The 72,089-nt window shown below is 38.2% G+C and overlaps 1 protein-coding gene and 1 pseudogene across 1 annotated transcript; both read left to right on the plus strand.

The window, feature by feature from the left end:
* The first annotated feature begins 6,544 nt into the window (after positions 1-6,544).
* LOC143628265 (protein IMPAIRED IN BABA-INDUCED STERILITY 1-like) lies at positions 6,545-12,065 on the plus strand. Its single transcript, XM_077097901.1, has 9 exons — positions 6,545-6,832; positions 7,501-7,785; positions 8,140-8,460; positions 9,137-9,364; positions 9,465-9,562; positions 9,809-9,899; positions 10,159-10,578; positions 11,633-11,765; positions 11,836-12,065. The coding sequence occupies exons 1-9, from the start codon at positions 6,545-6,547 to the stop codon at positions 11,853-11,855; spliced, it is 1,884 nt and encodes a 627-aa protein (XP_076954016.1). The 3' UTR covers positions 11,856-12,065.
* Positions 12,066-37,988: 25,923 nt separating this feature from the next.
* LOC143628267 (formin-like protein 20) lies at positions 37,989-55,456 on the plus strand (annotated as a pseudogene).
* Positions 55,457-72,089: the final 16,633 nt, after the last annotated feature.

Genomic DNA, 72,089 nt, shown 5'->3' on the forward strand with positions numbered 1-72,089 from the left:
ACGGAAATTCGATCTTTCCTCGGTTTGGCCGGATATTATCGGCGTTTCATCCAAAATTTTTCCAAGATCTCTTTACCCCTCACTTTCCTAACTCACAAAGGAAAGCCTTATGAATGGGGATCCAAACAAGAAAAATCCTTTAATACTCTTAAACACATGCTTTGCAATGCTCCCGTTCTAACCCTTCCCGATGGAAACGACGACTTTGTAGTATTTTGCAATGCTTCTCATCAAGGTCTCGGTTGCATTCTCATGCAACAAGGTCAAGTTATCGCGTATGTGTCAAGGCAACTCAAGGTCAACGAGAAGAACTACACGACTCATGATCTTGAACTTGGTGTCGTCGTTTTCGCACTCAAAATTTGGAGACATTACCTTTACGGAATGAAATGTGTGGTTTTTACCGATCACAAAAGCCTTCAACACATTTTTAACCAAAAAGATCTCAACATGAGACAACGACGATGGGCTGAGTTACTTAGTGACTACGATTGCGAGATTCGCTACCATCCCGGTAAAGCGAATGTCGTGGCCGACGCCCTTAGTCGAAAGGTTAATGTCAAATCCGTCTTGCTTCTTAGCGTCACCGTTCAAACCGATCTCCAAGCCAAAATCTATCAAGCCCAACGTACCTCCGTTGACGATGGCAACATGTACGACGAAATGTCATGTGGAGCCGAGCTTCAACTCGAAACAAAACCCGATAGCTTATTGTATTATCTCAATCGTTTATGGGTTTCCGATCGCGATGACCTTCGTACTTGCATACTCGATGAAGCTCACAAATCACGATCTTCTGTTCATCCCGGTGCGGATAAAATGTATTTCGATCTTTGTTCTACCTTTTGGTGGCCGGGTATGAAGAAAGACGTAGCAACGTACGTTTCGAAATGTCTTACTTGCTCTAAAGTCAAAGCCGAACATCAAAAACCCTTTGGGTTACTCGAGCAACCACCGATTCCCATATGGAAATGGGAAGACATTGCTATGGACGTTATAATGAAACTACCCACTACTCAAAAAGGTAACGATAGCATTTGGGTGATTATTGAACGATTAACCAAGTCCGCTCACTTTATTCCAATTCGAGAAAAATACACCGTTGAGCAACTTGCCCAAATCTACGTTCGCGAAATTGTGTGTCGCCACGGTTTACCTTTGACTATCATCTCCGATCGCGATGTTCGATTCACGTCTCATTTTTGGCGATCACTTCAAGAAACCTTGGGAACTCGTCTTGATCTTAGCACCGCTTATCATCCTCAAACGGATGGACAATCCGAACGTACGATTCAAACACTTGAGGACATGCTTCGAGCGTGTGTACTCGATTTCAGTGGGAATTGGGATTCTCACATTCCTTACATTGAATTCTCTTAAAATAACAGCTTCAATTCTAGCATCGGTATGCCTTCTTTCGAAGCTCTCTACGATCGCAAATGTCGTTCCCCGATTAGTTGGAACGAAATCGGTGAAGCTCAAATTGCCGGACCCGAAATGGTCCAAGAAGCCACCGACCATATCGACCAAATCTGCAAGAACCTACTTGCCGCTAGAAGTCGACAAAAGAGTTACGCCGACAAACGGCGAAAACCGATCGAATTCAATGTCGACGATCTCGTCCTTCTCAATGTATCCCCTTGGAAAGGAGTTGTTCGTTTTGGAAAGAAAGGAAAACTAGCTCCCCGTTTCGTAGGCCCATTCAAGATTCTTAAGCGAGTCGGAAAAGTAGCCTGCCGACTCGAACTACCGGAAGAACTCACCGGTGTTCATCCGACCTTTCATGTTTCAAATCTCAAGAAGTGCTTAGCCGAAGGTAATCTCCATATAACTCTCGATGAAGTACATGTCAATGAATCAATGATCATGGTTGAACGACCCGTTGAAATCATGGACCGCAACGAAAAGAAAACCAAGCGACGTCGCATCAAGTTAGTTAAAGTTCTATGGGAATCACGGCATGGCGCGGAGTTTACATGGGAACGAGAAGACTCGATGAAGGAGAAATATCCACATTTGTTTACATTATCTTAATTTCGGGATGAAATTTCCTAAAGTAGGGGATACTGTGACATTTGTCAATTTCGGGTTATATTATACTTGTATTCTTAATGTAAACCCGACTCGTTTTGTATCCCGAACCTTTCGATATTATCAAAATGATGAATTTTATGTTATATATTTGTTTTATAGTTGTCGGATCTAAAAAAAACACCCTTTTCGGTTCTTAAAATGCCCCGAAAACGCTCAAAACGAACTCCAGGGACTAAAACTACCAAAATGTAGACTTGAAAGACCCATTTGTAGTTTGTGCTTTCTTGGGTCTATAACCAACCCATTTTCATGAAACACCCTTTATGAAAGACCCATTCAACTTACCCTATATATACACACCCATCTTCTTCATTTGTGCTTGCTCATTTCCTCATTTCTCTCTCAAATTCTTGAATTCTAAGGTTGTTCTTCATAGTTTGACTCTCAAGGTCAAACTAAGCTAATCTTTCATTTTAACTAACTTCTCAATACTTAAAGCTTGATGTTACAACATATATATAATATACACTCCTTGTTTACCTTCGGTCTTTCATTTCTCCGGTCTCGGCCGGTTGAAATGTCGGGCTAGTAAGGCAAGATTACATGGAGGACTTTGTAGTCCTTGTTTATATATTTAACAAATCTAACCATATAACTTGTTATATTTGCTTAACTTCTGCATATTTTATTTTATTGTTCATTTTTATCAAGTTCCATGGTATTGGGTATGTGGTGACTAGCCTCGGTTTCATCCCGAGTCGAGAACCGAACCAAAAACCGAACTTTCGTTTAAAAGCTTTATTGTTAACTTTTTGAATGTAAAACTTGAGTATTATTATTTATAAGTTATTTTACTAGTTACATGGTAATTGGGTATGTGGTAACCATCCTCGGTCTTATTCCGAGTCAAGGACCGAACCAAAAACTGAACTAAACCGAGTTCACTCACTTAAGACACACAAGTGTGTTTTTAGCCGCCAAAACTCATATTTTTCTTCAAGATTATATTTTAAATCAATTTTAGTTAATTTCTAAACATACTTGGCATGTCGGTAACCAACTTGATCTTATAACAAGTTCGGACCGATAAATTCGTATACTCGCTTAACGAACGTTAAGGTTCTTCACAATAGAACTACATACTTGGTTAAGTCTATTTTGATTTTATTGAGTTATTTCATAACATTTATTATTTTGGGAAGTTAACTTTGAGCTTGGTCAATTATCAAGTCTCGAACCGACAAACCCGAACACTCGTTTAAACCTCGTTTTGGTATTCTTATAACCAAGGGTTTTGCAATATTGCATTTTAACCCACATTATTACTTAACATAGGTTGAGTAAAAAAAGAAAAAAAAACTAATGAATAGAATACCGAGACCCGGTTTCAAGTAAACTTATTTTACAAAACTCGTTTCTTTAATTTCTCAAATATTTACATTTTAAATCCTAAACTTTATTTATTTACTTTATATGTCATGTATTTTATTTTAATATAGGTCTTGCTCGTTAAACCGATCTCTCCAATTATTCACGACACTATCTTTCAAGTTACTTGTTAATGTAAGTACTTTTTCATCCTCCGTTTTCCATCTTTCATTTTGGGGGTGACATTGCATATTTATTCAAATTCAAATGATTTATACTTTAGTCTTAAGCCACAACACTTATTGTATATGTTTACTTAAATAAATGCTCGATTTGGTGTTATATGCTTTACATGATTATGTGCAAATTCTTGAATGCTAAGGCGGGTAGCCTTTTGAATGCTAAGGCGGGTAGCCTCATCAAAGTATGATCATACGTTAATTCCGAGTATATATAGTATCCCCATATAGAAAGGTGTCGTAAATGTATTCTTATTGACGATTTCATTATTGTCGTCAATGTATTCTTATTGACGGTTTTTATTATCTAAACTGTTACTATTATTTATTGTTTTCATATACTAGTTGTGGATTTCATACTATATACTTATTGTCCAAAACTATGAAAATTGCTCACCAACCTTTGTGTTGACAAACTCTATTTTATGCAATGTTACAGGTTTGATGTTAGCTTGATTGGATTACTTGAAGAAACTTATCATCTTGGCTTTAGGATATTAGAAAATGAAAGAACAAGTTATTTGTTTATCTATCTATTTGGCATTTTGTATGAACAATTGTTGTGTTATTTATGATGATATGGATTTAAATGAGTTGTTTAAATATTGTCACTTTATAGTGTCGTTGTGCGATGAACAATTATGTAGCGCCTCAACGTTTCCGCCTTCATTAGTCGGGGTGTGACAGATTACTTCATATAAATCCTGATTAATTACTAGTTTTTACCCCACCCTCCAATTAGTACCTAACCGTTTCTATAACATTGAATCTAGCGATATCAAAATATGTAGTAAACATGTTTTCTGTTTTTTTTTAATAAGTAGTTGAGTGTTTATTAGTGTAGATTTTGAAGTTGACCTTTTTTTTTTGAACGACTAGATCATTTACGAACCACTGAAGTATTATCGTGCCACCAGTAATACCATGCGATCATATCCACCATCAAGCCACCAATAAAGCTGACCTATAGGACACGTAAGACACTTTAGTAGAGAAATTGTAAACTAGTTTATAAATTTAAATTTTATTTATTTAATCTATTTTTGAAAATGACATCTTACTATGACTAGACATAAAGGGGCAAAGCAATAAATTCTACCAATAGTGTTTTGACAAATGCACATTGGATGTGGTCTTAATGTTCCTCCAAGTTATCCGTGAAACTAAAAAATTAGCTTAGTAATAATTTATTTAATCTTTAATCACAATTTATATTCTTGTAAAACAATTTATACCCAATGTTATTTTGATTTGATGTTATAAAATCATTTATTACACAAAATTCACATCATACCAGTCATTATTAATCATGTTTATTACAAACTAACGGGCATAACATAAACTACTTTGCAATACATTACAATATATATTGTAACAAATTAACTTATATACGTTTTTTTATATCTAATTAATAATATTATGAATAAGTAACATTGTATATCATAAACAATAATATTAATTGTCATAATAATAGAATCGTAACAATAATATTTAATTGTTTTATTAACATAATGCAAATGTTGCATTTGAACAATATTTTTGTAACGAGCTCTTACTAATTGTAGTGTTTTAAACGAGGTTCTAGCATATAATACACAAAAATTAAAACAAATAAATTTTCAAGTTAAACTTGTGACATTCATGTCAAAAATACAAAAAATTATGCCATCTTCAAGCTGGCATGATTAACACAATTTTCGTATTCATATTGTGTCAGGATCAACCTGCCTAACCCACGAGCAAGGGCTAGGGCTGCCAATTTTAACCGCAACCTAAAACTTGACCCGAAAACTATTAACCTGAACTCGAAAGTACCCGTACTTATGAAACCCGAACCCGAATCTAACGAACCCGAGTACAACCCAAGCTAATATGAATCGAGTACCAATTACTTTTTATTGGGTTTCGGGTAAACACGAAACCCGTTTGACTAACTATTCTATTTAATTTTTATCTCACATGCCTTATACTCTTCAATGAATATCGCTGCCTACCCAATTCCTTTTTTAAATTTGCATATTCCATTCCGATTCCAACCTCACCTATCGATTATATTCCAACATTCATTAATCTGGAGATTACATGTGACTATTTATTCAATCGGTCGATTGGTTTTTTAGGCTCAGTTCATTAGTCGACAAGTTATTCATTCCATCAATCGAAGCGTTCTTCAGACTCTTTCGATTGGATTATATGGTTTGTTGTTTGCTTATATAAGTTAAAACTTGAAGATGATATATTTGCTTGTTTAGCATATTTATATTTTTTTAGTTCTTTAGGTCAAATACTCGAAAACCGATTAACCTGTACTCATAAAACCCGAACCCGAATAAACCGCAAAAGATTAGAGTCGGGTATGAGTACTCGAAAAAAAAAATTCTTGAACCCGTCCTAGAAAACCAGAATCCCAAAAATACAACCCAAATAACACACCAAGCAAGGGCTAATACTCAATATATAGATAAACATAAAACCCGACAAGGGGGCACAAACACATCGTCACATCTTATTATACAAAACCCACTCTCTTGTTATTTTAAAGCTCACTTTAATATTCTTTATACAAAACTGTAGATGATATCTTCAATAACATGAAAAAATGTGCAGCAATAAATTCACCTTTGGCGTCTTTAGACCACCAGAAAGTAATATTCCCACTGGGTTTCTGTGTCATTAATTCGTACATTTGCTCATTTCCGAAGAAGATTTCTGACACCGTTACTTCAGCCCACTAATCTCTTTAACCCAGATTCAACAACTAACCACAAACCCACTAATATTTTCGTGTTTCTTGGTCTGGGTTTGACCCAGATTCCCTTTAGTCTCAACAAGCACAAATCTTTACTTTATTCATGGGTTCTTGAACCAATTCCAAACATGGGTTATGTGTCGCTAAACAGACAATGTCTGTAACGCCGGCGGCGGATCATTCCGGGAATTCGGCTGCTGGGCACGGCGGAGATGTGGTGGCGCAGTTGGATAATAAGATGGAGAGGAGGAGGAAGAAGAAGAATACAAGGAGTTGGAGTGAGATGGGTGGGTCAGGGAGGAGTGAGGCGGCCAGTTTTAGGTTGGGGAATTGGCGGAGGTATGTTGAAGTGGAGCACGTGGCTGCCGGTTGGCCCGACTGGCTCAGTGCGGTTGCCGGTTGGGTGCCTCTAAAACCTGAATCTTTTCAGAAGTTAGAAAAGGTTAACTAATTAATAACTGATAATTGATTTGGATATTTTTGTCTTGGTTTTTGTTAGTATGATTATTATCTGATTTAGGGTTAGTGATGCCGAAAAGGCGAAGACCTTATTTGGATCTTTATAAATTGAAGAGTGAAAATTAGGTTTCACAGCTGCAAAAACAGGCTGTGATAATCACTTTTGGAACCATCTAAACCCCCCCCCCCCTAAATATTTTTCGGTTTTGAGGGCCACACCTCGAATTTACTCGTTAAATGGGGCCTGCATTGTTACTTGCACGACTGTGATGTTTGCCATTGCGTTTCGAAAATGATTTATGTGATATGGAACAATCACATTATTATTTTGTTAAGTTGTGCTTCTGTTGATTGAAGCTGTGATGATCAAATAATAAGCTATTTGTGTGTTTGGCAAGTTATGATTATTTAAGGATTTAAATATTAAATGGCACTTTGATTATTAGTTTTGTTGTATCTACTCCTAAACAATTTTTCTTATTTATTTATTTTCATATTTTTGTGACCGTGAGGACCAGTAATGGTAAAGTCGTTGGACCCCACCAAATACCCTGCTAACCAGAAATCCAGTTGAAGCTGGATTTAAACCTACATTTGTGCTTCTTAGGTGTTTGTTGGCTAACAACTATGTTATTGAATTTGCTTATATAGATTGGACAAGGTACATATAGTAGTGTTTTTCGTGCTCATGACCTAGAAGGCGGGGGGATAGTCGCCCTAAAGAAGGTGCGGTTTGACAATTTTGAACCAGAAAGTGTTCAGTTTATGGCTCGTGAAATTATGATTCTTCGTAGACTCAACCATCCAAATGTCATGAAACTTGATGGGATAATAACCTCAAAGTTATCATGTAGCATATACCTTGTCTTTGAGTACATGGACCATGATGTTTCAGGACTTTTATCATCCCCCGACATCAAATTCACCGAACCACAGGTTTGTAGCATGTAAAATTTTACATTTTTATTAAACATAAACACCCTCAATATTTTTTGCTGATGTGGCAAATGATGTCAGTTCCTTTGACCGTGTAGACTTTATTTTTTTGTCAAGGTTATTTTGAATTTAAAATTTAGAAAGTTGGGATTGTTATCCCGTTAAACAAAATGATGTGTCGGTACCTTTGACCATGTTGACTTTTTTTCTTCCTTTAAGGTTAAACTTTAAAGATGTTCTTGAATTGAAATTTTATAAAGTTAGGATTTTTATCCTGTGAAACGAAGTTGGTTTCTTTATTATGCATTAGCGCTTTATTATAAAATCTGATGTGTTTTTCAAATATTGAAACAGATTAAATGCTACATGAAGCAGTTATTGTCGGGACTTGAGCATTGCCATTCACGGGGAGTGATGCATCGGGACATCAAAGGGGCAAATCTTTTGGTGAATAACGAAGGCTTTATGAAAATAGGTGATTTTGGGTTGGCAAATTTTTGTAATGTGGATCGTGACAGAAGGCCTTTGACCAGTAAAGTTGTTACTTTATGGTACCGACCGCCTGAACTTTTACTGGGGTTCATGGATTATGAAGCTTCAGTGGATCTTTGGAGTATTGGGTGTGTGTTTGCAGAGCTTCTTCTTGGTGTACCTCTTCTTCAGGGTAGAACTGAGGTAAAGTGAGTTTGACTTTTGGAGGTCAAAGGGATAGCTTTTGAAATTGCAAATTTGCGAACAAGGTGTGATCTTTGAAAGGGAATATTTAGTAATCTTGTTCATGTATGGAATCAGTATGAAAGTATTAAAATAGTGTTTTCAAAGTTTAAGGAGTGCAAATGGATTTGAGTCACATGTTTAATTTTATAATCATTATCACTGTGTGGAAACTGGGCTTCAGAAATTAAAAGATTGGTATAGTTACGGCACTTCAGGTTTATAAGTACTATGCTTGACTTTTAAAAGGCAAACACAAAGCAAATTTTTTGATTTTCATAAGTGTGAATAGTGAATATATGCATTAAATTAGACAATATGAACTACCTTAGGAGATTGCGTTTAAATATTTAAGGAATCCTTATCAAATTATAGTTTGAATGATGCCATGATTGACTTTTGAAAGTCAAACCGGTTGCTTTTCAACTTCCTAATTGATGGGTATCTCATAATTCCAAAAAATCATCTTAATCAGTAAAATCCCTTAATACTGGCACAGTATTGGGTTTTTTTTAAACAATGGAATTGTATCAATTCTAACTTCCAAGTTCTAAGAGTAGTATCTTTGACTTTCAAAAGTCAAAGATAGATTTCTTTTTAGAATGTTGTTGAGTTATTCTTTTTATCTTAACTTCAGGTGGAACAATTGCATAAAATCTTAAAGCTTTGTGGATCCCCGAGTGACGATTATTGGAATAGGTCAAAACTTCCTCATGCTATGTTGTTTAAACCACAACGCCCCTATGAAAGTTGCCTACGGGAAACTTTTAAAGATTTACCTGATAACACGGTGGAACTCATAGAAACTTTGTTGTCCATTGAACCATACAAGCGTGGGACCGCCTCTTCCGCTCTTGCATCTGAGGTTACATTCAGACATTTCATCAACTATTGTAATTTGCATATGAAAATCGAACAATTTGATTATATAAATTGGCAGCTTAGACTTTAATATTTTATTACAGTATTTCACGACAAAGCCGTATGCGTGTGAGCCATCAAGCTTACCAAAATACCCTCCTAGCAAAGAGATTGATGCCAAGAATCGTGAAGACTCAAGAAGGTAAACCATTTTTACGCATATACATAAGAGTGGTATCAAGTTTGGAAGTGATTATTGTGACTTGAATTCACAATAATAAGTTTTTTACTTTAGATAAACTGATTTTGATTATCTGGTTAAATATATGACGAGTTTCGGATGGTTAGTTTTATACGAGGTGCAAAAAAGAAAAATGATTGTGTAAGGGTGAAGTAAATTTAGTAGCTTTTGGCTTGTAACTTATGAGAATGCTACATGTGTTTTCAGGAAGAATCACGTTGGAAGAACACGAGGGCCTGAAGTGTCACGAAGATTGAGTAGAAAACCGAGTGCCACAAGTAAATTGGTGCCCGAGGAGGTCTCTCTCTCTCTCTCTATATATATATATGGGTGTGTTTGGGATTTGCTTATTTTATGTAACTTATGACTTATTAACTTTTGAAAAAGTTAAAAGGTGTTTGGGAATGTGGGTTATTGTGAGGGGATAAGTTAATAAGTTACAATATTGTAACTTATTAACTTATGGGAAAAGCTATAAGGAGGTCAAATAAGGAATCCCAAACACCCCCGTACACACACACGTATACTTATTGTTGAATGGCTATTTTTTTTTACAGAATTTGTCAGACAAAACTGAAGTTAGGCTCAAAATCAACGGAAGTAGTTTAAACAAACAAAAAGACAATGACATAATCTTAGCTTTTGACCTACGTAAGCCGTTTGAAAGCACAATAGGCACCGAGTCTCAAGGAGACATTACATTTTCAGGCCCGTTGCAAGTTCCAGGCTCAAGTGGTTTTGCATGGGCAAAACGGCGGTTTGATGATTCTTCATCCCTAAGGTCATTCGGGAGATCGAGTTCCAAAAGTCTTGTATCCGAGCCTGAAGTTACATTACATCCAAGGGAAACAAAACATATTGACAAGATTGATCGAACCAGTTCTAGAGGTCGGGATTCCAAAGTTACATTTGATGGAGGGCCCCACGATTACCCCTCTAGAGATCTGTCTATGGCGTTTTTCAAGAAAATAGATTCCGTAAGTTTGTTTTTGTTTAAATGAAAAGCTAGAGGTGGTAGTTCCAACCCGTTTGACTTATGAACAGGTCAAATGGCTAACATAAGAAAATTAGTTCAAAAGGAAACAGGTGAAATGGGTTGAACTGGTTGAGAATTGCTAAACGTGTACTTTTAATGCATAAAACCTTTAAACTGTTTTTAAATAAAAAGTTGTTTTATTATTGGAATAATATCATTTTTGTAATAAGATTTGACAAACTAGTTATTTTAAAACATCAAAGAACTTTAGACAAAAGTGTATCATGTCAACTCAACCGGACTCCTAATTTCATATTTTACAAACCAATTACTTATAATGCATAACCTCGTACTTCATTTATTTAACATGTTAGATTATTATACTCCAATAATATAATTTTTATAAAGATCATATTTAAGACAAACTATTTCGAAAAATATATAAAATTTGAACAAAAAGATTCGTGTCAACTCAACCTAACCCAATATTTATCATCATAATATAACTTTTGCAATCGTATTTGACCTCTAATTATTTATATAAGACAGAATTGCTGATATTGTCCTTTATGTTTGCTCTTAATTTCACTGCTGTCCTTTATTTTCAAAATTGATGTGTTTGTCCTTTGGCCCTAACCGAGCTAGTTTTTCTCGTTAAGTCTGGTCATGTGCATGACACATGAGGACAAATTGGTCATTTTACCTATCTAATTTATAATTTTTAATAAATAAACAAAACAAATTAAAAAACTTCATGCTCAATCACCTTCCTTTTACAGGAAAAATATATATATTCAAGACAAAAAGTATTTGGTCAATGCAACCCAACTCCTAATCATATTTGTCACAATAATATAATATATGTCGTCATATCTAACAAACTAATTATTAAAAAAAAGTGGGATAAAAAGTGTTTCGGGTCAACCAAACCAACTTGTACCAGAAACTACTTTTTGACCCGTTATCCACCCTGCTCATTTTACCACCTCTACCAAAATCCGTGAAGGGTTTTGTTTCTTGGTGCAAGTTTTCAACTTTTGGACTTTTTGACACAGATTTATCAGAATCAAGAAGACAAGATTGAGTTTTCGGGTCCTTTGTTAACTCAGCCCCACCAAATCACTGAACTTCTAGAGAAGAACGACCGGCATATCCGCCAAGCAGCCCGAAGATCATTGCTGCAAAAAGGTAGAAACCAAAACTTTTTATGAAATATCAACAATAAACATTTAGCTCATCACAGCCATGATTTTTGCAGGTAGGAAGAACGGCTGGTGAACCGACATGTTTCTTGAATCTGGTCATGGAATCTTGAAAAACTTGATCCATAGCCAATATGGGAATCATTATGACAGTTTAACAGACCAGAATCGTGGGCCCGTTCGAATTACACGCATTTGATGGTCCTAAATTTTTTTAACCTCCATTGATTTGTTAAGAGTAATTTTAGACTAATATCTTCTTTCCTGTAAAAGGAAGGTGATTGAATATGAATGTATAGTTGCAAAAAATTTGCATTGATCTCTTTATGGTTTTGAATATTTACAACACTCTATTTTTTTGAGTTACAACTAAAATGACATGTCCAACACCAAAATTTGTTCTTTTTGTTGATGAAAGAACAAGTTGCTGAAGACAAAAGTGGCCTGGCTGCTAATAATCTGTGCGTGCCGTGTTGCTAAAATTCGTAGGCGAGGATTACAAACAACCCTCGCCACAGTATGGCAGAAAACAGTGCAATACACCAAGTTTTCCTATGGATTTGAATTTTGTCTGGCGTCAAGGTTTTCGGTCGGGTCAAATAAATCAAATGCAATGTCACTATTACTCCTCAACATTCAATAAAACATAAGGTCATTATAACTGTATACATATTTACATAAACAGATTGCACACAATTCTAATCAAACATATCTGTAAATAATTCTAATGAAATTGAAACAAAAACTGACATTGTTTTTTTACTACTCATATCGGATTTGATTATCTGAAAATCAAAATTATAGAAAGATGGATCGATGACGCGAGAAGGAATTGTCGATGAGTAAAATCACTAGTAAAGCAAACGCAAGTCATGAGGTACTAAAGGAGTGAGGTCGTGGTGATTAGCAAATAAGCAAAACAAGGGTTGAAGAATCGAAAGTTTGATCGATTTTTTTTAGTATTAATTGGGTTAGTCTTATTGGCCCATTCTATAAATATTTTTTGTCTTTCATATTAATCTATATATATGGGTTATTGTCTTATTGTTGCATGCTTTCTTTTTATTTTGTAATTTTTATAGTTTTTAAAGCATTTTGTATTTTATAAAAAAGTCAATTACAAAAAGTAATTTTATTTAAATTTTTCATAATCAATGGGTTCGAATATATTTTTTTTAAATTGATAATGGGCTTGCTCGTGAAAAAAAAAAATGGATTCGCTCGTTATGATATTATAGGCTATATATAAAACTGAAAAAAGGCCGGGTTCTGGTAAACCCAGTCTCTTATATATGGCTCCGCCACTGCAACGTACCATGCCCGAAATTAAAAACTTTGGTGTTTGGAGATTTATAACATGCAAGGGTAAGGGGGCACTCCCGGGTTGGGCTAATGTCGATCGGGTTACGCCCCTATCAAATCTCTAAAACAATTCTCCATACCATTTGGGCAAGAACCTGAAGGGAGAGAGAGAAAGTGAGGGATCATATAATGATTTTTGTGTTGTGATTGGTTCAAATTTGATATCTTACGTTAAATAATAAATAAATTATTCTTCACAATCACCATACACCTCTGTTAAATCTCTATAAGCTTCTTAACAATGATTTGACAATATCTCATTGGTCAATTTATTCCCCATACTTATAAAAATCTAACACACTAATCTCACTTACCGGTATCTAGAAAGGTAACAACAGCACAACACTTTTACTTTTGAAAGTGTAGGTTGTTGCTCCAAGGAGTCAAAATTAGGTCTTGCATAATTATAAGCAAATCCAAGATTGAATATTATAAGAATTAGAATTCATGATTGAAAATTGGCTTGGCCGTTGGATAAGGTGACAGTTTCCATGGCTCAACCCTAAATCTATATCAAAATCAGCCCTCTTACCTCCTCATCCTTGTTAATTTTCTTCCGACTGATTCACTATTATGTTGCCCATTTAATTCATTGTGTTCGTCAGAGGTAAATTGGAGGCATAATTTTTGATTAGCTTGCTTAATGTGTACATTGTGTTTATGATTGTAGGTATGGGGTGATCGTTGTCTTTCGTTACTCTTTATTATTATTTTTTTTCATTTTTATTGGAGTTTCTTTTGTATGTGTTGATTTCCTCTCTGTTTTAATTTTGATTGAATTCCGATTGTTTTACTTTTGATTTTCCTCATGCATTATAGATAATCGATTCTTCTTAAAATCCGTATGAACTGAAGTTGAGAACAGTGTCTCTGCACTCATTTGACCTTCACGAGTTACTTCTGATTAACAAGTTTGAAATTTGTTTAATTTATTGGATTGTAGTGTTTGTTACCGTGCTAACAGGCGAATAATTACTTGAGATCTACAGGTTCAAAATCTATTTGGTCGTTTGGATTTAAATGTGCTAATGGGCAATTTATTAATGTTTTTGTCATGTTGGTTTGTTCAATTTAATGAACTTTGCTAACTGAGATCTATTTCTAGGGAAATTTATTGATGGTTTTTATTGCTAATTGAGCTTTTTTAGATATCATAATGCATGTGTGTTTCAGTTCTATTATTTGGAGCCCTAGATTGTAATCTTTTTTACTGTCTCCATTTTAACTCAATGACTGGTTGTGTGTTTCTTCTTTGAAGGTGCGGCTGCTAAACATGCCTGTACTTTCCAAAGGTAATTTCTGTTATCTTTCGACTTTCGTATTAGATTTTGACTCCTTGTCTGCTATACGAATTGTATGCTTAATATGCCTCATTGTTGGCGATCAACTGGTCATTCATGATGTGTTAGTACCATTTCATTTTACATTTTTTATGCATGTCTGTTATACAAATCTAATTTGTAAGTTGCGTAATTGTTGGCGTTCAATTGATAGCTATCTTCTTGAGTCCTTTGACTTTAGCTTATGGCGCTGATATTCTTCTTTCCACCCAATTTATTGTGCATATTATCTAGAACTCTGCCACATACCAAATTCAGTGGGCATGACATCAAGAAATAGAACAAGTAAACATATATAAGATGGCATAAGCTTTATTTTGGCCGGATAAAAGAGTAATTAGTACTACACTGCTTAAGGAAACTGGGCCATCATTTCTAAGCCCATTCATTTTTGTATGCATAATGAGTTGCTTATTGGTACCAACTTAATTTGAGTATTTCTTTGATTTATTTGATATTTTAGTAGGTAGTTATTAATGGCTTTTATGATGTTCAGTTAAGTTTTCTTGCTTAATGACTTTCTATCAATTATAATCCGTGCAAAATGAGTTGCTTATTGGCGTGGCTTGATGGTCTAACTTTACTATGAATTTTGAAATGTTTGATTGCTGTTTGTGTATGCATAATGCTAGATTTATGTATGTGGTACTTTGGTTTCTTTTTTATTGCAGAGCCTATTAAAAGAATTTTAAAACATAACCATGGAAGCATTCTGAACAAATTACCGGGAAGCAGCTTAAACGCATGCATGACAACTTCTGGGATATTGTTGCATCTTATGGTGGTTGAAAAGGTAGGTCCCATGGTTATCTCTAATCCTTTTTCAAGGTTAGTGAAAAAAAAATACTTCATTAACTAAGAGCTTTAAAATGATTAAAATATTGAATATGGCATTTACTTAATTTTTAATTATTCTGATTTCTAAATAACATTTTTTAAATCAGAAATTTGGGATGCACTTCACGCAGCTGCAGAGGCAAAATATGAGTTACCCAAGTATGTGTTAAGTGCACCCACAAATCTGGATGGCGGACCAAAAGCTATGAACCTCAGTTTTGATCCTCTCATCTTTTCTTCGAGCAAATTAATGTTTACTTTATCGTGTTTTGTATTAAGTCAATTGTTTATAGGAATGCGCAAGGTTGTCCTTCTCATACTCTCTACTGCTCCAATTGGTGGTGTTATAAAGGAGAAACTAGGTGTTGGTTTAAGTCAAAAGTGCAGCCCCTTCTGGATGGGCTGATGGCATGCAAATCAATAAGCAATATTGAAGTTTCGGCTCTAGAATGTTGGATGGAAGGGCAACCACGCATCTATGTCGGTTGCTATTGTGGTAAACTATGGTATCTTCCTTTTCTTTTATTTTACTTGGTTGTTTAAAGAAAAACTGTATTAATCATAACATGGAGATAAATAGTTTACCATGAATGTGTGTATGTATTTTGGTTTTAAAAACTTATCATACAAGGTCCTGAATTTTTTTTTTTCGTGGACAGAATTTGATTGCCTGTCATATTGATATTGTTTTGTACGTGAATGTGTAAACGCATGTCTTTGAACGTTTTGCCCAAGGATGTTTGATTACCCTTTTGTCAGCCACTAATTAGTGTGTAATTCCTATGTTAAGTATTGTTACAAGAAGAATATGTAATATTTTTACTATATATGGTTTACAATGACAATTAACTACAAAACTTTTTCCGACGATAACAGTTGACTACAACATTGTCACCTATATCCGGATTGCATATAATGCTACAAACCCACGCCTCATCTTCTACAACAATTAACTACAAAACTTGGTCATTTTGATATGTATCTATTACCTAAAATGTAGGCCAAACGAAAAAAATTTACCCTTGACCCCGTCGCATCGCGGTTGAAAAGTAATGTAGGCCAACCAGTAGTTAAACTGTAATGTAATGTAGGCCAACCAGTAGTTAAACGAGTGTGTTAATTTCGTGTCATATACTAATGTAAAATATATTTATGCGTATTTACATGAATCTCTTAATCTGAAACATAGTTGACAAATGTCTAAAATTGGTGTATCAAAAAATGTGGGCGCTCTTTTGTTCCAACACATAAATATATACATAGGCATGAAGTAATACACTTCTATTTGTAATTCCTGTGAATCCGTATCTCTCAAAATGTATTGTACTACAACCAAAACCGTTGCATATGTTATTGACTTAATGTTAGTGTCACATTACTGCGTTTATATTCCCGTCCACCGGACGGATAAACTGCTAGTTAGATTAATAACACCATTATGTGATATATTCAATTTTGTAAATTGAAGGACCTATTTTTACGAATAACTTGTTTATGGAGACATAAAAACACGGGTGTTATACACTGTTATTGCCATCCCTAGATCATCCCCTAAAGTTGTTATAACCGAATCTAAATCTTTCTCTTGTATTTGAAAATGATATTATTGTTTTGCTATCTTTAACTAAACCTTAATTTGTCAACTATAAATCAGCATTATGGAGAGAATATTCATCTGCATTTAAGAAACCACATGCTAAAGCATAACCTAGGCATATCCTTGCCATGGGAAATTCCTAAACGAACCCCCGTGATGATCTTAAGCGAAAACAGATTGGGGTCACAATCTGGTCATCAAACAAAGGAAAAAACAATTTGGGTTCTTCTAAATCTTATATTGATTACTATAAGTGGAAAATAAAATAAAAAAAAATCATGAAAACATTTGTACCGCACACCTCCGCTGGTACAAGTTTAGTTCTCAAACCCCTTACATGCCAATACATACTTGATTGGTATCATATTTGCAAATTTAAACCTTTGAACGTCGATGAAGTCAAATGCCAGTGGATCACTCTAAGCGTTTAGTTGACAAATGTAAATGCTAATGTAGAGTGAAAGAAAAGACATAAATGATTGAAACATTCTCACGTTACTTTGGGACTTTTCACTTATTTTTGTGAAAACAAATAGAACTAGCTGATCATCCATTTCAAGTATCATCCGTGCATCCATTGGTGGATAGTAAATTAAATCATCTGTATAATTAACTCTACAATTAACTTTAAAAGATAGATACAGTTATCCAAATTATGAGAGAGGTCAAGAAGCGGCGCAACACGGGGGATAGGGGTGATGTCCGGCGGAACAAAGAAACATCTTTTTTGTTTCCAACATCCCAGATGGGGTGTCTAAGTCGGATTTGTGAAGTGTTTTCACAGAGAGAGGAAACATGTCGGATGCTTACGTGGCTAAGAAGAAGGATCTTGGTGGTTATGCTTTCGGTTTCATCAGATTTAAAGGAGTGTCTAATGCGGAGACATTTGCGAAGAGTTGAAGGGAACGAAGCTCTTCGGGGCTGTATTGTCTATATCTGTCGCTCTCTATGATAGGCGAGGAATGCTTGTCGATGACAGAAGGAGGCCTCCTACGTCACGGGGAGCACCGGTAAGGGAGGGTGGGAATGGAGTGGGGAGTAACTCTTTTAAGCAAGTGGGTGTGTCGTATAAGGCAGTTGTGGAGAAAGGGGGGTTAAGCTCGGTGGTCTTGCCTAAAAAGGAAATCTCGTTGGAGTGCCCAGGTTTGAGCTATCCTTCCCAAATTGTTGGGAGAGCTGTTATTGGGGTGGCAAAGAGCATTCAAGCTCTGTGTCAAGTTAGATTGATGCTAAACGAGGCTGGGTTTACAGACACGGCTCTATCATATGTGGGCGGTTTGAAGGCCATGTTTGTTTTCAAAGACCGATCTCATGCGATTTCGTTTCTGAAAGATAAAAGTATTATTTGGGAGAGATTCCTTTCCGAGGCTTTCGTTTGGAATGGTCAAGACATCTTGTTTGATCGTATTGCAGGCTTAAGGTGACAGGTTTGCCATTGATGTTGTGGGATAACACGACCTATGACAAAATCGGAGAAATGTTTGGTTTGTCGGTCTGTCCGTCAAATTTCTTGTGGCAAAGTTCAGATAACTCCTCTGGAGTTTGTTTTGTCCTTACATCTTCCGGTGGCAGGATTGAGGAAGAAATAGTTGTTAAGTGGAATGGAAAAGATTACCTGGTGTGGGTCGGGGAGGAAATGAAGTCTTGGGTGCCTAGCTTTGTTGGGGAAACGGAAACTCAGAGCTCGGGTAATTCGTCGGGGGGTGAGTCTAACACGAACAATATGGAAGCGGAGATAGAAGAGGGGGAATTTATGCCGCCTTCGCCGGTTGGTGTCGGCGGTGGTGAGATGCCGGAGACGGCGCATGTAGACGAGGCGCCTATGGGAGATGACAGGTCGGATGTTAGGGTGGCGGGCGTGCATGAGGTGCAGCCATCATTATGAATGGGGAACATGGGTGCAATAAATGTAGATGGTCAAAACAATTTTTTTTCGAATGATGTGGGTCCAGAGGAGAATTGTAGTCTTTTTGGTTGTGGGTCTGAATTAGGAGCTGGGCCTACCCCTGCTTCTAGGAAAAGAGCTAGAAAATGGAGAAGCCCATCAATTGATAGCCCATCAGATGTGCATTCAAGAGAGGACGGGGGTATCTCTGTTTTACCATTCCCAAACCTAGATAACGTGAATGATGAGATGGAGGTTGGTGATAAAATCGGTGAGCAGGTGGTTAATGGCATGGCGGATTCAAGGATCGTGTCCTCGCCGACTGTCGATCAGATAAACGCTGGTAAACCCGTCAACGGTGTAGAGCCGATTGATGACCTGGATGTGGAAGTGTCTGCCACGGTCCGTACCGGGGCAGAAATTGGGGCAGGCTTGGAAGAGTTTGGTGATTTGGTCAGAACGGTTATCATTGGTGAGGGCGGTTTTTCTGTTTCCTCATGAATTATTTATCCATTAATATTAGGGGGGTGGGCAAAGTCGGCAAAGCCGACTGGATTCGTGGTTTAAAAACATGCGACGACGTTCATTTTGTGGCCATTCAGGAAACAAAAACGAGTTGTATCTCATCTTTCTTGGTTAATAGGTTTTGGGGGAGATTCGCTTGTGAGTTTGACTCGGTGGATGCGATTGGCAGGTTGGGTGGGGTGCTTAGCATTTGGGATCCATCCATTTTTTGCAGAACGGGTTTCGTAAAACATCACAGGTTTATGGCGACGAGCGGGCTGATTCGACCGTTGGGTTTCCTCATTAATATTTTTAACATCTACGCGCCAAATGACCCGACGGAGAGGAGGATGCTTTGGCAAGATCTGTTGATAGTGAGGGCATCGGTTACCGGCTTGTGCGTATTTCTTGGGGACTTTAATGAAGTCCGTTGCCCCGAAGATAGGCTGAACTCAGAGTTTATTGCTTCGAATGCGGCCGCGTTTAATGAATTTATTGAAAACGCGGGATTGGAAGAATATGTAATGGGAGGTGGTGTGTTCACGTATATATCTGACAAAGGTGATAAGTTTAGTAAACTTGATTGGGCGTTGATGTGCAAGGAGTTTATGAGTGCATGGCCTCTCGCCTCGTTTACCCTTTTGTCTAAAGAGTACTCGGATCACAGACCATTGCTTCTGTCTTCTGTCGGTACTGATTTTGGGCATATCCCTTTTCGCTTTTTCAATTCATGGCTAGATTTGTCGGGTTTCGAGGAGTTCGTGAATTTTCAGTTCTTTCGGTTCAAGTTTTCTGGCGCGGGGGACCTGGCAGTAATGACTAAGTTAAGGTGGTTGAAGTCTAGAATCAAACTTTGGTTAGCAGCCGATCGAAAACGAAAAGAGGGGATTTATTTGGAGAAAAAGAACGTGATTAAACAAATCAAATCAATCGGGGAAGGCAGACTTTTAACCGAGGAAGAGTTGTTCCGTAGGTCAGAGTGCATGACCTTTGTGAAGGACTTCGATATTTTAAAATATCGAGATCTAAAACAGAAGTCGCGAATTCGGTGGGCGTTAGAAGGGGACGAAAACACTAACTACTTCCATGGCGTTATTAATGCAAATCTGAAGAGTAATCGCTTACACGGGCTGTTGGTGGATGGGGAGTGGATATCGAATCCAATCATTTTGAAAGATATCATCTTTGATTTTTTTGCTCAGAAATTTCAGGAGCCGGTCTCGGTTAGACCTTCGCTGGTCTTATTTAACTTGAACAGGTTAGAAGATAGGGAGGCTGATTCGTTAGTGCAACCGTTTTCACTTTTGGAAATCAAAGAAGTCGTGTGGGAGTGTCAAAGTGACCGGGCACCGGGCCCGGACGGGTATAATTTTAAATTCTTAAAAAGGTTTTGGAACAACTTGCAGGGGGATTTCGTTAAAGTGTTTAATGAATTTTTTGACGCTCAGTCTTTTAGTTTTGGTTGTTTAGCGTCTTTCAATGCGTTAATTCCCAAAGTGAAGAACCCGGTTTCGTTGGGAGATTTTCGTCCGATAAGTTTGGTGGGATGCTTAAATAAAGTGGTTTCTAAAGTGCTTGTTGGTCGATTAAAGAAGGTTATTGGGAGCCTTATTTCAGAGGAGCCGTCAGCCTTCCTCGCTAACCGTAGCATTTTGGATGGTCCGTTAATCCTTAATGAACTTTTGGCTTGGTTGAATCGGTCAAAGAAGAAGGGATTGATTTTCAAGGTGGATATAGAGAAGGCTTTTGACTCTCTGAATTGGAACTTCTTAGATTCGGTTTTAGATCAAATGGGTTTTCCGTCAAGATGGCGTAAATGGGTATCAGCTATCTTGTCGGCGAGTTGGGCTTCGGTTTTGGTTAACGGGTCCCCGACTCAGGAGTTTCAGTGTTCCTAGGGCCTCAAGCATGGAGATCCATTGTCCCCGTTCCTGTTCGTTATCGCGATGGAGGCGCTTACGGGGGATGATGAAACGGGCGGAAGAGAGGGGACTATATTATGGGCTGAAGTGCGGTCCATCGGGACCGGTTCTTTCCCACTTTCTGTACGCTGATGACGTGGTGTTTGTTGGGAAATGGGACAAGGAGAACGCTTTAAACCTGTGTAGAATACTAAGGTGTTTTTATGTAACACCCCGTAACCGCAGCGGAAACGTAAACGGGATGCAACAGACACCTCTAATATCAACCACATTGTTTATAAAGAAAGCTGAATACATTAAAATACTTCAATTTACATTATCTCATATTTCATTACCGTCTAGGCGATACACACATCATACAATACGATACATAATTCTATTTAATATAATGTATCATAACATCCCACACGCAAATCTTACACACATCAAGCACTTAGAACGTAAGCAATCACTTCATCTTAATCGTACCTGAAAAGCATGTGAGAAAACGGGTCAACTACGAATAGTTGGTGAGTTTCACAATTTGAGTAAACCATGATAAATCAATATCATAATATAATATTATCGATGTAATTATGCTGAGCCCACAAGTGAAACCTCTGACTATCCACATACAACCCCGTGGCATACTCCGCCCACGAACCTGCCCCAAACCGCTATGTCTAACATTACATAGCAAAATAAATAACAAAATAGACATGTGCAACTGGCTGGGAAACATCAGCAAATCCATGCCGGACCAGTTGGGTTTGTCAGACCAATAGTACTATTCACACTCTACCGGCTTTTAGCTAATCACTCGTGTTGCGGGGCCTTACAATGTTAGCAACTCAGACAATTACCATCTTAGTACATTTCCGTACGATTCCCGTACAATAAAATATATATAAATACACGCAAATCCATGCGTTCAGTATGTACTTAAACATTTCAATAGTAACATGCTTTCCGCCCCGGGAAAATATTTAAAAACAATTCAGAAAAAGGGGCTCGTGAAACTCACCTTAGCACATGCAAGCAGGTAACAACAGTCATTATTAGTTAACACGTCCAATCTGTAATATGATCCCTACGATCGTTATTATACAATTATTGTTTATATAATCTTTAACCGTGTTAACCGGTACATCTGGGGACACTGTTAACCCAGTACTGTACCCATTCCGGGGGCAATGTTAACCCAGAAACACTTCTCCGGACTCAGATTGTGATATCGTTTAGAGTTCAATAGTCAAAATTACTATTAGTTCGTTTTCCCCGTTTTGCGTGCCTAGCACGGTTATCCGTTTTTACGTTTCAAAATGAGTTTGGTTACACACGACCCGAAAATAGTCGTTTACTGATAATTTAACTAAAGTTGCGAAGTTAGAGCTCGGTTTAGACGCCCCGATTGGCCGCGAGACCCGTTTCCGTCTTTAGTGCACCGGAAACTGTTTTATCGGATAAAATTACCCAAATCATCCGAATTATTTTCGGATGATTTATTTTTTACTTGTTTAACTCAGTTATATGAAAATAGTTCATTTTTAGGGTTTTTATACACAGGTCAGCTCGTTTAGGCGAACTTTACCGGTTTACGCGTTTTAAACTTTAAAAGTTTGTTTTTGCACAAATAATTATCCGTTTAATCCCGGATCTTGAAATTTTGCACAAATCACTTTTTGACAGTGGGGGATTTTATAAAAATATTTCCAGAATTAATTTTTATATTTAAAATTTATTTATCTATTTTTAAACACCATTTAAACACTAATTATGTCGTAAATACCAAACGACCTTAGAAAAATCCCAAATTTTTCCTGGATGACCCCTGCCATTCAAATAGTCCCCTGTAATTTTTCCAGAACCAAAATCTATTTTTACATGCCATTTTCACTAAAACCGAGCTAGAAAACCCTAGAACTCGTTTAACCGAAAAGCCTACTTAGACTTCTCCAACTGACCTAAAATTTTGTGTGTGAATTTCACATGTTATAAAAAGCTTATCTGGAATTTTCCAGATTTTATCATGATATTTTAGTATTTTTCACCATTTTTAGCCAAAACCGAGCATTAAATTCACCAAATATTCATCCTTTATCCAAAAATTACCAAATTTTCACAGAACTCTTATTTTCATGTGTAGATCATCCCTGTGAAATTTCGTAGCCTAACTCTAAACGTACCACAATATGTCCAAAACACTCATAACCGAACATAAACCGAATATACATTTTGTTTTCCGCCACTACAAGCTACACACTCGTCTTTCTGCCTTATCTACCACTAAATACAGAACTTACAACCAACATACCACAATACCAAGCAAGTTACACTCACCATCAAGCCTCTTACACTATAGTTTCGGTTATTGTTTCAAAACTAAAGTTTAAACCGTAAAAATTCGTTTTTGGTTCGTTTCACTCCTTTCTTGGACCAAGATCCCTTGTATAACCCGTATACATCACTTGATCATGCAAGAATCGGTTTTCATCTCGGGTTTTCACCCTTTTTCACTTGAAACCTCATTTTCTTGCAAATAAACTTAAGAAACGAAGATGGAAACGTAAATAACTTGATTTTTACCTTACTTTTCTTGCTAAAACTCTGGATTTTTGGATCATAAAATGGAGAGGATTGAGAGATCTTGCAATGGTTGCTTAAAAAAAATAACAAAAGAATGGGGTTTAACCCCTTTGGTCCGATCGGAAGTATGAGGGGGGTGGGGTGGGACCCACCTTTCCATTTCTAGCCACACAATTGTATTTTGGAAATCCGGATAATGTTTTGGATAATCTGGTTCAGTTCGTTTTTCGGTTAAATGTTTAATTCAGCTTAAAACGAGGCTAAAACGGTCGTTTTCGGCTTAAAAATGAAATTTATATAAAACCGATTTAAAAACTTTAGAAACTTAAACCATGACATTTATTACCTTAAAACATCATATTATTAATTATTGCGCATCTTTTTCGGCTTGATCGATCGTCTCTTGCTCGGTTTGGTATTGAAGGTTCCGTTTAACGTACCGACGTACCATTAAATCGAAAATTCTTTTTCTGTGCTTTAATTCACTTATCCCGAAGCTTTAATACTTCGTAAACATCACTAAATATCATATATATCGTCTATAATTGAACCCTCGATTCGTTCGGGTTTCAATAACTATCGATCGATTAATCGCATATTCAATACGATGAATTATATATTCACGTACAATCAATACAGTGAACCATGTATTCTCGTATAATTACAAAGGTTATTCATGTACCCGACATTAAATATAACGTAACTATTGTCTACAGGTTTAGGGTATACCTGGTTTCGTCGGAATCGTTACATTCTCCCCCCGTTAAGAAATTTCGTCCTCGAAATTTTACACGCCCACTATCCCCTTCCGAGAGAAAGGTGGGGGTTTTTCCTTCAGAATTCACCCTCGCGTTACCAGGTATAATCTGGTCCTCGCTGTGAATTCCACTTAATCTTAATCAATAAAGCTTGGTGTGTCCAAACTGTTTAGTTTTCCCGTCTACTATCTCTACGGAATTATTTATGGTATCAAGCACGTCTTCTATGAGTACCTCCATTACTGGTACTTTCGTTGCCTCATCGCTTAGGTACTTTTCAATCCGTATACATGGCAAAACGTCATGTATAGTACTTAGCCCCTGGAATACTTTAATCGATAAACTAAATGACCAATCATGGAGATAGTCTCATAAGGTCCAATATATTAAGGAGCTATTTTCGGTTTTGCCAAACCTTATATCACCTCTCGAAGGTGATGTCTTAAAAATGCCTTGTCACCTCTTTCCGGTGACAATGGTTTCCTTTGAATGTTGGCATAAATCCTTTGCCAATCTCGCGTTGCTTTCAACTTATCTTAAATATTATAAATCCGATTGGTTGTTTCTCGAATCAATTCAAATCTTATGGCTTGAGTGACGCCCATTTTCAATTTAACAAATTGGTGATAATTACTTCACCCATAGAAAGCTTCAAGCTCTCGATGCTTCCTTCCCCGCCTTCCAATAATGGAAGTAGGATGACTATTTCGATCTGAGATAATTGAAAATGGTACTCCACGACGAGATACCATTTCACCATCATGAATTTGGGCGAGAATTCATTGTGGTAATCGTCATGGATTGGGATGAAATGCGAGGATTGGTTAATCGATCCGCGATTACCCAATTTACCTCATGCCTTTGATATATCTTGGGAATTTGCGTCCCAAAATCCATTGTAATTTATTCCCACTATCATTGACGAATTTTCTGTCGTTGTGGCGTTCCCTTGGGTTTTCGGTGTGCAGTCTTATCTCTTGCATAACTTAAATATTCACCAACATACGTAACCATATCTTTCTCCAAACTCGGCCATTAATAAAATCCTTTCAGATATTCGTATCATCAATAGTCAAATCCGATCCCGGATGTATGGAATATTTCGATCTATGCGCTTCGTCCATGATTAATTCACGAAGGTCATGGAGGGTCGGGATCCAAACCGGATTTTTGAAGTAGAGAATTTCGTCCACGCGCTGTTCGAAATTCTTCTCATTGTCGTAAAGTCCCTCCTTTTCCAATTGTTCCTCTTTCAACGCCTCACGTTGAGCGACTCGAATCAAGTCCGAAAGGTTCGACTGGACTATCATCCCCAGCGCTCGCACTCGCAATGGCTTAACCCGATCTTTCCTACTCAAGGCATCGGCTGCGACGTTAGCCTTGCCGGGGTGATAACGGATGTCACAGTCATAATCGCTTAACAACTCGACCCATCTTCGTTGAATATGAGACTGTGGTCTCTTATCATCTATAAAATTTGTACATTTGCGTCGTACAAAGGATTATGAGTTGGGTAATGCTAAAAATTCTTCAATAAACCGCTGATAGTCTTCGGCTAGTCCTAAAAATTGGCGCATTTCCTTTGGCGCCTTGGGGACTTCCAATTTTAATGGTTTCTATCTTACTCGGATCAACGTGTATTCCTTGATGGTTTACAACGTGACCGAGGAATTGCACTTCTTGTAACCAGAAGTTACACTTGGGGAATTTTGCATACAACTTCTCCTGATTCAGAAGCTCTAAAATTATTCTTAAGTGTCGCTCGTGCTCTTCTTTACTTTTCGAGTAGATCAAAAATATCGTCAATAAACACGATGACGAATTTGTCGAGGTAGGGTTTACAGACTCGATTCATGAGGTCCATGAACACTGCCGGCGCATTTGTTAGCCCGAACGGCATAAATAAGAATTCATAATGGTCGTAACGAGTCCGAAACGTTGTTGTTGCAACGTCCTCCTCTTGGATTTTTCATTTGGTGATAACTATATCTAAGATCAATTTTCTAAAAATAAATCGCCCCTTGCAGTTGGTTAAATAGATCATTTACTTCGAAGAAGTGAATACCTATTCTTGATCGTCACTTTATTCAGTTTCCCTAATCAATACATATCCTAACACTTCCGTCCTTCATTTCCCAAATAACACTGGTGCACCCCATGGTGACTAACTAGGTCGTATAAAACCTTATCCAATAATTCTTGCATTTCAGTTGGTGCAAGTCGGTAAGATACTTTGGCAATAGGATATGCTCCTGGTATTAGATCGATACGAATTTCAACTTGTCATGCTGGTGGTATTCCGGGCAGTTTTTTTTTTTGAGAAAACTTCTGGATATTTACGTATCACCGGAACATCTTCTATATGTTTTCTTTTAAATCGTACACTTTTCTCTGTATCTAATCGCTTCATCGTCCGAAAGAGAGCTTCTAATCATCTTCTTTTCATATTTGATTTCAGCTTCATGTTGAGTTAGCCAATCCATGTTAACTATTACGTCAAAACTTCTTAACTTTACTGGTCATAAGTCAATCAGGAAGGATTGATCGTTCAGAATAAAAGGGCAATTCCGAACTATCTGATTAACTATCATGGTTTTACCGTTAGCGACTTCTACGGTATAAGGTTCTATGGTTTCACTAATCGGTATCTTTCCAAATGGTAGGAGGTTAACAGGAACTAACTTCTATCGGTGACCGTAAAAATATCACTGAAGCCTATTGATTTAAAACTACAACATACTTAATACCACCTTTGGATCATGACGTGCTTTATTCGAATTACTCACAAAAGCACGGCTCCTTGCTTGATCAGAGGTTGATGCTTGTCATGAGGTTCGTCTTCCAACGACACCTTGGTTCAACTTTGGGCAATTTCTCTTGAAACGTTCTGTACTGCCACATTCATAGCAAGTACAACTGTTTGGCATAATTTGATTTCTTTGGATGGATTGTTATTGAAGCTGTTGGGTTCAGAGTGGTTGTACACGAATGGGTTGGGGTTGCCGGTTCACATGGCTTCAATTGGTTCTACAATTGGGGCATTACGTCCATCTTTACCACACCTGTGGCCTACTATCACTCGACATTCTTCTTCCTTTATCATTTCTCTTCTTTAACACTCGACGTCTCACCTAACGTCCTTCTAGTCCGCTTCCCATAGAGTCAAATATATCAATGCTGGCTTGTGACACAACCCTTCCAAAGGTTGTATATTTTACAGGATTGACTATATTCCTTATCGATGGAGTTAGTCCCCAATATAGCGCTCACTTCGCTTAGTTTCAGGAGTAATTAGCCATGTTTCTAGACATGACAATTCCTTCAAACGATTAGCGTGTTCTAAGTGATCAGCACAAGAATTTTAAATTCTGACCATATCATCTGAGTAATAATTTTCTAACTATAATTTTGTACCATCGTGTTCCATCACGATACAACATAATCTACCAACATATCTGTAGCATATTTCACTACACAATGTTCTAGACTCTTACCAATATCCTTAACCATTTCGATCTTTTCTATCCACTTGCTAATCTATTCCTCCCTTTACCATCAGTAAACTATTAATAATTTCCTTAACACAACCAACAAACATATCCTTCATACCGGATTTAATTCATTACGACTACTATTCATGTTTAGTTTATAACTAATACTTGTAGTCATAATAGTATTCGGTGGGACATTATCACTCTTAGTAATACCACTAAGAATTGAAATATTCATATTCATGTGATTGCTCGATCTATAATTCTGCGATCACATTTGCATCAACACTAGCAGTGATCTGTGATACGACATTCGGTATCATCATCTGCTATCTTTGAGCAATCAACTGAATCATATCAATCTCCATCATTGGAGTTACTCTTTTTAGGTCATTCTGCCGTACCCATCCCGTACGCAGTAATCAATACTAATCTCACCGTATAACTCGTTACCAGCTCAATCATAACAGCAGGTACACATACACACCAAATATTATCATACATATTACACATACCAGTATCTAGTATATATGTCCCACAAATATAATAACATATGGACTTAACCTGACGTCGGTTAACGTTTAAATATGTTTCATAACCCTTGTCACCGACTGACATATAGATTTTTCTCAACAAAGATTAATGTTTAATATGCTTGATTTCAATATCCTTTTGCATGTCAGCATAACCGATACATGCTCACCGTGAGCACCAAACGATTACGTACCACGGAGTTATAATATCCGTGTCTATTTGTATATCCGGCATACACGGTATACCACCTACGAACGAACAACCAACTATGCTATAATGATTCCAACACCTCTTTGTGTATGGGTAATCATTCTATTCGAGTATACATGGGTATAGGCATCTAACGGATGTAAGGATAACATAGGGAGTTGCAAGGTTCAAGGTAATCGCGCTACCCATGTTGCCTTCAAATATTATCAATTACTATTATGGGAAACTCTATCACTTGCTCAGTCAATGTCCTCCGGCGTTCTAGGTTCGCTAAAATCGGTAATTCTCGATCTGGAGGTGGTATGTCTCATATGTTTGAGAGTGAGAAATACACTTATATATTTCTATATATTATTTTTTTTATCTGCTCATTTATTATCAAATTTATTATTATTTTTTTTTACCTTAATGGAATAAGAATGGGTTCAGGTACAGGTCCGTCCGTACGTGAGGGTCGGCGGTTCGGGTGAACATAGGGGGTTATTAAGATATACGGTACTGGTATTGGTAGGGTAAAGGATTTATTAATTTTGGTTGGGAGTGACGGTTACTAAATATTTCTGGTTAATGTCAAACGGGAGATCTAACTTGGTACTATCATAACTATGGCCCGATAAGTCAGACTTATCATTAACCGATGCTCTAGAAATTTCAGCATCCTCGGTACTTTTATTATTTCATCCCCCGGTTCCTTATCCGGGTCCTATTTCTCTATACATGTACCCACAAGATATGTACATACATATATATACACATTAGCACGCATAAATAATATTATATACTTTACACATATGTTGCCATTTTTACCTATTAATGTTCCCCGTGACTTCCCCTGAATTCCCTCGTGCGGACAAGTCTGTTATTATGTTCCGGACCATAATAACTCACTTGTCCATCCAAGTTCATCCAAATCTCGTCACTATAAATTATTAGTTGATATTCAGATCCTATAATACTTGAGCTACTGGTTATATTTTAGGTATCTTTTAAAGACATCCTAATTCTTTATAACCAGTGGCTCTGATACCAACTTCTGTAACACCCCGTAACCGCAGCGAAAACGTAAACGGGATGCAACAGACACCTGTGATATCAACCACATTGTTTATAAAGAAAGCTGAATACATTAAAATACTTCAATTTACATTATCTCATATTTCATTACCGTCTAGGTGATACACACATCATACAATACGATACATAATTCTATTTAATATAATGTATCATAACATCCCACACGCAAATCTTACACACATCAAGCACTTAGAACGTAAGCAATCACTTCATCTTAATCGTACCTGAAAAGCATGTGAGAAAACGGGTCAACTACGAATAGTTGGTGAGTTTCACAATTTGAGTAAACCATGATAAATCAATATCATAATATAATATTATAGATGTAATTACGCTGAGCCCACAAGTGAAACCTCTGACTATCCACATACAACCCCGTGGCATACTCCGCCAACGAACCTGCCCCAAACCGCTATGTCTAACATTACATAGCAAAATAAATAACAACAAAATAGACATGTGCAACTGGCTGGGAAACATCAGCAAATCCATGCCGGACCAGTTGGGTTTGTCAGACCAATAGTACTATTCACACTCTACCGGCTTTTAGCTAATCACTCGTGTTGCGGGGCCTTACAATGTTAGCAACTCAGACAATTACCATCTTAGTACATTTCCGTACGATTCCCGTACAATAAAATATATATAAATACACGCAAATCCATGCGTTCAGTATGTACTTAAACATTTCAATAGTAACATGCTTTCCGCCCCGGGAAAATATTTAAAAACAATTCAGAAAAAGGGGCTCGTGAAACTCACCTTAGCACATGCAAGCAGGTAACAACAGTCATTATTAGTTAACACGTCCAATCTGTAATATGATCCCTACGATCGTTATTATACAATTATTGTTTATATAATCTTTAACCGTGTTAACCGGTACATCTGGGGACACTGTTAACCCAGTACTGTACCCATTCCGGGGGCAATGTTAACCCAGAAACACTTCTCCGGACTCAGATTGTGATATCGTTTAGAGTTCAATAGTCAAAATTACTATTAGTTCGTTTTCCCCGTTTTGCGTGCCTAGCACGGTTATCCGTTTTTACGTTTCAAAATGAGTTTGGTTACACACGACCCGAAAATAGTCGTTTACTGATAATTTAACTAAAGTTGCGAAGTTAGAGCTCGGTTTAGACGCCCCGATTGGCCGCGAGACCCGTTTCCGTCTTTAGTGCACCGGAAACTGTTTTATCGGATAAAATTACCCAAATCATCCGAATTATTTTCGGATGATTTATTTTTACTTGTTTAACTCAGTTATATGAAAATAGTTCATTTTTAGGGTTTTTATACACAGGTCAGCTCGTTTAGGCGAACTTTACCGGTTTACGCGTTTTAAACTTTAAAAGTTTGTTTTTGCACAAATAATTATCCGTTTAATCCCGGATCTTGAAATTTTGCACAAATCACTTTTTGACAGTGGGGGATTTTATAAAAATATTTCCAGAATTAATTTTTATATTTAAAATTTATTTATCTATTTTTAAACACCATTTAAACACTAATTATGTCGTAAATACCAAACGACCTTAGAAAAATCCCAAATTTTTCCTGGATGACCCCTGGCATCCAAATAGTCCCCTGTAATTTTTCCAGAACCAAAATCTATTTTTACATGCCATTTTCACTAAAATCGAGCTAGAAAACCCTAGAACTCGTTTAACCGAAAAGCCTACTTAGACTTCTCCAACTGACCTAAAATTTTGTGTGTGACTTTCACATGTTATAAAAAGCTTATCTGGAATTTTCCAGATTTTATCATGATATTTTAGTATTTTTCACCATTTTTAGCCAAAACCGAGCATTAAATTCACCAAATATTCATCCTTTATCCAAAAATTACCAAATTTTCACAGAACTCTTATTTTCATGTGTAGATCATCCCTGTGAAATTTCGTAGCCTAACTCTAAACGTACCACAATATGTCCAAAACACTCATAACCGAACATAAACCGAATATACCTTTTGTTTTCCGCCACTACAAGCTACACACTCGTCTTTCCGCCTTATCTACCACTAAATACAGAACTTACAACCAACATACCACAATACCAAGCAAGTTACACTCACCATCAAGCCTCTTACACTATAGTTTCGGTTATTGTTTTAAAACTAAAGTTTAAACCGTAAAAATTCGTTTTTGGTTCGTTTCACTCCTTTCTTGGACCAAGATCCCTTGTATAACCCGTATACATCACTTGATCATGCAAGAATCGGTTTTCATCTCGGGTTTTCACCCTTTTTCACTTGAAACCTCATTTTTTTGCAAATAAACTTAAGAAACGAAGATGGAAACGTAAATAACTCGATTTTTACCTTACTTTTCTTGCTAAAACTCTGGATTTTTGGATCATAAAATGGAGAGGATTGAGAGATCTTGCAATGGTTGCTTAAAAAAAATAACAAAAGAATGGGGTTTAACCCCTTTGGTCCGATCGGAAGTATGAGGGGGGTGGGGTGGGACCCACCTTTCCATTTCTAGCCACACAATTGTATTTTGGAAATCCGGATAATGTTTTGGATAATCTGGTTCAGTTCGTTTTTCGGTTAAATGTTTAATTCAGCTTAAAACGAGGCTAAAACGGTCGTTTTCGGCTTAAAAATGAAATTTATATAAAACCGATTTAAAAACTTTAGAAACTTAAACCATGACATTTATTACCTTAAAACATCATATTATTAATTATTGCGCATCTTTTTCGGCTTGATCGATCGTCTCTTGCTCGGTTTGGTATTGAAGGTTCCGTTTAACGTACCGACGTACCATTAAATCGAAAATTCTTTTTCTGTGCTTTAATTCACTTATCCCGAAGCTTTAATACTTCGTAAACATCACTAAATATCATATATATCGTCTATAATTGAACCCTCGATTCGTTCGGGTTTCAATAACTATCGATCGATTAATCGCATATTCAATACGATGAATTATATATTCACGTACAATCAATACAGTGAACCATGTATTCTCGTATAATTACAATGGTAATTCATGTACCCGACATTAAATATAACGTAACTATTGTCTACCGGTTTAGGGTATACCTGGTTTCGTCGGAATCGTTACATTTTACTTGGTCTCCGGGTTACGGGTGAATTTAAAAAAGTGCCATGTGTTTGGTACGTGTGTGGATGATCCAGAAATGGAACAAATGGCGGGTGTTCTCCGGTGTAGGATTGGTGCTATTCCATTTGTTCATCTTAGCCTTCAAGTTGGGCGGAACATGAACGCGATCAGCGCATGGGACACGATTGTTGAGTTATTTCGGAAAAGGTTGTCCCATGGAAAGCCAAATCTCTGTCAGTTGGAGGTCGCATTACGGTGATTAAGTAGGTTCTCAATTCGTTACCTACTTATTACTTCTCGTTATTTAAAGCTACAGAAGGTGTGTTAGAAAAACTCGAGCGGTTAAGGAGGGTTTTCTTTTGGGGAGGTTCGATTGAGAAAGCCAAAATTAATTGGGTCACATGGGATAAGATTACGGCTCCGGCTAAGTTCGAGGGCCTTGGTTTAGGGCGGTTGCGTGACGCAAATTTATCTTTGATAGCTAAGTGGTGGTGGAGGTTTAAAACCGAGAAGGGTTCGTTATGGTGGAAAGTTATTTGGGCAGTCCATCACTCCTCGAGAGCGTGGGCGGCCATTCCTGCCAAGTTGTCTTTACCGTGCCCCTGGACTCGGATTGTTAAGATTTCTTCATGTCTTCGGAAATCGGACATTCTTATTAAAAATTGTTTTCGACAATAGGTGGCGAGTGGATACTCTACTTGGTTCTGGTTGGATGTGTGGGTTGACTCTATTCCACTTTGTGAGAGGTTTCCAAGATTGTTTTCACTTGAAAGGTATAAAGATTGTGTGGTCGCAAACAGATTATACATGTTGGACAATTGGATTTGTGGTAGGTGGGATTGGCTTAGAAGTCCAACAGATATGGTTGAAGTGGAAGAATTTAGAGGTTTGTTGAGGGCCTGCCAAGGTTTATGCTTGGTGCATGGGAATGATAGGGTGGTTTGGTCCTTGGACTCCTCTAGTGATTTTACGGTTCATAGTTTGAAAGCTCGTATCGTTGAAAACTCTTTCGCAATCCCTGATTTTGTGTTCGTTTGGAATAACTTAGTTCCAAAGAAATTTGGTTTCGTAGCATGGAGGGTGGTCCTTGGTCGCTTACCGACTTATGATGCTCTAGCCAAAAGAAACATTCCGATAAGTTCGGTTTTGTGCCCGATCAGTTGAACATGTTTTTGTTTCGTGTGGCCTAGCCCAGACGTTGTGGAGTTTGATTGCCCAGTGGTGTAACATGCCGGATTTTTTTATCTTTTCTATTCGGGATTTGGTGGACTTACACAAATTTATCTCAGCGCCCAAAGATAAAGCAAAAATCTTTCATGCAATATGTTTGGTCGCGATATGGTGTTTGTGGAAGAAGAGGAACGCGCTAGTGCATAACGGGTCTCCCATTCAAGTCACGAATCTTTTAGAGGAGATAAAGGTGATGGGCTTCCTTTGGATTAAGAACAGGTCGCGCAGATTCGGTTTGTCTTGGGAAGATTGGCGTGGCTTCCAGGTGTAGTGTGTTGGCTATTTTTTTTTACGTTTGCAGTCTTCTTATGTTTTTTTCGCTTTTGGCCCGCTTGCATGGCCTTTATGTTTCTGGTGCTTGTTTTGTTTGTAACTTTGGTGGTGCGCATAGCTTCTTGCTAGCGTTTTTTATATAAGTTGTTTTGTTGGTCGTTAAAGAAAAAAACTTTAAAAGATGATTAAAATAGGTATATTGGTTTTTAATAATCTCAACTATTGTCTTTTGGTCACTGCTGGTCCAACTAATGATTTGGCTACTGATGCTCCAAACTTTTAAAGTATTTGTTCCTAATGGTACGCGACTAACAGAATCCTAACGTCGTTAGTTTCAGGTCGTCGGAAACACGTTTTTGGCCGGAAAGTTCAAATTTGTTGCCAGAAAACACCACTTGAACACCGCACCCACCGCCAATTGACTCACTGCTAACCAACTACAACCACTTGAGCACCATCAACCGATTCCGACAATGGTTTTAGGGTTTTCGACGACCTCAATAATTGGGGCCTTTATAGAAAAATGTTGCTAAAGGTCCGATACGAAGTTATCAAGATGTTTGGGACAAAAATGTTGAGTTTTCGGGGGAAAAATTGAGTTTTCCGACCAAAACCGTTTTTCCTACGACCTGAAACTAACGACGTTAGGCTTCTGTTAGTCGCGGATCGTTAGGAACAACTACTTTAAAAGTTGGGACCATCAGTAGGCAATTCATTAGTTTGGACCAGCAATAACCAAAAGACAATAGTTAGGATCATTAAAAACCAATATGCCATTAAAATCTATCTATTCTAATAAAAGACTACTTAATTTTGCCACTTGTCAATCTCATAGCCCTTCTTATCTTTTTTTTTTCAACCTATTTTAATAATGGTCCCTTATCTTTAAGGCACTTTAATACATGAATTCAAGTTTATTTTTATTAAAGGTAAATTATAATTAATTCATTCATTAACATTAATGGTGAAATAAGAAAATAAGGAAATTTTAGCGTTGAAGTTGCAGGTCTTCAAGAATAAAATTTTCAAGTCACGAATAATTGCAAATTAAAGAAAATAAAGGTGCATCATTGTCGAAGAATTTGGATTTGTATGGTAATAAACTACAAATTGTTTTTAAACTAAGATTCGAGCAACGGTGCATAATATTTTATATAAAGTTAGTTTCATATTTAGATTTAAAATTTTCTCATATGCATTTGAACTCAGGAAAATGTGTATTTTTTTAATTTTCTCTAAACATTTTATATAAATATTGCAAACATGGAGAACACCTATTATATAAATCTGTGTTTAGCTTTAATTAATTAATTAAAGTTGAATATTATAATTACAATCCATATATATAATGATTTACTGTATGAACTAGATGTAATTTATTTATTTGACTTTTTATGTAATATAAAGGGTTTTAGTTAGAAGAAGATCAATATTTAGTTTTTAATATTTTCTTCTATAGCTCAGACCAAAATGCTTCAAAACTGTCACACCCCAAAGTACGAATTTTACAAAAACATATATTTTATGACTTGATTTATACCTTTTTAATACATTTAAATATATTTAACTTAATATAACATGCGACAAATTACTTAATTAAAAGCTTTCAAATTCGAAATTTTGAATCAAAAAATATATTTCAATTCCATCCCACTATTTCGCTTTCCAAAAATTATTTAGGATATTGAAACCTAGATTCATAGAATATCGTTTTCGTTAGGTTTTTACATAATTTCAATATTATATTAACTTACTAATTTTATTTTTATGCAAATACAACGAATTGAAGTTATGTTAGTCTTTTCAGTTGGTTGATATATAATTAAAATGTTTATTATGGTTTATATTCAAAATAATAAAGCTATACACAAAATTTTTAAAAAATTACAGTTATAACATTTATTATTAAAATATGTTATAAAAATTTATTAAGATTCACACCTTAATTATAACGCAACTTAATAGAAATATTTATTATTTTTATTTTTATTTTTCTTATTCTTTGTAACTTAATCATGTTCCTCATTACATTTCAATGATATTCTATTTTCATACTAATTGTAAAAAAAATAGTTAATTATGTTAAAAGTTATTTAGCATGCTTTCATAAAATCCGAGATCTTTGCTTCTTCTTCTTCTTTTTTTTTTCTCTATAAGTTGTTAAAATTTATATATATCGATTAATTAAGTATTTCAACAACTTTTCATAATATGAACTAATAGCATGGGATTAGTATTCAAAATTTAAACATTTCTTATTCAATATTTTGAACTATTATAAATAAGAATCACTGTCTTCACTTTTTGCAACTTTAAGCTTTAATATTCGCATAACTCAGAATAATCACTTTTATTTCAACAATGACGTTAAGTTTAGTATGTCTTTGTCATTTTCCTATTAATTACATTCATATTAAACGAAACAAATCATTTTGTTATATTTTAATTTTTGATTTTATATGTTGCTTGATTATACAACTTTTAATTATAAAATATAAAATAAATTAAAAATTTGTCATACACAGAATATTAATGACAACAAATTTATCATAATCAATCAATTTCAGAATCTAAAGATTCTAGAAATGATTATTTCAACAAAGTTCGGGTAATCCGATTTTTGGGATAATCATGTTTTTTGGATAAACATGAAAAGATGATCTCAGATGACATTATATTAATTGTTTAAAATGTATGATATTTTATGTGTATGTATAATTTTTTTGTTAGTTTCATGGATATATTTATCATTATTTAGGGTAGGTATGTACTTGAACGAACCTTATTTGTCACACGGACAACTATACGTGGCTACATCAAGAGTTACAAGCAAACTTCTATATTACCTTATCAAGAGTTACAAGAACACATGGACTAAAGATTTTGATTTTTGATAAATAATGTATACCGGCCAATACAACAACAAATTAGTGTACAAGGAAGTTTTTTACTTATTTGTAACATATTTGTGTAACCTTAATTATGTAATTTTTACAATTTTAACATAATTGTAACTGTATTAACAATATATGATCATTTTGTTGACTGAATTTCACTTAATGGATAGAGTTTAAAATTTTTATCAATTACTCGTGTAATACACGGGCCTCAAACTAGTATGAACATAAATAGATATTCGAACAAAAAAAAAAAGAAAGAAAAAACGAAACAGACTATCCCAATGAATACTTTTTAGAACGTGTCTACCACTCTCGGATCATAAAATTCGTTAACAAAATATAAAAAATTATTAGTCATAGACTTATACTATTTTAATAATAAATAATAGTGTCCTTATAATATTAGGAAGAGAAATGAAACATGCAATAATAATAATAATAATAATAATAATAATAAAAAGAAAAGGTGGATGAAATGAATGATGAATATATAGAGAGAGAGAGCTGCTTGGATCGGCAATTGCAATTACAAATAATTTGACAAACCCTAGCAATCGTCTTGCAGTCACTGATTGTGTTCAGGAAACCTGAATGACGTTACGTTAGAGTTAATTATAATCTTCTGGTGAATGAATGAATGAATGAAGTTATAAATGGCGCTGTTGAGACGGTTGTTTTACCGTAAACCGCCGGACCACCTCCTTGAGATCACCGACAGGGTTTTCAGTACGTATCGTTCATTCATTTCGATCTTATCATTTGATAGTAATAATAATAATTCATTGTTGATTTTGAATGCTACGTGCGTACGTTAGGTTTAGTTCAGCTATATATCATCAAGGTTTTAGAAGATCAGTAGAATTTATTAGGGACCTAAAACTAAAACTGATATTGCCATTCATTAATTCATTGACAAAGAAGCAATCGAGATAATTTTAATTTGATTATCACAACTAACTAACTAACTAACTAACTAATTTAAAACACCTTGCTAGCTATTATCTGATTATGATTATTCGCTTTCAAAACGCATATCCAACATCTCTTTCTTTTATATAATATCACATGCAGTCTTCGATTGCTGCTTCTCAACTAATGTGCTGCAACCAGATGCATACAAAGCTTACATCACTGCCATTCTAGCCCAGCTTCAAGAATACTATCCTCAACCTTCTTTCATGCTTTTCAACTTCAAACAAGGACATGACAAAACGACCCAAATTTCGGCTATACTATCTCAGCATCATATGAAACTCACAGAGTACCCTTGGCAGTATCCCATGCTACCATTAGAAGCTGTCTATCTTTTCTTACAGTCCTGTCAAAACTGGCTATCAGACCAAAAAAACGTGCTTCTAATGCATTGTGAAACAGGAGGCTGGCCCGTTTTTGCATTTATGCTTGCAGGCCTTCTTTTATTTAGCAAACAATATACAGGTGAACAAAAAACACTAGAAATGGTATACAAACAAGCTCCACACGAGCTATTTAATATTTTATTGCAGCTAAATCCTCAACCGTCACAACTGAGATATCTTCAGTATGTCACCAAGAGAAATTTAGGGATTGATTGGCCACCTGAAGAAGCACATTTAGCTATCGATTGTCTTATACTTCGCTTCCTCCCACTAATTGGTGGAAAGGGTTGCTGACCCATCATCCGCATATACGAGCTTTCAACAGAATCTGATAAAAGCTGTAAGCTTTTATTTTCCACCTTAACCTCGAACACCAAGAAGCATGTTCGCTGTTATCGAATGGTAAAATGTTTGCTTCCTTGTTTTTGTTTACTTGTTAGACATAATATATACCCACATCTAGTGAAAACATATGGAAACACAACTTGCTCTGTAGTATAATCCTGTGGCTTATGATTGCAGAATGAATGCCGACTGGTAAAGATAGATATTCATTGTCGTGTTCATGGGGATATTGTTCTTGAATGCGTTCATTTAGAGGATGATTATGTAACGGAGGATGTGCTGTTCAGAGCAGCGTTCCATACAGCTTTTATCCGGGGTAATGCATTGGTGTTGGCTCGTGATGAAGTTGACCTTAAGTGGGATGCCCGGGATCAGATGCCAAAAGACTTCAAGGCGGAGGTAGGCCCCTGACTTTGACTTTGCTATGCACTAACTAGAGGTGGCAATTTCAACCAATTTACTTCAGAATGAATCAATTTATGTTGTGTTTTATTTGAAATGGGCCAAACAAAATTATTATCAATGCATACAACATTCTAAATTGTTTTACTCAAATATTTAATTTTGAATATTTTCTTATAATATTGTTTTCTGATCATATCTGTAGATACTTTTTGTGGATGCTGATCCTCTACCATCTGTTATCACCACAGACAGAGTATCTGCTGATGGCAGTGAGACAACTGGCAGTGGTTCAGCTGATGAGTTCTTCGAGGTTGAAGATATACTTGAAGACAATATTTCAGAATTTGAAGCAGAACTACATTCATCTCAACATCATGATAGGAATCAAAACGATCATGTTGAGGTTGACCCGAGTCTGCAATCAGTGGAAGATGTTAACATAAAAAACACATTAGTAAAAGATGTAGATTTGAAGCTAGTTGTTGATTTGAAGCCCACAATAGTCAAAGAAGAGGCTGATATGGGTGACTCTGATAAAGTGGAGAGCTTGGAAGTGAAATCAGATGATTTATTAGAGGAAATGAAAACCATCAAAGATAAAGAAGAGAATCAAAGGGCGAAGAAGGTTGAGCCCACTTGTCGAAAAATGTCAAAAAAGGAAATTCCGAAAAATGCAAGACTGGCGAAACCGAATGCTGTGTCACGATGGATTCCGTCTAATAAAGGCTCATTTATGAATTCCATGCATGTACACTATCCATATTCTAGACATTTGAGTGCACCACCTGTGTTAACACCATTGAAGGATTCTCAGTTAGTAGAGAAGAAGAAAGGATCAAAGAAACAAGCTTCATGTCCACCATCTTTGGATGTAAAACAAGTGACAAAAGCTAATGATGGATCACTTGAATTGCCAAAACATTTGAAAAATTTGGAAATCGGATCAGCGGTGCCCTCTTCACCAGAATTGCCATTACCAGCTCCTGCTACCCAGTCACTTGGTGATGATTCTACAACTAAAAAACCTACACATGATGGTTTGGTAGTTACACCTATCTCCACCACTGTTGCCCTATGGTGGCACACCTCCACCACTGTTGCCCTATGGTGGCACACCTCCACTAGGTGTTCATGCACATGCACCTCCTCCATTACCTGGAGGAGCCCCTGAACCCCCTCCACCACTTGAAGGAGCACCTCCGCCACCTGGAAGAGCACCTTCGCCTCCTCTACCCGCAGGAGCGCCATCACCTCCGCCTCCACCACCAGTTGGAGGACCACCTCCACCTCCACCTACGCAACCATTTGGAGGAGCGCCTCCACCACCATTTGGAGGACCACCTTCACCTATGCCACCATTTGGAGGAGTGCCTCCACCTCCGCCACTACCAGGAGGACCACCTCCACCCCTGCGACCATTTGGAGGACCATCTCCTCCAACACCAGGAGGAGTGCCTCCACCTCCACCACTACCAGGAGGTCCACCTCCCCCACCATTTGGAGGACCACCTCCACCACAACTACCAGGAGGACCACCTCCCCCGCCATTTGGAGGACCGCCACTACTTGGAGGAGCACCTCCACCTCCTCCACCGCCTGGAGGAGCACGAGGACCTCCTCCACCGCCTGGGGTACCTGGACCTCCGGGTGGCCCTCCACCTCCACCTGGTCGATTAGGTGGCGGTCCAGGTAGAGGTCGTGGGCATGGACCAGCAGTGAAAAAATCTAACCTAAATCCACTACACTGGAGCAAGGTAACGAGGGCTATGCAAGGAAGCTTGTGGGAGGAACTGCAAACACAAGGGTAACCATCATTCTTCTTTGCTTTCTATATTTGTTGCTTCATTTTTCTTTTGTAAAAATAACTGAATCTTGCTAAGAAAAATCTTATTTTTATTGCTTCATTTAATAAAATCCAGTATTTGCATGCATGCATTTATATATCATTTATTCTAACGACTATTTCTGTTTAACTGAATTGTAGTCCGCCAGAATTTGATATTATAGAACTTGAGGCACTTTTCTCCAACATAGCCCCCAAAAAAGCTGCTCCTAAAGAGAGTGATAAAAAGGCTGCTAGTTCAAAACCTGAAAAAATCCAATTGGTAAAGCAATATAAATTTAGTTCTTTTAATTACCTTGCACTTTTCATAATTTTGGTCTTATCTTATAATCAAAAAATATCATTATTTGTGTTCTTTAGATTGATCTGAGGAGGGCTAATAACACGGAAATCATGCTTACAAAGGTTAAAATGCCTCTTCCTGATGTGGTGGTAAGTGCAGACTTTATATCAAAATATTTTTGTTAATTTGATTCGGTATGCGGTATAGTGATAACAACTTTGTGTGCCATCTGAAGGATGCAGTTTTAGCAATGGATGAAACACTTTTAGATGTTGATCAAGTAGAAAATATTCTTAAATTTTGTCCTACAAAAGAAGAGATGGATCAACTCAAGGTGAAGCCACAACTCATATTGATGCATTTACTTGGTATTAATTAGTATATTAGAAAAGATATAAAGTTTCTTAATTCTAACTGAACCTTTCTTTTCTTCATTCTCCCATTAAAGTATTAATCTTATGCATTGTGATTGCTCAGAATTTTACAGGCGACAAGGGCAAACTGGGCAAGTGTGAACATGTGAGTATCAAGACTATAATATATATATATATAGAAAGATAAATTTTTTTTAAGATTATCCATGTATGTACAACTTATCTTATCATTCTGTTACCATTGACCCCAGTCTGTAAAAGTTCAAGTTCATATAAGAGTCATAATCATGACTTAATAACACTCAAGAATTAAACCGTCTTGCAGTTTTTTCTGGAGCTAATGAAGGTGCCACGTATGGAGTCGAAATTAAACGTTTTCTTATTCAAAATTATGTTTAACACACAGGTTTGTGATTGTGGGTTGAAAGTTCACATGATCTTTGTTTATTTCATCATCTCATATCTCCATTCTTTCAGCTTGCAGATTTTAAGAAGAGTTTAGACATTGTAAACTCTGCATGTGACGAGGTGCTTCATTATTATAGATGCTATGCGGTGGAAATTTCGACCCGTTAACATATAAACGGGCTGATTCTGGTTATCTTTTATTTTTAACAGGTCAAATACGCTAATGGGTTAAGCTAAAGGATCAAAACCTTCTTACTTGCTTTATTAAAGAACATTTTATTATTTTTGTAGTAAACTAGTAATACAGTTTCTTTGATCATATTTATCACGTTGATTGTTCATAAAGTTAAAAAAAGTAGACAAAAAGGTCTTTATGGGCCGTTCTAGCTGACCTAAACCGCGCTTGCTTAAACTTACAAATTACCATTTTTTTTGGCATGAACTCACTTTGACCCGTTATTCAACCTGTCCAATTTTCACCTTTATCTCCATTGTTTTATATTAATTTATGTCTACATAATCCGGTTCTGTTGGTTTATTAGGTCCGGAGATCTGCCAAATTGAAGGAAATTATTAAGAGAATTTTATATTTGGGGAATGCATTAAATCAAGGAACTGCTAGAGGTAATAACATCACTTAACCCGCATTAAATAAAAGTTATTGGTATCATTTTGCAGGTTTCCTCATGTTACACTAAATTTTCAGGTGCTGCAGTTGGTTTCAAGTTAGATAGTCTTTTAAAATTGACCGATACACGAGCTTCAAACAGCAGGATGACTTTAATGCATTATCTCTGCAAGGTAACATTTTTGGTTCCACACTCATGCACCTTAATTGCTGACGTTGCATTTTCTTTCTGTAGGTTGTTGCCGCCAAATCACCAGCTCTTTTAGATTTCCATGAGGATCTTGTTAGTCTAGAATCTGCAACAAAGGTTTGAATTAAAATAAACTGTGTCGGTTAGTGATTACAGCTAGTAGTTTACTTATTGAAGGCTTTACTTGCAGATACAATTGAAAACTTTAGCAGAAGAAATGCAAGCACTTACAAGTGGATTAAAAAAAGTGAAGCAAGAACTCGATGCATCTGCAAACGATGGTCCGATATCTGAAGGTTTTCATAAGGTTGGTAAACATTTTATAGGGAATTTCTTAATAGATTTTATGTTTTAATCTGAATTCTGATCAATATTTTCTCACACTGTTAGACATTGAAGGAGTTCGTTGCCAATTCTGAGGCTGATGTGATGAATGTAACAAATTTCCATACCCTTGTGGTAAGTCCTTGTCAATTCAACCATTAATTTAGGAACATGCTTTTAACTGGCCTTATTTTATTATAAACTTAACATAGGCACTTAAGTGTTAGTGTTTATTTTGACAGCATGTATTAGCAGATGTATATGGTTATATTATTATTATTATAGAATAGATTGTATTTGATATAGAATATGATTCATCCCGAAATTAGAGGAGGGATTTCTGTATATATTAGGGATTATTGGTTAATGAGAATCATCGAACTTTATCAGTTATCATGGTATCACAGCCATCCCTGTAACCCTAGCTGTAAACCTTCACTCCTCTGATCACCTTTCTCCCTCTCAGATCAATTCCTTTCAATTTTTTTTTCTGTTCTTCTAAATGGATAAAATACATCCAGCGGTTACTGTTACTAACATCGAGAACCTCATCCCCCTTTGAAGAAACACTAAGTGACCCCGGCAGATTAAGGATAATCTCAGGGTTAAGTAGATGTTTCCTGTTAGGTCCGGCAAAGATGGTTATTCTTCTGATGACCTGCAAAACAGACACCGTGAGCTCGTCACTGAGAAGGGGGGGTACCTCCTTGTGACCACCCTCCGGCGTGAGAATCAGACTAGATTGCTCTGAATATAAGTGTATATTAAGAGAAATAGCTAGAGAAGATAAGATAATGATACCGTTCCAAGGTGTTGGAGTATTTATAGCCGAAGGTAGGTTTCCAAGCAGGTACAGCCAGCTGTATAATATTCCTTTTCCACCAACTGTGGGCTACGTACGTGCCATGCTGGTGGTTGGTGGGTAGGCAGCGGCTGATAGTGACATGGCCGGCTGTGTACTATTTCTTTTCCACCAACTACAGGCTATGTACGTGCCACGATGAGGGTTGGTGGGTAGGCAGCGGCTGATAGTGACATTTTGTACTAGAGCGTGTTCCTCCTCGTACTGTTGTCGGTGAGCTGTCACCCTGTGATTGGTTCATGGGCTGCTTTGGTCAGATCTTGTCTATTTTGTCCATACCTTGGCAGGTATAGTACAAAAGATCTTCCAGAAGCGTACGGACTGGCTCATTTGGGCGGGAGTATTCCCGCCTTGCTCATTCCTTCTTCAGGTGACATTACTGAATTATTGAGAGTTAGTGCCTTGTGCGTGTAGCCTTACTATTAGTGCGGGTAGCCTTCCCTGATGGCTTGTATCCGCAGCTGCGGGAACAGACGGGGTACTTTACCACTGGGAGGCTTTTCCTGCGGGAACAGCTGGCGTACTGCGCGTAAGGTCTTCATCTCTCTGAGCATGGTGGGTCCTGCGGATCCAGTTGGTCTTTGCGCAAACGTCCCTCTTCAAGGTGAGTCTTGCGGGTCCAACTGGGCTCTGCTGGGACCTACCTCTTCAAGTCCCCCCAGTCCATTGTTCTCATGAATTGTTAATAAGTGAGGTGAACTTTTGGACTTAAGCAAGGGGTTTTGAAAAGGGTTTTTAGTTTTAAGGTTTTCCGTGGAGATTCTTCACGCGGTTTTCCTAATGTCACGTGCAGAAATTCCCGACTTTTCTGCTTGATCTTTGGGTATGATGCAGGTAGGTGTGTAACCTCCTCGCAAGTCAGGAGCGTTGAGTTTCACTTGTGTAGATTCTCCACGAGGTTTTGGTAGTTTTAGACATAGTGATCAATTATGTTAAACAACCAATTCCATCTTGGAGCTTCAAACAATCTAGTTCTCAACGTTCCCGCTATGCGGGGATGTTATTTCCCTTTCCACAAGCATGGCCCAGAAGATCCTTCTTGGTTTCAATTCCCTGCAAGTGCTAAGTATGTGAAGGGTTTCGCCTTGACACTGTACCCGCACTCGTCTTATAGTTTCTTGATTTCCAAGGTATTATTGGCTTCAATTCCCTGCAAGTGCTAAGTATGTGAAGGGTTTCGCCTTGACACTGTACCCGCACTTGTCTTACGGTTTCTTGGTTTACAAGGTATTCTTGGCTTCAATTCCCTGCAGGTGCTAAGTATGTGAAGGGTTTCGCCTTGACACTGTACCCGCACTTGTCTTACGGTTTCTTGGTTACCAAGGTAAGGGGGTATAGTCCCTCTTATTTTTGAATCTTTTTGAATCTTTTTGAAATTCGAAGAGTTGGTGAAAGGATAAGAACAGTCCAAACTGTTGAAGGGACGTTAGCGTCGTCCGACTGTTTCTTCTGACAGTTTCAGGACGTGCAGGAAGTTATGGCGACGTGACAGTATATGGTCATTCCAGACGCGAGTTTTCGGGCGCGTGGGCGCGAGTTTTCGGGCGCGTGGGCGCGAATTTTACGGCACGCGTCCTGTCGACAGCTGTTGCCAGCTTGCTTTCCACGTGTCGTTGTCTCATTGCGCCTGCGCTTTTCCCTCTCCCCCGCATTAAATTCATCGCATTCATTGCAATGGGTATATAAAGGGGGAAGAGGATGCATCTCAACTTACACCTTCACCTCCTTCTTCTTCTAAGCGATTTCCGGCGAATACTCTAACTTTTCCATCGAGCATTCTCCTGAAATCGTTCTCTTTCATACCTCAAAATGTCTTCTACTCATGATCCTGAGGTTACTGCCGAAGAGTTCGACGTATACCCTGAGAACCCGATGTCCGCGTCTGACAAGGACGACAAGAGTACTGCTGGCGAGTGCCAGTGTGCTCTCTCTGTCGATCTATACAACTATATCGTCAAGAAGTTCATGCTCGATCCTTACGAGCCTGAGTTTCCGGAGCCTCACCAGACGGTGTATGATGCCCCCAAGGGTAAGATAGGGGTTTATGCCTCATCTTTCATATATGGGAATCTCAGATTCCCATTAACGAAGTTCGTATACCGTGTTCTGGAGAAACACGGTGTACATTTGACGGAGGTACACCCAATGGCGATCGCTAAGGTTCGCCACTTTGAATAGGTGTGCCACATTCTGGGCGTTGAGCCCCGCGTCGACCGCCTGATGACCTTCTACTCCTGGGGGTGCATCCAGGGCTGGTATACCTTGGTCACTCGGATCAAGGGTTTGAAGATCTGTGCTACCGAGCGCAGTCTTCGGTCTTGGAAGCGGGAGTTTTTCTATATCTCCGCTCGCGTCGTCCCCATAGCGATGACGTACAAGAACGGGAGAGCACTCCCCAACCTTCACGCCTCCAACTACCAGGAGACTGAATGGTTTACCAAGATCTCCCGGATCCAGACTCCGGTTTACCGCTTTGCGGAGTCTGGGATGGTGATGCTCGGGATGAGCCGGGTATGGAAGGATGCCGGTTCTGGGACGCCGCAAGTACCTATCATCCTTGAATACGGTTCGAATTCTATTCCCTATGGTATGCTCCATCTCTTTTTGCTGATTTAGGGTTTTTCTTCTAACTGTTTTTCTGTTTATTTTCAGAGGGGAACAACTTGCAGTCGCTTCTGCAACCGCGTGAGAGCGGTGGTCCCGCTCGGCTGGGTACTCGTGCTCTTGATGAGAACGAGTTGCCCATTTTGGAGCAAACGGCGGATAGGTTCGTGGAGGTCTACCCGCCGGGCCACGAGATTTTGAGCGCCACGCGGCCAGGTAAGGGATTCTTTAACCCTCACCCTCTTCATGCTCAAACCTCTGCTGGAGTTTCCCTAATTTTATCATCTTCTGATGAGTGATCCGCAGATGGGCCTTTCTTCGTGAGGAAGAAGAAAGCTGCCGGCGTGAAGGGCAAGGCGAAGGTCGCCTCTACCGCCGATCAGGGAAATCGGTCCGACTCGGAGACCGAAAGTGAGGAGGCGGCGGGGAACCCTGGTGAGACCATTGTCACGGGGGTTGGGACAGCTGTCACCTCCGAGCAGCCAAGCGTTACGACGGTGACTGGCTGAAGAGGCCAGTTCCATCGGGTTCGTCCCCGCCCGTCAGAACCTTCAAGATTAAGAAAACCCGTAAGTATACTTTTAATCTTACCCGCAATTCTTTCTGCCATTGTTTTAATATTGTTATCTTCATGCAGGCGTGGATGCGACCACATTCCAAAGTGGTGCGGGAAGGAGCAGTTCTGGACCCACGACGGTAGGTTTGGTCAACCTACCCGAGGCGATAACCCAGGCAGCTGCGCCTGTTTGCAGTGTTGGTTCAGTTGCTCTTCCCGTTGAGGCAACTGTTCCAATTGTGACGTCATCTCCGCCGGCTGTCAGTGCCATATTCACTGCATCCTTTACTGAGCCGGCGGTGATTTTTTCTGCGGGCTCCTCCGCAGCGGCGGCCACGGTTGTGAGTTCACCTCTAGTGAGTTCACCTCCGATGGTCTCTACCGCGGCGGCTTCAACCGTGCCTCCGGCACCGGCGACTACCTCGTCCCCGGCCGGTTCATCAGGTATGTTTAGGGTTGGGGCTTCTAGCCAATCTCTGCCTCCTTCCCATCTGCCTGACCTCTTGGATGGATATCCCTTAGGTTTGGGTGATGGGTTTAGCGGCTACCGGCCTGTTGTCGACCCTACAGGTGCGTAGGTTTATTTCGGCCTATTATCTTTTTTTTTTATATATCATCTTTTCCTAACCGTTTTTTGTTTTTGCAGTTTCGGATTCCAATGAGGTGTATGTTCCACGGTGGAACATCCGCCGGGGAACAACCCTTCGAACGGCTGTGGACTGCGTCGAGTGGGCGCGTCACGCAGCCCCAAGTGGTGCGTTGGGGGAAGCCATGTCTAGCTACTAGGAGGGTAGGCTGACGAATGAGCTTCGGATTCTCCTTGCCCGGATGCAGCCGCGCGTCGAGTTGCTTTGTCATGAAAACGACAAGTTAAAGGCGGCGCGTAGCCAGGAAGTGGCTCAGGCGCGGGCTATCCGGGAGGAGAACAGGAGACTTGCCGCCATTGCTGCGGAGAAGGAAAAGGCCTTCAAGGCCCTCGAGGTTGAAGTTCAGGCCCGGCTCGAGGCCCGTTCAAAGGCTACCCAAGCTGTTAACGAACAGCTTAGGTTGGCTAAAGAAACTGCGCAGAACGCGACCGAGAGGGCCACCAAAGCTGAAGCTATTGCTGAGCCTCTGCGCGCTGAGAATGAGGAGCTTAAAGCCAAACTAGAGAGGCTTCAGCAGGCTCATGATGCTTTGGCTTTAGAAGATGCCAAAAAACTCCAAGAGCTCCTGGACCAGAAGGGTATGCTTGACCGCACTGAGCGTAAGCTGAAGGGCGTTGAAGAGGCTGTTGCTAAGAAAGTGTTGCTTGCCAACCTTAACAAAAATGAAGCCGAACGCGCCCGTGACCAAGCTCAAGCTGCCCTCCAGGAAGCTCTGATCACCAAGGAATGGCTTCTACGAGAAGCGTTGTCGCAGGTATGCGTAGCTTCCTAATATCTTTACGCTTTTCTTTATACTTAGAAAAGTTTTTGATACATATTTTTTTTTTGTAGGTTGTGCATCGGATCTTCACGAACACATCTTATGACGATGCCATGAGCGCAGCCCTCAACGCTTCCCATGAGGATGGGGAAAAGGCTGGTTTCTTGCTTGGTCTGGGGTTTGTTGAGAAGGGCATCCCGCCTTCCAACTTCCCTCTTTATGACGTGGACACTGAAGCTGCTTACGACCAAGCAGTGAACCAGTATGCTGCCTTCCCGCATCCGGTGGTGGAGAAGGTGAACGAAATTGCTGCTGCTTATGATGGGCTAACTATTCTCAAGGCTTTCCTTGAACCGCCACAGCCAACTGATGGTGCGGGTTCAAGTGGGTTTGGGGGGAGTGGTCCTGAAGTTTGAACCTTGAGATCCCTTCCCACCGTTAGGATAGATTTACATTACTGTAGGCGGGTAGATACCTGGCCATTCTTGTAATGTTTGAATTTTTTGTGAAATATAAATGTTTGTGCGGGTAGGACCGTCACTTTCACTTAATGACTTGCTTTATAAACGTTATATGACTTGCTCATGCATATTATAGTTTAATTTGGCACTTGTTTTGCCTCATAAACAATATATGATTCGCTCATGCATACTTTAGTTTAACTTAGCAATTTTCCAAGTGTTTTGAATAAGTTAACCTTTCGACGCGTGGTTGTTAATAGGTTATTGTTCAGTTTCCTCTATCATGATTGTGCGGGTAGAACCGTCACTTTCATTTAGTGGGATGACTAAACTTCACCTATAACTGACCTGCGTGAAGGTTTTCCTCATCTTTTTAGAAATTTTCTAAGTGTTTTGAATAAGTTAACCTTTCGACGCGCGGTTGTCAATAGGTTAATGTTCAGTTTCCTCTATCATGATTGTGCGGGTAGGACCGTCACTTTCATTTAGTGGGATGACCAAACTTCACCTATAACTGACCTGTGTGAAGGTTTTCCTCATATTTTTAGAAATTTTCTAAGTGTTTTGAATAAGTTAACCTTTCGACGCGCGGTTGTCAATAGGTTAATGTTCAGTTTCCTCTATCATGATTGTGCGGGTAGGACCGTCACTTTCATTTAGTGGGATGACCAAACTTCACCTATAACTGACCTGCGTGAAGGTTTTCCTCATCTTTTCCTTAGAAATTTTTACCGTTTTTTGTGTTTATGCGGGTTTTGCCGCCTTCCACACGCAACGACTTACTTCCCCACTTATTTATGCGGTGAATACCGGCATATCAGTGTGGTCAGATCATAAGTATAAATGTAAGACCATCAGTGTCAATGTGATAAGGAGAATCATTTCCATTAGAAGTGGCTCTAGGCCTTTTCTTTACAAGTTTGGAATTGATCTACATGCAGCCTGTGTAATTGAGCTCCCTTCCATGTTCTTGGGATGGGGTTGTCATCGAGCCTTTCGAGCCGATATGCACCTGGTTCGGAATCTCGTTGTTTACGCAGTATGTAGTCTCCAACATTGAAGCTGCAGTTTCATCCGTGTTTTCCCCAACTGGGGTTCTACACGCATTAGCCTGCTTAGCGTCCATTACGCCACGAGGTGAGTGAGTTTCCCATTTCTGACGAATGCTTCGACGACGTCCTTCAAGGATACGCATTCCTCCGTGGTGTGGCCTTTTGTCCTGTGGAAGTCACAGGATTTGCTCTGATCAGCGTTGTGACGCTGTCGGATTATTGGAGCTTTTGGCCATGGGAGTCTCTCGGTGGCAAATATTTCGGTGACGCTTTTGGTGAGTGGCGTCCATCTGGAGTTCCGGTTCGACGACTGCATGTTATCCCTTCCGCCTAACCGAGGGTGCGAGCCGGATGAGGTGTCAAAGTTTACCCTTGACTGCCAAATACCAAGCTTCCTCTTTTTGTTTTGTCGGGCGGTAAGGACGTTGTTTTCTCTTGTTTTTTGAGTGTAGAGGTTTGTGCTATGGGGAAGATCTCTACCCAGTTGGTTTTCCGTTTCCGCGAAGCGTTTAGCTGCTGTCATGATGGCATCCCACGTGGATGGCATGCCATCTTTACCCGTTAAGGTGCGGATGAGCTCTGGGTCTTCCGCGCCCTGGATGAAAGCAGCGCGAACAAGATCTTCGCTAATAGTGCCCAGACTTAGCTTCTTTGAATTGAAGCGCGTGATGAAGTTTAGTAAAGACTCATCTTCCTCTTGGATGCAGTTGAGGATCGTCCATTGCTCTTCAGTATACTTTCTTTGTTGACTGAAGTGTTGGCTGAACTTCTGCTGGAAGTCTGCCCAATCGTAGATGTGGTGGACCGGTAGACGGTCGAACCACGCTCTGGCTGCCCCAACAAGCGTCATTTGGAACATGTAACACCACGTGGGTTCCGTCCAATTGCTGACGGTTGCCCCTGCTATGAATCTGTTCAAATGATCATTTGGGTCAGATATACCATCATATGTGCCTATGTTGGACATTTGTTTGGCACTTTTCGGGGCAATTGCTTCCGCGATGTCCCTTGCAAATTTGGACGTTCCCGCATTTGCAACAGTTGGTCTGAAGGTTTTAGAGAAGTCACGTGGGTTTCCACCCGCGTTTTTTGGTTTAAAGGTTTCTCCAAAATTTCTGTGGAAATCTGCTTGTTTACGCTTCCCTTTCGCCCTATGGCGCGGGTTTGCGTCACTGTCAGATTCTTCCCAATCTTCATCATACTCGCACTCATTACTCATGTTGAGCTGTTGTCGAGTGTTTCCGAACTCGTCATTAGCCTGTTGGAGTGAACGTAAACGTTCATCCAACTCAGCTTGGAATTCTTTCTGACGTGCTTCTACCCACGCTTTAACTTGATCAAGTGTTTGGCGGGGGAGCCTCGTTTGTTGTTTCTCCAACTGGGTATCAATGAATCCCAGGGGAGGATTGTTTACTGCACTTGCCCCGGCTTGGGTAACTGGGTAGTGTTCGTAAAAATTGTGTACTCTCCGGTGTTCCCCCCCAGTAGCTGGGGTTGTGGTTACCGGGGTTTCTTGGTCACTCGCTGGCCTTGGCACCGGAGTAACCTTAACCATCTTTTCAGAGGTTTTGAAAAAACTGAGAAAATTAGTTCTAGCTTTTACCCACGGATGGCGCCAATGAAGAAACACTAAGTGACCCCGGCAGATTAAGGATAATCTCAGGGTTAAGTAGATGTTTCCCACGAGGGTTAGGTCCGGCAAAGATGGTTATTCTTCTGATGACCTGCAAAACAGACACCGTGAGCTCGTCACTGAGAAGGGGGGGTACCTCCTTGTGACCACCCTCCGGCGTGAGAATCAGACTAGATTGCTCTGAATATAAGTGTATATTAAGAGAAATAGCTAGAGAAGATAAGATAATGATACCGTTCCAAGGTGTTGGAGTATTTATAGCCGAAGGTAGGTTTCCAAGCAGGTACAGCCAGCTGTATAATATTCCTTTTCCACCAACTGTGGGCTACGTACGTGCCATGCTGGTGGTTGGTGGGTAGGCAGCGGCTGATAGTGACATGGCCGGCTGTGTACTATTCCTTTTCCACCAACTACAGGCTATGTACGTGCCACGATGAGGGTTGGTGGGTAGGCAGCGGCTGATAGTGACATTTTGTACTAGAGCGTGTTCCTCCTCGTACTGTTGTCGGTGAGCTGTCACCCTGTGATTGGTTCATGGGCTGCTTTGGTCAGATCTTGTCTATTTTGTCCATACCTTGGCAGGTATAGTACAAAAGATCTTCCAGAAGCGTACGGACTGGCTCATTTGGGCAGGAGTATTCCCGCCTTGCTCATTCCTTCTTCAGGTGACATTACTGAATTATTGAGAGTTAGTGCCTTGTGCGTGTAGCCTTACTATTAGTGCGGGTAGCCTTCCCTGATGGCTTGTATCCGCAGCTGCGGGAACAGGCGGGGTACTTTACCATTGGGAGGCTTTTCCTGCGGGAACAGCTGGCGTACTGCGCGTAAGGTTTTCATCTCTCTGAGCATGGTGGGTCCTGCGGATCCAGTTGGTCTTTGCGCAGACGTCCCTCTTCAAGGTGAGTCTTGCGGGTCCAACTGGGCTCTGCTGGGACCTACCTCTTCACCCTTGTTCTTGAAACCGAAAGCTCCCAATACAACTCATGGGCGGAGTTGTTCATAATTCATCTAACCACATCGATCCTAAGGCCCCCAAACTTGCTTCCTCATCAACAGATAAAGATGACTCGACTTATGTTAGCCCAGCCCTATGGAATCGATTAGATGCGATAGTGCTCCAGTGGATTTATGCCACCATCTCTCATGATCTGTTACATACTATCCTAAAACCCCAGTCCACTGCTCTTCAAGCATGGACAACTTTGGAAAATATCTTCAAAGATAACCAAGCCACACGAGCCGTCTACCTTGGCAGAAAATTCGCCTCCACTCGTTTGGATGATTTTCCAAACATGTGGTCACATCATCCGACCAGTTACGGGACAAATTCATGTTGCATTTGTCCACCGAGTTCGCCATGAAGGACTTGGGTCCCCTGAGTTATTTTTTGGGCATTTCGGTTACCAGGATGCGAGACTCTCTTTTCTTGTCACAACAGAAATATGCCTATGAATTGTTGGAACGAGCCGGCATGAGCTCGTGTAAACCGATTGCTACTCCAGTCGATACAAAATCCAAGCTCAGTACCATGGCCGAGCTGCCGCTTGACGACGGGGGTACAAAATACCGTCAACTGGCTGGGGCCCTTCAGTACTTAACTTTTACACGCCCCGACATCAGCTATGCAGTTCAACAAGTTTGTATGCATATGCATGCGCCGCGAACGGTTCACATGAATGCCTTAAATCGCATCTTAAGGTACATACATGGCACTATTACTCAGGGTTTGCACATATTTAAATCATCAGTTGGCAAATTACTCTCATACACTGACGCCGATTAGGCTGGGTGTCCCGACACACGTCACTCCACTTCTGGTTACTGCGTGTATTTGGGTGATAATCTTCTCTCGTGGTCATCCAAACGTCAGGCCGTCATTTCCCGATCCAGCACCGAAGCGGAGTACCTCGAGGTGTCGCCAACGTCGTGTCCGAAACTTGTTGGCTGCGAAATTTATTACTCGAACTTCATTATGCACCATCTCATGCAACTCTAGTATATTGTGACAATATAAGTGCCGTGTACCTATCCTGCAACCCGGTTCAATATCAGCGAACAAAGCACATTGAATTGGACATTCATTTTGTTCATGACAAAGTTGCAAGAGGCGAAGTCCGGGTTCTTCACGTTCCATCTCGTCATCAAATTGCAGATATCTTCACCAAAGGCTTGCCCTCATTTCTGTTTGATGACTTCAAATCCAGTCTCAATATTCGTGAACCTCCAGTTTAGACTGCGGGGTGTATTAGCAGATGTATATGGTTAGATTATTATTATTATAGAATAGATTGTATCTGATATAGAATATGATTCATCCCTAAATTAGAGGAGGGATTTCTGTATATATTAGGGATTATTGGTTAATGAGAATCATCGAACTTTATCAATTATCAGCATGTTCCCTAAAATTTGAATTGTTTTTCCCAGAAATTCAGTATAGTTGCTTTTTTGGATTATCTTATTAAATAGTTTCGGTTACAGGGTAAAAATGCTGAAGCATTGGCCCAATATTTTGGTGAAGACCCTAGTCGTTGCCCTTTTGAACAAGGTATGTCTTATTATAATTACCTCTTAACATGTAAAATTAAAAAAAAAAAATTAACAAAAAAGGGGGTCCAACAGGTAAAAAATTACCCAAAATGTTTCAAATGATTAGACTATTATCGGTTTTATTGAAATAATATAAACTTTATAACTATATTTAACACATTAACCGGTTGTTTTTTCATCCGTGTGGACTGAAATGGCAAAAGTACTGAAACTCCCTTACTTTAAATAGGCAAGAAAGACCGAAATGCCCTTACTTTATACGTAAAACAAAGAGACTGAAATGCCTTACTTTAACAGAAAACAAAAAGACTGAAATGCCCTTCCTTTATACCTAAAACGACTAACATGCCTGAAGTTATAACAGAATAAATTAACGGAGTTAGTCATTTGGACTGAAGTGACAAATTTGACCGAACCAAATGGACGAAAAATGAACTTAACTCTAAAACAATCTTATAGTTTTGGACCAAAACTGCTTCTCGTCAACAGAACACAACCCGACCCGTTTCAAAACACACAAAATTACTTATTTTGACATGTCACCCAACCCAACCCGTTTACCTTTCATTAAGACCTTTTATTGATTATGCAGCTACTCAAACCCTTCTAAACTTTGTGAGGCTATTTGGAAAATGCCATGAGGAGAACATTAAACAGGCTGAACTTGAAAGAAAGAAAGCCGAACAAATGGAAAAGCGGGTGGAAAAGGAAGCAGTTGAGAAGTAAACACGCTACGCTCAAATTGATATTCAGAAGTCGATATCATGCGAAAAGTCAAAGTGTCAGGTCAATGAAGAATTTGCAAGCCTGCTGCCAACCAGACAAGAAACTGAAACATAACTGATGATGAGAAAAGGCAAACTCGTTGGTCAATGAAGAATTTAAGGGTTCTTTATAACGAGCTAGCAAAACTCAGATGAAAAAAGTCAACATGTCTGGTCAGTGTAGGGCACCATGAACCATGAAGAAGGCGTGTTCCACCGTTGAAGGTTATGATCTTCATGAAACCATTGTATGTAATCATACGGACCCCATCTGGCCATAGATTCTGGGTTTGGTTGGCTGTGCTCGTGGGGCGCATATCAGGATCCGGGCCATGACAGTGGTAGCATAACGGTGTACAAATTTCTAACCTTGACTAACTTAGTGGTATTTCATCATCGTATCATACCCGCATTAAGGTTGTTTGTTAGGTTCCCTTCTAAATAACCGAGTTTTACAGAAACCGAACGATGATGGAAGTGCAATGTATTGTATATAATACTAAAATGGAAGATAAATAGGAAATATAAATGTAATTGTTGTACCAGGAGATACTAAATGTTTCTAGCATTCACATATTGAGTTTTGAGTGAGATTTTGGTTGAGAATTATGATCCAGAGTAAATTATGCCAATTGTAACTGTGGTATGTTTAAGTTTCAACTTTCGTTATCTTCCCTTTAGAAACATAATATTCAAAGTTTATATAACACCATTTTAGTCTAAAGCTCACAATTTCAACCCAAATTATGTAAATGCATGAACTCTTTATATAATACTGACCAAAATCAAACACTTGAGAATGCTAGAAACATTTAGTATGCTATATCTATACTAAGATACTAGGATATAGCCCGTATAATACATGGGTGGTTAAAAAAAATACAACAAAAAAGTTAAATTTAATAATATACGCAATAAAATACATTGCCGTCTCAAAAGCATATTAAAATATATTTATGTCTAAAAATATGTTTAATATAACATATTTTTATCTTATGGATTCAAAATAACATACCTTATGGAAGAATGATTTTGTTTTAATAATATAAATAAGTAGATTAAAATTAAATAGTTTATTATGCGTAAATTATAATTTTAGAAATTATTGAGGTGGAATCTTATGTGGATAGCTTAATTAAAGGTCATGTGTAAACCATGTTGCTTTAATATAATAGTTACATTAGATGCTACAATCTAGTCCAGAAACAAATTTCCATAGTTCACTTAAAACAGAAATTATGAATATGTAAGCAAATTTGCCCAAGTGAGTGAGAAAACGCCTGATAAACCGATCGCATTGTTCGACAAAACATCATTTCTAAACTAGCTTCCACCCACAAATGGTAGTGTCTAACAATACCACTGTCAAGATCTTATGTGTCACATTTTCTGTTAACATGCAACCAATTAATCAAAGCTTGCATAGAGGAGTTCTTGACGATTGTGACCCTCAGTTGCATCATATGATAGAAACATGTCGACGTTGATAAATAAACAAGAAAAAAAAATGAAGAAATATGTGGATGGAAATGAGATCGGCTCAACGTACCTTACCCTCTAAATTTTCATCACACTCCTCACTGAAAATATCAAATCAAATGTTTCTTCTTCTTCTTCTTTTTTCTTTTCTTATTTGTTTATTAGTATGAATAAAGGATAAATATTAATGATGTGACAAATTAAGGAACGAAATACAAACAAGTAAAAAGAGAAGTTTGAGGTACGCTTAATACAACCCTTAAAAAATGTAATAAAACTAAGGATTAAGATTGCTTCTGCGTCTAAACTTTAGGGGGCATTTTAATAATTCTATACTGCTATAAAATGCTTATTCTTTTGTCAATGCTGACTCAGAGTTGAAATTATACAAAGGTTGTTGCTTTTGACACCCTAATCTACATCACATCCTTTATAAATATCTAGTAATAATTAAAACAATGCAATAATGTTTTAATTATTAATCTATAATTAACGATTACCTCTTTTTAATTAGGGATTTTTACATATTTTCCCTTCCTAAACCTTTGAAATTACATATTTTTTCAAAATACAAGTTTTTAATGTAAAATGTAGAACACTTTTTAAACATAGTTTGAAAAAATATGTAATTTCAAAGTTTAGAAAGAAAAAATATGTAAATGCCCATTTTAATTACATCATCCAAATAATTTTTTTAATCTTACTATAGGCATTCTCACTTTCAATTTTTTTTACACTAACTTTTGAATTTTTGTTTGACCTGGTTATGTATTTATTTTAATTTTTCATTTATTTCTTAAAGTTTTATATATTAAAGTAAAAAAGTATATATAACACTAATACAACCAAAATTATATTCTTTATATATAAATATGATTGATAACATAAAAAAATATAAGCTAAAAAGAAAAAACAGATTCCTCATATAAAAATATTTTGAGCATCACATTCCTTGTAAAATGAAAATAATTGTCATAAAGGATTTTCACTTGGCAAGAGCATTCATATCCTAACCACTAAATTTTGTGAGTGGTATTTTTTTATAATTTAGGGAATGGTTTAGGGTATTGTGAGTAAATGAGAGAGAAAATACAGTGATTTTTCTGTATATTTGAAAAGTTAATACTCATCCCTATGATTTTTTAATATTTATTGAAAGTAGTTGTGAGTAAATAAGAAAGAAAAGGGTAATGGTAGAGGTATAAAAAATTATTATTTAATTAAAATAAAGAGAGAAAATATGATGTTTTTAGTGTAATTTTGGATCCCGAGTGAAAAGAGAAATGAAAAGAATCATTTCCTTTCCTTTCTTTTCTCATTTCTTTTCTTTTCCTTATCTAATCCTTTCCAATTTAGAAAGAAAACAAACTTATCCATTTTACTTTTCATTTTTCTTATTTTTCATTTTCTTTTCTTTCCTTTAATGAAACTCGGGAACACATACTTCATTGTTTCTTTTTTCTTTTCTTTCTTTAATGAAACTCGGGAACACAACACAACACTCCACTTCTTTCTTTCCATTTCCTTTTCTTTCTTTCCTTAACTGGAGGGGATGAGAATGCTATAAGTTACTTGACGTGGAAGCCAAAATAAAGTAATTGTTTGTTTAAACCATATTAATAATGTTATTAAATATAACAAGTTAACATAAAAGGAGATTGAAAGAGTAAAAAGTTTTTACCACAAATTCTTATTATATATATGAAAGCAAATGTTCTGTTTTAATCTTATCTTTTGGGGATTTTTGGATTTCTAGTAAATATTGATGAAGAATGATTCAAATGCCACATGGAGCTCAATGTTTGCATGAATCTGTTTTGAATAAGTCCTTCCCATGTGTATGTTTTTATTGTTTGTTTCATTGCTTGTTTTTGAGTAGCTTAAAAGTAGTGATCCTGAATAATAGGTCTAAGTGGGTTTTTGTTAGACCTAGTAGCTAGTAGTTTGTTGAGCCTTTTATGGCATTTCCTTTCCTATTTAAAGTCTTCATGTAAACAGCTTTATGCATCTTTGCATTTGATAAGAAAAAATACATTGAGCTCCCATTCTCTTACTTGTTTATCTTTGTAACTCTAATACCAACAGTGGTATTAGAGACCACAGCTCTATACGATCCTTCTCATCACCCTCACTTTTCCATGGTCGAAATCACACTTCCTCTTACCGCACAACCGATCCCAGTTATCCCTGTGTTTAAGGGAGAAGGATACGAACATTGGAGCCTTCGAATGAAAACCATCTTGCGATCTCGTGAATTATGGGATGTGTATTCCTTGGTGTTACTAAAATCAATGATGACTCCCAAGATCGTAGAGAAGCACGAAAAAAGGATGCCTTGGCCATGTCATTAATTCAACAGGGGGTGCATGATCATCTTTTCTCTCGTATTGCTACTGCTGACTCGGCCAAAGAAACATGGGACATTTTGCAAGTGGATTTCCAGGGTGACTCACAGGTACAATCGGTAAAACTGCAAGGTCTGAGACGAGACTTTGAGAACCTGAGCATGAAAGAAGATGAAGCTGTAGGTGATTATTTTCTCGGGTCATGAATAATGTGGGACTACAGCGGTCCTATGGTGAAGAAATTGCTGATCAAAAGATTATTGAAAAAAATACTCAGAAAGTGAACAATTGAAGTGGCATTTGAGTTGTCTGAAGTAACACCCGTTAAACTGATGGGTTTACTCCAGTCACAGGAAGAACGCATTAATAGCCGGGTACCGACTGAGAAAGTGAACAAGTTGTCGGATCACCAGGATGAAAACGCTCTTCAGATTTTCCAAGAACCATCCAAAGTCACTCGTGGCCGAGGTCGTGGTCGAGGAGCCTTTCGAGGAAGAGGTGCTGGTCATGGCAGGGGCATTACGTTTGATTGAAGCAAAGTGCCTCAATGCTACGCCTGTAAAAAATACGGTCACCTAAAAAAGGATTCTTGGTATAATGATGAGGCTCAAGTTAATGTTGCTGAGAATGAAGATCAGAATGAAACCGGGAAGACAGAAACGCAACACCTGTTCTTGGCTTTTCATGCACCAATATATGAACAAACTCATAATAATATATGTTGGTTACAAAAACTAAAGTGTAACATCACGAAAAATTTGGTTCAATTTTGACAAATAATAAAGATGATGGACTAAAAATATTCATGATATAAGCAAAGGGTAAAATAAGATAAAAAAAATGGAAATAGCTTATGTTAAGGGAATGAAGTAAGGAGACTCCATCCCACATGGAAAGTGGTAAAGAAAATAAAGCATGTTATAAGGAGGGAACTTTCCATGATAATGTTCTTATGTGGCTAACCACTCTCCCTAGTCCTAGCGTAGGTTGTGAAGCACCCGACGCGCACAGACACGGGCTCGGGTGAAGGACGATGGGCGCAATGTGGCGCTTTGATGGCGCAGTTTGCACTTCGCACGCTTAAGAGCCGCATTAGTACTTTTGGATGTTGAGACGAGATCAAGACACAGCAAGTTACCAAAATAAGGGACTAAAAATGAAAGATTTGAAATCTTGCATCTTCGCGCGACGCGAAGAAGCAAGAGTTTTGCAGCTTCGCGCGACGCGAAGTTGCAACACCACCGAAAATCGACACGTGGCGACACGTCATGGGACACGTGTCACCACGCAATGACATGTGGCAAGCCTACTTGGCAGACTCAGCAACCCTACTAGGAACTTCGCGCGACGCAAAGTTCATCTTCGCGAGACGCGAATATGCGCGCCTCAGCCTATAAATAGGGCAGCCATGGGGGATTTCTCATTCATCCCTCACACCTCAAATCTCACACATATAACCTCGCTATTCATACCACAACCCCGATATATCGATATTCCAATGTTTTTGGCCTTGAAGTGCATGCTAGAATTCTACCTAGTTACTCTCTCGACTTTCCACCATCAAGTAGGAGTAATGCCCGAGTAAAGCTTAGGCATTTCGTATATCAAGCTATACAAGGTAGGGGTTCGGCCCGATTGTTATATTATAAATGGCTTAGACCCTAGTCAGGAATATAGTCCGTATCTTGATCATATAAATAAGTGAAATGTAGCTTTCATAAGATAAGATTATGGATAAAATATTATTCTTTATTTTACGTAAAGTTATTTCTTATAAAAGAAAAAATTCATTATAAATGTTTCTTCATGAAGAAGAAACATAGTATATATATGTTTTATAAAATAAATAAATATCAAGGTAAAGGTTATGCAAATAGACTAAAGGTCTAAAGCTAGATCATAGATCTAGTTATTTACAAAGTATTATTCTCGTACTATAGGTCCAGGATAAAGATCAAGCATATATCGGTGAGAGAAATTGATATTAATAAAAGGTGAATACGTCCAACCTTTTTATGAATGTGTTTTATGGTCTGTTATCCATACGTAAAAGAGTTATGAAATTATTTACATGAGGGTTGGTTCAAATCCTCTAAAACGTTTTGATACAAGGTAGTACTAAACACTCAGACAAAACTACACATGTGTATGGATCCTTACATATATGTGCTGTAATGGGCACACTACAGACATACTAACCATGAGACAAGTGACTGTCTCTAGGGCGAATGAAGTCCAATTATGTGGTTTGTGCGTATATTTAGTTCCGATGAGATGGGATTGAGACCCACTGAGTAGTTAACGCTATTGGTTTTGTGTCATAATGAATTGTGAAAACCTTTTATTGAGTCAGCGTATTCACCAGCATATAGCTGACGTATTTTCAAACTGTTTTCAGGTAAACAGGAGTAACGTATAGCGGTGAATATGCCAGTGGAGATAGAAGATCACTAGGCATAGAATGCAGTTGGTGGCTCAGCTAATTTTGTAATGACGCATATGATAAACTTGTTTTTAAACAAGTAATTTTGTAAAACAAACAAGGGTATTTAATTCCCTACGTTATAAAAGTACATGTTTTAAATTAACATTTTTCGCTGCAAACTTTGATAAATTGACACAAATGGTACCAACTGTGAGTCACACGCCTAGGCCCGAAGGCGGGGTGTGACAGGTTGGTATCAGAGCCATCGGATTTAGCGGATTAACTATTTGATAAAAGTACTTAGGCTTTAACCAATTTATGTCTATGAAAGTACGGATAAGATATATATGCCATCGGTGAATTCTTAGAGATAGTAACTAATAGTTACCTCCTATTTCTCGTCTATAGAATGTCGAAAAGAGGAAACTCAAACGTTGAAGTTAATAGTGGACCTTCATGGAATACGAGGGGAAGATTGAAGAAAAACGTCGAAAATCAGGAAATGAAGCTACCCCTCCTGTTGGTGATCAATTCGTGAGTAAGGAGGATATGCAAGAAATGATCGCAAAGGGAATTGCTGAAGTATTTCCAGCTATGATCGAGACTATGAGGAAGAAAGAAACATCGGGCAATGAGAAATCTAACAAGTCCAAGAGAGAGGAAGAAGAAGAACATGTCAGCTCTAATGCTGATAGTGATTATGAAGAAAAGAAAACCAACAAACAGAAGACTAAGAAAGGCTGTAGTTTTAAGTCATACCAGACGTTTAAGCCTAAAGATTATCATGGAAGCGATGGTGTGATTGCTGCATTAGGATGGCTTGAAGAAATAGAAGCCATTAATGTCATTAGTAAGTGTTTTGAGATAGAAGCAATTCAATATTCCTCCCAATCGTTCAAAGGTGAAGCTCTGCAATGGTGGAATACCCTTATACAAGCCAAGGGTAGATTATACATGTACAAGCTGAGTTGGGAAGAATTTAAGGATCTAGTAATCGGGAAGTTTTGCTCGATGAATGAGAAAGATGAAATTCAAATCAAGTTCTTAAATCATAAAGTTGTTGGGACAAATCTTAAGGACTACAATACTAAATTCTTGGAGTATTGTAGGATAGTACCACACTTGGTAATACCGGAAAATAACAAAGTTAATCATTATATTTGGGGTTTGCTAAAGGAGATTAGAGATATGGTCAGATCATCTCTGCCTCAAACTATTGATTCAGCTGTGGAATTGGCTGGATTATGATGAACAGGTTGATCAGAACTCGTGAAGAAGAAAAGAAGGAGAATGTATTCAAGAAGAGGTTGAGTTTAAGAAGAATGATAGGGAAAACAAGAAACCATACCATGGAGAGAAGAGGAATTCCCAGTCACCAATTCCTTTGTGTAAGATATGCAATCGAAGACACTTTGGAAGGTGCAGGTTCAATCAGTGAGTTACTTGTACTAATTGTAAACAAGTGGGTCATGCAATAACTGATTGCTGGAAGAATAAGATTGCTTGTTATGGTTGTGGAGAGACGGGACATTTTCAGAATGAATGTTCGAAGAGAAAGATTGGAGGAGAAGGTGCAAGTGGTAATGGCGCCAAGAATGAAGGCAAATAGGGGAATGGACGTGTTTTTGTGCTCAACACCGAGAAGGCTGCTGAAATGCCTGAAGTCATAACCGGTACGTTTCTCGTTAATAATATATATGCTAGGGTTTTGTTCGACTCGGGTACAAACCAAAGTTTTATAAATAAGAAATTCTGTAGTCTACTAAATGAACCCTTAGTTAAGCTAGACAAATCCCTCATGGTAGAAACGGCCGACGGTAATCTAGTTAAAATATCTGAAGTCTTGAAGAATGGCAAAATTCTATTAGCAGGAAAAGTCATACCTGTCCAGTTGTTACCCATGACATTGGCAGGCTTTGATATCGTCTTAGGTATGGACTGGTTATCCAATAACCAAGCCAGTATCTTATGTGATAAGAAAGCAATTGAAATTTGTACAATAAATGGGAAGACAATCCAAATTGCTGGTGTCGCACCTCGCCACGGCGAAATCACGAGGGGCGACGAGCATGGTTGTCAAAGCATATGGTTATCGCAAACACAAACACACAAATTGGATACATAGTTTAAATTCAGAGTTTGCATCCCAAAATCAACGTTTAAGTCTCAAAACATTTATTAGGAGACATCGTTTATGACCCATGACTTGGGTTATACAAGTAAAATCTTCCAAAATGTGTATCCGACACTTGTGTGCTTGTTATCCTAGGACGCTTTTCACTTGAGCGTTTGTGCTTTAAGTACCTGAAAAACATACTTTGAAATGTCAACGTAATGTTGGTGAGTTCACAGGTTTTGGCGTTTAAAAGTTTGTAAAACCTTTTCGTTCGAAAGAGTTTCATGTATACGTTAAATATAAACAAGTAGTCGTTTGACCCATCGTAAGCTAGCAAAGAATACGATAATTATGAACTACATGAGGCATACCCAAACCAAGACACAGGTGTTTCGCCATTCACTCGTACCTCATGAGCAAGCGAGTAGACACTATGCAGTCATTCGACCATGCGGATCGGTAGTTAGCGCGACTAACCATGACTGGGGGTGTCAATCCCAATAGTACTATTCACATAATCTTAGGCTAATACAAGCTAATGGTTATTAATAAGCGATAAAGGGGACTTTCGAATCCAAGAGATAACTCATGCCAACATAAAGGTCGGGTCTTGTTCCTCATTAACGTATAAAATCAAGTATTTGTATGTTTCTCCCCCATTTTGTAAATCGTTTGAAAGTAAAGGGGCCGTGAAACTCCCCTTTGGGTTTCCAAGCGAAATGACTAGCGAATATTGAAAATAAGCGTGAGACTTCTCCTAACCGCGATCTAATCACTTACGGTTACTTAGAATCCCCTAGTATAATATCAACTTACAAGTTGATCTTGCATAAAGGCCACCCAATATGTTAGACTTGTTGGTATATGGGTTAAATGTTAACGTGTATCCCGATGAACCGTTGGTGATTCGTTTAGGTGTTTTATCATGCGTCTAAGTTTTGAATCAATATATATAAGTTTATACATGTTAAGTATGCTATTATTAGTTCATAAGTTCTCATGTATGCTTCATATTGGGGTTAGATGACTTAGAATTAGTATTTATCATTTCATGTGTTCATAAATTCCTCACAGATTATTCAGCTATTTTGGGGTGCAAAATGACCGTAGTTTCTTGTATCAAACGACCTTGTCTTGATTTGAAATTTTTATAACATATTCTCAAATGTATTAGGTTTCCAGAAAACTATGATACATAATTTTTGGATGTGTTTAAGGGGTCCAAACATATTTATTAGTAGGCGAAGGTAGTACAGCGAATTTGTTGATAGTCTGTGGGAAAACCGTTATTTGACTGACTTAAACTTATTTTTATGAAGAGTGTGAGTACAAATTTTAAACCTAAGACATAAAGGTACCTTTTTCAAAAAGAATCATGTCATTTGGACTTGATATGAATGAGTTATGGGTCCATGAGTAAGACTCAAATATGTTACAAAATGACAGTTTTGACACATGTTTTTGTAAAGTCCGTTTGGGGTATCAAAACTCGTCCAAAATTGTATGAAACCGGTTGGGTTGGAACTAGACTCAATGTAGAATATTTTAGGCTCAAGAATCATGCATTTTGGTTTTGTATCGACTCAGTTATGACCTCGTGAAACCGACATATGTAAACTGCCAGTTCACTGATCCCTTCTAATTGTAGTTTTGAGCCATTTTGCACATTTTCTAGGTGTGTAGGGGTTTATCCTTTGGCCAATGGTTTATAAACTTGTTTAGAATTTTGTTTACAATATTTTAGGTCTTTCGTTTCAGATTTTTAGCACCATTATTTGCTTATTACGAGTCATAGGTTCATAGTTTCGTTTTTGTCCATAGTTCTTGTCTTTCACACGTTTGTTCTTGTAGATATTGGTTTTACCCATGTTATTTGGTTAGTTCTTGTTATCATAAGCTTGTTTACACACCATAAATAACATATGTTGGTTATTCTCTCATATTTAAAAAGAGATGAACACACCACTTTTGTTAGTTTAAAACAACTCATGCTTAGATCTTTAGTGGTGTTTAATGGTTACCAAAAACGTTATTCTTTTACTAACAAATCTTATGAGAGACTTATATTTTTAAAAGACATCTTTTATTTAAAGACTTATACATGCCATGCTTTAGAGAAGGGGGTTGTTTAAAAAGAACAAGGTTTTAGTAACTAGTTTGTGTTCATTCATCTTTTAGTATAACAATTTTGGGTGGTCACATTATCCAAGCTTTCAAGACTTATATATACTAACAAAAGAATAAAGAATTATAGTGTAGAGGCTCACCTAGGCAAAGATAGATGAGATAATAAAAATAATAAGAAGAAAATAAGAAGTCTTGAGCTCCTAGCACCACTCTAGCTTCCTTCCACTTGAATATTCATCCCGATTCCCGAACAATTGTAGGCTTGGTTTTTGCACTTGATTTGTTGGATAAATTAAGTAAAATGAAACATGAATGCAAGAGTGGGGGTGGGTGGGTGTTGAGTGATAGTGTTTGTTTTGGTCAAAAATTAACAACAATGGTTTCGTAACCAAATTAGTAATCGGAACTAGGTGCTTGTATGAAATGAACGTAAAAGTGCTTGAACACGAGGATTTGTTGCGAGGAAAAAACCCTTTATCCTTAGGATAACAAGCAAAAAACCCAGGCGGTGAAAACCATCACCATCGGTTTATTAATAATAAAGGTGATCACAATGGTGGAGCTCAAACTTGATCGTGATTACAGAGAATGCGAGTACTAGTAAGTTCTCGAGTGCTAGAGTGTGTGTTTGATCGTTGGTTTTGAGCTCTATTTATAATACATAAAGTCTAACAACTAATTCCTATAATTTAGGAAACTATTAGACTAAATCTAATTAGCCGTAAATCTCTCAATCAACACGTTTCCTTTTATGCCACGATCTATCAACTGAAAGTGCGAGTCTTCGGGTGATCAAGCAACGGTCTTTGACCTGGTAAACATAGAAAGTAGCAAAGATCGTGTTATATATATAATGTAATTAGGATACCTGTTACCTTAGAGGATATCGCATCATGGATTCGCTCTGAATAATGTTTCCTGAGGATACCGGAAATCCGTGCCCTAACAATTGTCCCCAAATTTTAACAGCTGTAGATATGCCTTACAGCTGTAAAATTTTTGAATTTTGAATTTCAAATTTCTGCATGTGTGGTAGATGGTTGATAAACGTGTCACTCATCCGTTCTTTGGGTAAACCCTAGGCCGGCTTTATATTTACTTGGATAAATAATATCTTCATCCATCTTCTTCCATTGTCCAGGTAATTTTCTCTATTCTTTCTTCTCAGGCCATGAGTCCGCAGCTCCGTCCCTCCGATATTGAGGATTTTGTATCGCAGAGTCTCCTGGCTAGTCTCGAGGATGCTTTCCTCCTCGAACAGTTTTTAGACCTTCGACGCCGCCCTTTCTTCTGACCATGTCTCAAAAACTTGGATCTGTTTTTCGTTTCTACCGTTTAAAATCAGCTTTTCGTATCCATTCCCTACCTTTACCACCGTGTTCTTTTCAAGAACTGGTCTTAGTTATGCCTAAACCATGCGCATGGTTTGGAGGACTTTGTTTGTTTTGGAGAAACTCATTGCTGACCATGCCCTAGATCTTACCCTATCAGAGCTTGCCTTTGTATACGACCTTCACAGCCACGGGTCTTCAAGATATCTTCTCAAAATTAAATCTGGTCGAACTTCATTGGTTCTGAAAAATACCCAGAATAACGACCAGTAGAAGAGACAATATTTCTTTGTTAGGAGAGATTCTCTTCCCCAGCCCGATACTCTTCCTTATCTCTGGATTTCCAAATGTAGGATACTGTATCTTGAATATATACCGATATCCTTTGTGACTGATGTGTTTTCTTTGTATTTTTTAGCTTTGAAGTTCTTTGAGATAGCTCCTCCCACCAGAGAAACCGAGGAAAAGCTTGCCTCTTTCTTTCTCATTGACGAGGAAGAGAAGACGTTTCATTTCCAGTCAAGCTTCCAAGATCCGTCTCCGTCCGTGAGCTCCGTTATGTCTGGTAAGAAATATTCGAGATTTTATTAGAAATTTTAAGGATTAGAGATCCTAACCTGTATATTTGTAGGGAAGTCTGCTTCTGCTTTTGCTCTTGAAGATATTGACAGCATGGTATCCACCCGTAGTACCTTCAAGAAGGAACATGCCCCCCAGCTCCATTCCCCGACCTGATGGCAGCCGCGCCAAGGGCTCTAAGAAGAGGAAGGGTCAAGAGATCAGTGAGTCCATTCTTGTGCACGATGTTGACTTCCATGATGTCGTGAATAAGGCTCAGCAGGTATTCCTTTTGTTATGATCTCTTGATTTTTGAGGATAAATTATCTTAAGGATTCTCTATCCTTGCAGGGCCTCGAGTATCTTTCCTCCCGGTTCGCCACTATGAGCCTCGAACTCCATGAAGCCAACACTCGCATCTCCGAACTGATGAAGATAGGAGTCACAAAGACCAGTCTTTTTGATAAGAAGACCAAAGAGCTGGAAGACGCAAAACTAGAGCTGTCACTGGCCAAGAAGGAGTTGGTCCATCAAGAGGCTGAGTGCTTGGTGAAGGTTTATGAAGTTATGGAGGGGGCGAAAAAGTCTGCTGCTGTTTCCGTATTTCAATCTCGGCTCAAGATGGCTAAAAAGGCGAAGGATGCTGGTCTGGATACTCCCTTCTGGGATGTAGCCGGTTGGGAGAAGATATTGGCTGAGTTGACTGGGGAAGCGGTAAAGGAGGCTGGTCCGAGCGGAGCGGAGAAGGTTGCTGAGGAGGCAGTGGACGTGGCGATCAAGGGAGCGGTGAAGCCTGTTGGTGATGAGGTGCAATTGGGCAGTGATGGCGGTAAAGAAAAAGCTTGAGCCCAATTTTTATGTGTTTATGGTTTGTGATGTTGGGTTGTAATGGTTGTTGAACAATTTACTTTTTTCTGTCTTGGGTGGAGGGATCTTGATTTTTCAAGACGAAGCCCATAATATCTTGACTTTTGAACATTTGGCAATATTCGAGTAGAGGGATCTTGGCTTTTCAAGACGAAACCCGGGTGTTGCCTTTCTAATTTCTTGCATAATCTTTTGGCTTTAGGTGTTGTGTTCAATATGTCTATTATTTTTACATAACTTATCTGAACAAGTTTTGGTTGAAATATTACTTATCTTTCATTTTCTGAGACAAGTCATTTTGGCAATAACGTATCCTAAAAACATGGTTCTCAAAAATTTTGAGGATTATATATTTTTAACATTTTGAGAATAATACATCCTGATCATAAAATGTTTCAATGGTTATAAGTTTTTAGAAAATTTAATCAAAAGGATTATTAAGAACCGAAAAAATATTTTTAGGATAATGTATCCTTATGCCTTGTGTGAGTTATCACAATCAAACCAAAAGATTATACCTTGAAGTATAAATCGAGTGATAAAACTAAGTGTAAAGAGTACCTTCGTGGAGATCATTTTATAAATCTAATGAGCTTACATGCGATGTTCCCAATCATTGATCTTTTTAAGTATCAAGCTTTTGGGATTTTGCCAAGTTAAAGACAACTCAGTAACCTTCTTAGATTTAGCGATCTGTCAAAACAAAGTTAGATAATTCTGGCGATAAAGCCCATTAACTGGCAATAAAGCCTTTTTACTGGCGACTAAGCCTTTACTTTAGAGACATGAAAATGTCTAGACTTGAGATAAAACTGGGGAAGGTCCCGAACGTATGGACATGATTATGCCAAAACTTTTGATAACACGAAAGTGTTATACACCTTAGATAACATGAAAATGTTATAAACCATTTGTGTGACACGTCTGCCACTTATCTTAAGGATTCGGTATATAGCCAACAACAGACGGATTGTCAGCTGGTCTGGTCAGCTTGCCTCGAACTATATCCGAATCATCGTGCGCTCCAGGCGTCGTTAGAAAGGTGAAAACCTTTAAACCCTTTGAGATAACCGGGATATCATATTCGTGCGCCCCTAGCGTTCGTTGGAAAGGTGAAGACCTTTAAACCTTGAGGGATATCAGGGATATCATATTCGTGTGGGAGGTGATTAGCCTCTGACTGTTGTTGAGATAATATATTCTTTGAGTAACTGCAAAACACTAAGCTCTTGATGAGGGGTGGGTGTTAGCCTGGCTAACACCCCTCCGACGCTTAAGTCAGTAAACTTGATTTAGAAATAATAAAGTTCAAAAAATGTAAAAATAGATGAGGGAACATACCTTTGTCCTGAGGATACGAACATACTAGTTAAGGACACTAACAAAAATATGTCTTAATGTGAATAGCATTCAAGCTCTTGGTATAGGAATACCTTCCATAGTGATTAACCTGTAGGCACCTTTTCCGGCTTCGGCTTCAATCAAGTAAGGGCCTTCCTATTTAGGAGCTAGCTTTCCATCTGTCGGGTTAGTGGTATTCTGAAATGCTTTCCTTAGTACCATGTCTCCTACATGGAATCTTCGAATCCTGATATTTTTGTTATAGGACTTGGCTATTCTTTGTTGGTATGCCGCCATCCTGATCTTGGCTAGATCTCTGAGTTCATCGATGGTATCCAGGTCTTCAGTTAGGCTTTGGTTGTTGTATTCGGTATCTTGGAGGCTGGTTCTTGCTGTAGAGATCACCATTTCTGTAGGGATAACGGATTCAGCCCCAAACACCAAAGAGAAAGGTGTTTGTCCCGTTGCATTTTTTGAGGTGGTTCTATCAGCCCAAAGGACAAATGGTAGTTCTTCGGCCCATTTTCCTTTCTTGGATCCCAATTTCTTCTTCAGATTGTTGATGATGATCTTGTTACTGGATTTTGCTTGACCGTTAGCTTGAAGATGTACTGGAGTTGAAGTCACCATCTTGATTCCCCAACTTTCACAAAGGTTGGTTGTTCTACTACCGATGAACTGTGAGCCATTGTCACAAACAATCTCCGTCGGAATACCAAATTTTGTTAGGATGTTGCATTTGATGAACGAGATCACATCTTTTTCTTTGACTTGAATGAATGCCTCTGCTTCAATCCACTTGGAGAAGTAATCTGTCATGGCCAACATAAAGACCTTTCTGCCAGGAGCCTTGGGTAGCTTTCCCCCAATATCCATTCCCCATTTCATAAATGGCCACGGGGATATGATAGGATATAATGGTTCAGCTGGTTGATGCAATATGTTGCTATGTCTTTGGCAAGCGTCACACTTCTTGGAGAAATCCATTGCATCTCTCTTCATTGTTGGCCAGAAATAACCTATTCTTAATATCTTGGATACTAAGGCCCTGCCCCCCAGTGTGGCTTCCACAATCACCTTCATGTATATCCTTGAGAAATTCTTGTGCTTCTTGATATTCCAAGCATCTCAAGTATGGACCTACAAGTGACTTTCCATATAATACATTATTCAGGATGATATACTGGGTTACCTTCATTCGAAAGGCTCTGAAATTTTCTCCTTTTGGAATCTCATTATCCTGAAGATATCGTACTATGGGGCGGGTCCAGGATACTGGATTGTCTTCAATTTCTGAAGTCTCCATGATTTCATAGTTCTCCTTTGTTGCTGGAGTCAAGATATGCATGACAGGAATCTTGACATCTCCTGGTATCTTGAGAGCTGATGCTAAATTTGCTAAGGCATCCGCTTCAGTGTTCTCTTCCCTTGGTACCTGTATTATATCAAATGTTTCGAAACACATAGCTAATTCCTTAACTATTTCTAAATACTTTGCTAGGTTTTCTGCATTCACTGCATAAGAGCCATTAAAATGATTAGCTAATAACAAAGAATCAAAATAAACTTGAAGATACCTGACCTTCATATCCTTAGCTAATTGTAAACCAGCTATTAAGGCTTCATATTTAGCCTCATTATTAGTAGCCTGAAATTCACAAGATATGGATAGAGGTATTATGTCCCCCTGTGGCGATTTTAGCAGGATACCTAGACCTGTTCCTCTTATGTTGGAGGCACCATCGGTATGCAAAGTCCAACTTTCCTTGACGTTCAATTGTTGAACTTCCTTTTCAACTTCTTCAAGTATATCCTGGCTGAAATCAGCCACAAAGTCGGCAAGTGCCTGAGATTTGATGGTTGTTCTTGGCTCATACAAGATATCGTATGCACTAAGTTTCACAGCCCATTTTGCCATCCTACCTGACATTTCTAGTTTTCTCAAAACAGCTTTAATAGGATAGTTAGTCTTTACATGCATAGCATGAGTTTCAAAGTAGTGCCTTAGTTTAGTGGAAGCCATTATAAGTGCTAAAATTAACTTTTCAAGATAAGAATACCTAGATTCAGTATCTAGTAGACTTTTACTTACATAATATATTGGATGTTGTTGACCTT

Source organism: Bidens hawaiensis, unplaced genomic scaffold (genome assembly GCF_021521415.1).
Source record: "Bidens hawaiensis isolate Kalapana, Puna unplaced genomic scaffold, B.hawaiensis_p1.1 tig00004864_1, whole genome shotgun sequence".
Taxonomy (NCBI): domain Eukaryota; kingdom Viridiplantae; phylum Streptophyta; class Magnoliopsida; order Asterales; family Asteraceae; genus Bidens; species Bidens hawaiensis.

Coding starts and splice junctions, on each gene's coding strand:
- LOC143628265 (XM_077097901.1), top strand. CDS start 6,545: ATGTCTGTAACGCCGGCGGCGGATCATTCCGGGAATTCGGCTGCTGGG. Junction 7,786..8,139: donor TCAAATTCACCGAACCACAG/GTTTGTAGCATG, acceptor ATATTGAAACAG/ATTAAATGCTACATGAAGCA. Junction 8,461..9,136: donor TTCTTCAGGGTAGAACTGAG/GTAAAGTGAGTT, acceptor TCTTAACTTCAG/GTGGAACAATTGCATAAAAT.